General features: G+C 40.5%; 1 protein-coding gene across 2 annotated transcripts; it reads left to right on the top strand.

Moving 5' to 3' along the window:
* Nucleotides 1-31,540: 31,540 nt before the first annotated feature.
* Nucleotides 31,541-71,027, top strand: LOC121190434 (disks large homolog 4). 2 transcript variants are annotated; one of them, XM_041051156.1, is made up of 20 exons: nucleotides 31,541-31,642; nucleotides 42,740-42,898; nucleotides 57,972-58,025; nucleotides 59,015-59,065; nucleotides 59,278-59,402; nucleotides 60,946-61,115; nucleotides 61,281-61,417; nucleotides 62,407-62,551; nucleotides 62,974-63,109; nucleotides 63,291-63,447; nucleotides 63,560-63,662; nucleotides 64,146-64,260; nucleotides 67,366-67,542; nucleotides 67,842-67,871; nucleotides 68,633-68,688; nucleotides 68,801-68,902; nucleotides 69,097-69,269; nucleotides 69,644-69,753; nucleotides 69,872-69,963; nucleotides 70,921-71,027. In XM_041051156.1, exons 1-20 carry the CDS (start codon nucleotides 31,541-31,543, stop codon nucleotides 71,025-71,027), a joined length of 2,301 nt encoding a protein of 766 aa, XP_040907090.1. The 2 variants fall into 2 exon arrangements, with proteins under 2 accessions (XP_040907090.1, XP_040907091.1); XM_041051157.1 differs by lacking the exons at nucleotides 31,541-31,642; nucleotides 42,740-42,898; nucleotides 57,972-58,025 and adding an exon at nucleotides 53,470-53,559.
* Nucleotides 71,028-72,089: the final 1,062 nt, after the last annotated feature.

The raw sequence follows: 72,089 nt of genomic DNA, 5'->3' as shown, positions 1-72,089 counted from the left end.
CTTGTAAATGCATTTATCTGTGGTTAAACTAAATGAATTGCAGTGACATGTTAAGACTGAGCCCCCAAATAAAAAAAAAAATGATGACGACAGTTCAACCGAAAACACCGCCTTGCACTTGTGCCTTTTAGAAAGACTGTGGAGGAACCATAAATGCGTTATCACAGTGCTGTCTTTTCGGGAACTCGGTCCAAGTGGTATAAATGATTAATAGGCTTTTTCACTTGTCTTTCAGCTCACAAGGGCCCCTGTCTATGTCAGCCTCGTAGCTGAGACAAAAAAAATAAAACGTGCCACCGGTCTCCACAGATTCCTCCTCAACTCTCTGCCGTGTGATTCATCTCACTTCTGGCTTCCACAAGCACCAAAACGCTGCATTAGAACAGTGATTAGATGGTGATGGCTTTAAACCTTCATTCATATGGAAAATTATTTCTCTCTCCTGATTCTGATTATTTTTAAATAACATTTACAAAATTAGTAACTTTTATCTAGGCCTATGTGAAATACATTTGTTGTTACACTGTCTTAAATTGCCTAGAGGCAGAGCACATTGCTAAAAAAGAGGCTCATTGTGCTTAATTTGTATTCATTCATAGTTGTAAATGATATGTTATGTCAATATTGATTATTTTATATTAACCAGTTGCTCCTATGAGAGTGTAAATACAAAGCTGCATGAAGAGCGTGTGCAGAGGATTTTCCACAGGAGACACCATTTGAGTCCTCGTATTCTGCCTTCCTATCAATATGTAAATCATGTCAGTAAGTGGAACGCCATAAGCTCCTCTGACCATGCCTGTCTTTCAACAGCTCTCTTAGAGCTTTCATGGATGACCTGATGATGACAAGTGCCCCTGGTGCAGGGCTGCAGTTGGTTCATCCGAAGGCCTTGGGAAGCCTCATCAGCTCAACATGGCTGTTCTTCAAAAGAGCAAATTCCAGGTGTTGGCGGGAAAAAAAGTGTCTGAGCAATTTTGCCTCTCCCTGGGAGGCACAGACATCCATCCTTCAATAACTGCTCCGTCAGAAGCTTGGCCAAGACCTTGAATGACCATACAGGTGACTGGCTGGCAGTCAAAGCCGTGGCAGGTGGCAACGGGGCACGAGAAGGAATGTCAGAGCAATTCAAAGCTTGGACTGTGACATGCTCCCATTTGTCCTGCTGTTAACTGCTGGGGGCCGTGAGAGGAAGACTGTTTTCTATTTCTGCATATATTCCTACCACGAAACCTGACCACAATTGTTTTATACGGAAATAAAAGTAGAAAAGCAGAAATAAAAGTCTGAATCCCCCTATTTGAGTCTTGAAATTATTCATCATTGAGTACAATGGTGACGCCTCCTGAATGATGGATACACAAGTTAGGAGCACAAACCTAAGCAGTGCTAGAGTTTACAACATACGTGCACATCTTTCACCAGTGTTGTTTTTAACTTGATATCCATATATTAACCAGCCTCTGAGTCAGTAGTGCTCTGAACCTGAAGATATAATAGGATTTTTTTCCCCTTCAAGGCAGAAAGTGTATTATTAGACTCGCCCTCCTCCCCCTCAACTGTGATAGTTCAAGCCCTAATCCCTGTCAGTCATTTTAAGAGTTGAATATCTTAAAGTGGCACCTATAGCCTGCGGCTGAGTTACAGTGGCACGTGTGACACAGCAGCAGGTGGTGGGCAAGCAAAGAGACGCGATATGATGACTGTTTTTCAACAGGTCTTCTCTGCAGTAAAAGTCTAGTTTCACTTTCTTTCTTTCTTTCTTTTTTTAAACTGATTTTCTTTCAGTTGTTTTCAGTTTGTTATGAGATCCAGGCACCGTAGCTACAAGCTTTACTTTAATAAACAAAACCCTGTTCACTGCTGGCAGCACCCATCTGTCATACATCAGCAGGAAATGGTGTGCACTCCACCCAAAAAACATCCCAAACGTCACTGAAAAGACAACTCCAAGTAAAGCGAGTTCATTTACTTAGGGCTTTACGCACAAGGTCACAGAATGACACAGTATGGTGCAAGCAGGGTGTTCTCACAGAAGACATTTTGACTTGTCATCGTAGGGAAAGCACAGGTGTTGCTATTAATTACAATTCAAGTTTCCCAGTAAGTTATGACAGTGTGACAGAGAGCAGCACGCACAACACCAGGACTGAAACTGAAGCAGCTGAATTCAGTCATCATTCGGTTTATTATTGAAACTTGTGGTTTGTGCTTTTCCTCCTGTGACATGTCGACATATCTTCTGTGGGGACTTTCCCTCTTTTATATTCAAATGTACTGTAATATAACATCACAATCACATCACACTCTCGGTAATGTTTGTCCATACATGTTGCGTTGTCTGGCAACGCGAGTAAATATGAAAGTTAAAAGTAAATTTGGAACATGTAAAATTCAGGCCAATTTCTTGTAGTACAGAATTTCACCAGGAGATGGCGTTCAACTCCGTGTAATAAGAATCAGATTTCCTTTTTTTTAAAAAAATCAACCACAGCTCAATGTTAGGCAACATTTTAGAGAGCTTTACTTTGAGGAAAATTTTTAACAATGAATAATATGTTTAATAATTTCAAAATTCATATTATTTCTATTCTTTAGTGGAGAATTACTTGAATGAACAAAAAATAGTTCGGATAAATGATCTAAACACTATTGCGTTTCATTCCATCCAGCACTGTAAGACAGAGAAGTGTATATAAATCAAAAAGACTTTAAAGCTGTTTGTGGGCACTAAATTCTGTTCTATTCATGGTCATACTAAGCTTTGATGAAACATTTTTTTAAAAAAGAAACTGAAAAGGAAATGTTTGACACATGACCACAATGTAGTGAAATAATGCGATTATTGTTCATTTTTACAGTTGAGCACTTTCTTTGTATATTCAGTCCATACTAACCTCAAACAAATGTTAAGATGTGCACCTCTTGAACCAACTGGGGAGAGTGAGATTTCATCCTTGGCTGGGAAGATGAGCAAGGCACATGAGGTCAAGGGGACATGTGGTTGGCCAGGTGAACATGAACCCACTGCTGGAGAGGGCAGCTGCCCTCCAGTAAGCACTCAGGGGGATAAAGGCCACTGTATATGGTGTGTATCCTCAGGATGCTTAATCCAAGTGATAAACATTTAATAGTAATAATGCAATTTCTGTCTATCTGAAAAAATGTCAAATCATAAATTCTAAGTGCATTTTAACACTCAGATTTGTCCCACCTTTCTGAGTATGATTAATGCTTTCCAGCTGCCCACACCAATTTAAACGCATACATCAAAGTTATATAATCCCAGCCAGATTTCTATTGCCAAACGTAGTGTATTTTTCCAAATAACATGCAAAGGTTTAAGGCTTTAGAATTGGACGAACATCTCAACTCCTACCACCGGCTGTGGATTTACCAGGAGGATGAAAGTGAGCTATATCATTACATGCTGCAGTGGACAAGTGAATGCATAAGCAGCCTAGGAATTCCCTTGCTGCTTATTAATTAGCAAGCTGTGGGTTGGTGGGAATAATCAGCAAGGAAAGGTTACTGCAAGCTAGCGAGCTAGGCTAGTGTTAGTCAGGGAAGTACCTCATTCACAGTGTGTCTGGTTTTGCTTTATCAGTGTGCCAACTGCCATCTCACCCGGCTGTCAGCTAAGCAGGCAGCACGTACTGACAACTGGAAGTGAGCTGGCTAATTATACAGTAGGGCAGTAGTGCGGTAGTTAAAATGAGCTGTCTGTTTACTGAGCTGTCGATCTGGCTGCAAATTGTGATTAAATGTACAATTGTTTTGTCTGCTTTCTGTTTGTATTCAATGTGTTTAGATGTAATCAGCGAAGAACTTGAAACTTAAATGATCCTTTCAGCGATTTTCAGCCTTGTTTTCATGTATTAGTCATGCTGCTGGCATGTGTATAACGCCCACAACACTTTGCCTGTGTTCTGGGTAAGCAGCCTGGTTTACTTCCACCATCCGCTCATGTACCAAGGACTACAGGGAGGGTTTAAGTTTCATTTTCTCTCTGCCTGGTGGTATCACAGCACAGTCTGACTTCAGAACAGCATTTTGGACGGTCAGACAACTTCTCAGTTTGTCTGCGCAAGAGATCATTATGGAATATGTTCCTCTGTATAATATGTTGCCTGAATCAAAGCAGCGGATCCACAGCTGAGGATATGCAGCAAAGACAAGATAAGGAGCAGGCTGCCACTCATCCCCACCTAGCAGAAGAAGCAGTGCTAGCCATGATGATGAAGACTTATTCTTCTGAATGACTTAGTCAGAGTCAAACCATATCGAAAAGATGACGATGAAGAGGCTTTTCATGAACCCAGCTCAAAGACAGGATAATTGGGAGCACACACACGTCAGCACCACTTTGTGAGAAGCATACATGCCATGTATGAAGATGTTAAGCGGTGTTAACAGCTCTCTTTTTCTTTTATTAGTACCAAAAAGCCAATTCAAAAGAATTGGATTATTCACAACTGACTCATCACTAATGGGCAAGGCATGCTGGGACGTGTAGGCAGTGTGAGCTGAAGAACAATCGTTCATCTGTCATCATGAATGGCAAAAAGACAGTTATACTGTACTCTTAATAGACTACACAGACTGCTGGCACACTCAGCACGATATCAACATAATTAGCAGCAACATTTTCCTTTAATCGTCATCGTAAAAAGCCCTGAAAACTCAGTTAGCTTCTGACTGTCAGCAATGGGGACGCAACACTTTCTGCCAAAGTTATGACAGTTTTTCACTTAAGACATTAATTTATTGGAGTTTTTGTCTGTGCTCTTTTTTATACAGTCAGTGTTTCTCACCAGTTTGAAGGGGGCGGGGATCAGTTGGAAAATGGTGATGTCACGCATCTTTGTGTACCAATCATGATTCAGTAATATTTGAATCAAAATTAGATTACAGTTGTTCCGGTGTTTGCAGATGTTGCCAGTCAAATCTGATCACCATCACGCCTAACACAGTCCCGATGAATAAATTAGTTTTTGAGTTAAACTCTTAATAAAAACAATCCTTTCCCCCCAAAACTTGAACTTAACCTTACAGCACTTCAGTAATGAATGAATGAATTTGTTACATGTCAACGAGAAATACTCAGGTAAACACTCAACCTCAAATTTATCTTTGACAGTTTTCGAAATATCAAAAACAGCAGACAAAGAAATGAAGATACATTATTTTTTGAAAGAATAAAGAGTATATACATATAATCTACATTTTTCTAGTAAAAGTGAATAGAAATGCACAAATACATGGTTGCTGTGAGTAGCTGATTGTGCATTTAGGCTCCCATTCTCACCTCCATGTTGAAGCTTTGCAGGTGTACAGCTCCACTGCTGTAAGCATCTAACAACTGCCAAAGCCTGCTTCCACACATGTACACAGACCATGCAAAAGCAATCTGGAGAGATGTTTTCCCACACATCCTTTAGAAAACAAATGTTACACACATAAGCCAAATCAGTGAACATCTGCCTTGGGACACACAAAAATCCCAGAAACCAAACTGCAGCCTGTTTCCTGAGGAGCTCACACATGGTACATCGCACTCATCACCTGCACTAAGGATAGTTTACTTCAGGGAACCTGCAGTGACATCCATGCAGCAAAACTGAGAGCAGGCAGGCCCAGCTAGCAGCCGCCAAAAATCCTCTTCACAATGATGCTCCTAAACAAAAAAAAAAAAAAAAAAAAAAAAAAGGTGACACTTCCTCGAGCGAGAGTGCAGACACCTGTGGGCATCTCTTGTCCTTGACAACTCAGAAATGGTCTCTCGGGGTTTTATGCTAGCTGAATATTTTTGGACCAAGGAGAGGAAGTTTCTGCTAGACAGAAGCCAACAAGACCAGTAATACTTTTAATATTTATACTGAAATGTAACACTGAAAAACACAGTATGAGGCCTGCATTCCCTCACTGAAAATAACATGCTGTAGAGAATATGTTCAGGTATTCTTAACTAAAATGTTTGTGCTATTTTGAATTAAAAGCAGTACTTCTTTCAGTATATATCAGTGAAAAGGTTATCACAGCAGTTACATAAATAATACATGGTAATTTGAATTTGGCATCTCTAATGAGAATTGTGCCATTAGCTCCTGCTAAAGATAAATCTGGCCACTTTTCAGTCAGCAGCCCCATGATCTGGATGTTCTGCCTGGGTTTAGCCTGTTTAGATGACCAGCTCTTGTCCTTGGCCTACTTTTTGGTCAGAGGCATACCATAGAGCCTAAAGACTATAGTCTTTAAGCAAAGCGGCACAGGAGGATGGAGACAACATATTTATGGGTGAGTGCTTTTCAAGACTTTGACAGGATTATTATAATGGAGGTTTGTGAATGTACATCAATGGAAATGCTCTCAGTATTCAGGCTTGTCCACAGGGAAAGGGTTTTTCTCTTTGCTACTTCTAGCATGATGTATTTTTAACAGCATGTGCATGTGTATGTGTGCGCCTGTGTGCATGTGTGGGTGTTGTAGGGGCGATGAAAGGTTTTTGTGCTTAAGATGTACACTTTCTCCTCATTTCTATAATTATCATCAATCTCTTGCTGTTTTCCTGTAGCTAATTGTTGTGGAAATTAAAGCTCACACTGTTCATTTTGTGCAACACAGGAATCATAACTTTGAGAATGTGAGAATACCGAAGTTTTGGCAAAGGAAATGTGAGCGCAGAGCTGCTTGCTCACTTGAGAGCAGAATTATATAATCTTGTATACAGGTCAGCCATATTAGGATAATCTTCTGAGAGAAAATGTGTGCGTATAACATGTATATGGCCCATAAATCAAACACATGCGTAAAAATGCTCATATTTACCACTTACACTCTAAAATGTACATAAACAACTGTCACAGTCGTTAGATTACCTCATACACATACTGGCACATTAATTACTAATGCGTTCCCATAAACATGATTTGTTCCCAGTTTCCCACTGAAATATTTACACAGACATAAAATGAGCTTGAATATATTTCTGAAATCCACAGAAAATGTTTTCACCTTCATCTTTGCCCCAAGATCTTTTACTTATTTATTTATTTTTTACACTTTGCTTTGTTTCTGAATGTGAGAAATGTTACAGTTTATAAGTAATGGAAGAGAAAGCTGCAAAAGCTGTCAAAATAAGTCAGCTGTGAAGGCCGAGGGCACACCAAGTGCTACTGCACAAATGAACAACTGAATGAAAAACAGAAACCTCATATCATCACAGATGTGATAGGTGCATTTACTTAATTATAATTATTTTTAAATGACCTCAAAGCTAGTTTGACATTTGTACTGCCATTTCTTGTTACTTGTCAGTCATCATACACCAACACTGATATATCTGTAATAAAATATATATCGGCCTGACCGATTTAGCTGGTCTGGCACTATTCATAATGGGCAATTGTCCTTATTGGAATGAAAATTATCATGAATGAAGACCTACAATTTTTTTGTTTTCCAAACAAATATTTATACAAAAACACACTCAAAAAGACACAATTAGTTCCCTTTGAGTGGCACAGTGGCAACACCACCACTTGAAGGAACATTGAACTACTGCTTCAGGGCTGTAATAAAATTCATTACAATCGACACTGCAAAAAAAAAAAAAAAAAATCATTAATTTACAAAGTAAATGTAAAAAGTAATGACAATTAAATCTTATTTTATCGTTTTAAAAATATGTCTTATAAAATATGTGCCGTTTCTATAGTTAGTTTAGTTTGGTTTTTCATGCACGACTTGCTTCTTAAATGTTGTCTGTGAAGTTTAGCTTACGTTGCACTACTACTGAATATTATATGTCAGTAGAGAAAATGTGGCAAATATTTAACATGACTTGTAATTGCTTATTATACTGTTTATATGTTGGAAAGTACAGAACACTCCCCTTCTAAACTCCAACTTCCTGAGAGATAAATATCATCTGGTCCTGTTAATGGATTCCCTGCTATCACATTATTTTCTCCCTCTATTCATAATTGAAAACAGACAAAAGTAATGCCTCAAAAGATCAATCTTCTCAGAAAAAAAAACCTTGGTTGCAGTCCTTTAGTCTTTAAATGCATAATAAATAGAGTTGTCGGAAGGCATCAAAGGCTAGTGGGAGTTATTAAATGTTATATGATGACAGTGAAATATTGCTTTAACTACCTCTGCACGATTCTCTGCTGGATATCTCATTAAACTACTGTCACATTAAGCTGCTGTGTAGGGTCTAACAAGTTTGTAGTTAAACAGTTCAGTATGAAGTCAAAAGATGACAATCAGATGCCAGAAAAATAGAAGAACTAGAAACCTAACAGGTATGGAAAAGAGTAGAAGTGGAGTATTTCAAGTAGCTCATCCTTGCCTTTAATTACAGAGCCTGACATTTACGAAAGCATGACTGCGAGTACAACAGTGGCCATCTGTAGGATGTGGCCATCTGTGGATTGCCTGTGTCTGTTGTAATGCACTTTACAGTTTGATCAAAGCCCCTACTCCTCACCCCGGGCAATAAATGTGTGTTCATCATTTAGAATTGCTTTATTGCTGCACCATTGCTCCGGCATTGTGGGGAACCAGAAAGTGGGGATGAGGTGGGGTGAGGGGTGGATTTGTACAATTATAGAACTGATGATGCAAAGACACTGAAGCACACTTTCCCCCTTACACAACCCCCGAGTGGTACGGTCCACAGTCTTAAAGGCAGAGCGTACAACTGAGATGAGTGCATACATTTTTACACCATTTTATTAAATCTAGACAAAATAATCAACACAATTATAAAAAGCACTAAAATACGTAATGATATTAAATGTCAATGGTTTTGTGAAGGTTAAAAAAAATCTTGTGGTGAATCATGTGGACGTGAGTTAATATTCAAATAATCCACTAGATAATTTCTGGTGATTACTTATTTAAATCTGACTATCCTTCTTGGCTCTCTGCCCTATATTACTCAATTCAAAATGAATGAACACACACACACGTATGTAATGCAAATGCACACATACATAAACACGACTACACTCAAAAAACTAACGCACGCGCACACTCACACACAGGTTTTGGTGCACAAGTGTGTAAATCCAATGCAGAGTCCCTCACTCAGTCCTCAGCACTACAACGGTGACCATATGACAACAACAAGCCTCCCTATTGCCATGGCAACAACTGCACCATTGCTAAGGCAACAGCTGCAGAGTGCTACAACAAGCAGAAAAACCTTCACGCATTTTCAGTCTCATTACTTCATCCGGTTAATATAAACTCCCGTTCCTTTCTTTCTTCTCTTTCTTTCTTTTTTTTTTGGTCTTCTTTAACTCGCTCTTGCTGTGCTTCATGTTTTCTTTTTCTGTGATGCATATGTAATTCACACTCTCCTCCTCAACACATTTTCTTTCGGTCTAATTCCTTCTGTCTTCACACACACAAACACACACACACACGCATACACACACGCACTCACCCACTCTCCCTCTCCTTTTCTCTCTCCTTCACTGTCCCCTCCCTCAGTTCTTCCTCTCCATCCTCTGCTGTTTTGCCGTCTTATTCTGTTTCTCTTTTTCCCTTTCTTTCCACAGTGTGACCCCCCCTTTTATTTAATCCCCACCACCTCTGTTTTCCATCTCCATCCTCCCCTTCCTCCATCTCTTTTCATATTCACCCCATCATTTCTTGTTCTTTTCCGCTGTTTCACTCTCGCCTCGAAAAACAAAACGGATATACTCTCACCTTCCCTTTTCTCCACTCTTTCTCTCTCTCATACTAAATTCCGAGACCACCCTCTCTCCTCTCCTCTCCTTTCTCTTTTCTTTGCTCACTCTCTCTATTTCCCTGTGGCCCTCCCCCTCCCTTTTCATGTTTCCCCCTCCCTCCATCCTCTCTTTCCCTCGCTGGTTCAGTTAGTCAAAGAAGAGATTCACGGAAGGAGAGAAAAGGGGGGAAAGGCAGGACGAGAGTGAGAGCGCAGGAGTGGGGCAGGCTGGGGAGAGGGGTGTGGGGTCTCAGCCCTCTGTCGTGGGGGGTTGGGGGGGTTGAGATACACCCCAATATTTTGTTCTAAGTACCATGGACTGCCTCTGCATTGTGACTACAAAGGTAAGCCTATCTGTTGTTCATTACTCTGGCTCTGTGTGTGTGTGTGTGAGAAAGAGTGAGCGGTGCCACAACTGTATCTGAACACAGAGTAGATGGGAGCACTCATCTTTCTGTATCTCAATTATAAAAGTATGCCATCTACATGCCGTTTCTTCTTCCATGAGACACAAAAATGTTCTTATCTTTGTGCTCTTTTTGGGATTTGTGTATTTTAGAAAAACCTCAGGGTGAGCTGGGCTACCTGAGTGGTGTATAGACAAGAACACTCTTTGATATCTCCCTCTCTGGATGACCCTCTCTCCCACTCTCTCTGCATCTCCTACTCTGTGTCATGCTTTGTGAGCGTATAAACAGGGGCTGACTGACCTGCGTGGATGTAGTAAAAGCGGGAGAGAACCGGTGCTTCGGTTGCCTGTGTGGGGCTTTGTGTCATGCTGGAGCTGCAGAATATGTCAGGGAGAGACCATGGGAGGGCACTCTGCATGCTAATCTCCCCATATTTTCAGCTGCCGTATCTTAACCTCGACCGTAGGCACACGTTAGAGCTACCCGCTGTGCGTCTGCACACATCTGCCTCTCACACACAGGGTATGAACGATGTGTTATATCATACACATGTGCTCGGCGTCAGCGCGCAGCCCGCCGCTCCAGGGAGGCAGACCTAGACGTGAAATGGGCTAATAAAACGAAAAATGATGTACCCTGACTCCAGACACACTCTGGGGGCTCAGACCCTGTTTGTTCAGACGGCTACAATCTGTTCTAGACCTTCAAACATCCTGGTGGATTCAAAAACAGGTGAACAATATACTGTAGCAGCTGCACCTGAATGCAGTTTCTGGCAGGAAGTGATGACAAAAGTGGGAAACAGAACATACACACACACACACACACACACACACACACACAGCAACTCTTACAGCTGTACGAGGGTGATGATCATTTGAAAATTTTACTTGGACTCGTGTGTGTGTGTGTGGACTCAGAGAAGAAGTGAGTGCAGCTGGCCCTTTCAAACGCATTACATAAATTTGTGCTTAACTGTGGCACATTACATTCATTTGCTTATCAACCTCTCAGTTTCCTTGGCAACAGAGATTATTGGTCATTTAAACACAGATAAGTAGGTGCAGTCAGATGAGCCGGGAGAACGCATTTCACAATGTGGAGGTTTACATTGAATACATTTTTGTTTATGTGACATGGATGGAAATAAAAGCAGGCACTGGATTTCACATCTTCCTCTAATGAGGTAACTTTCAGGCTGATAACTGCATGTTGGTTCTACAAGCCTGTTTTTGTTACCTAACACGATGCAGTGTGACAAATTCTCTGTGGGAAAAGACAAAACAAAAATGAAAATGTCAAGGTATCTCTCTGTGAGCGTGGAACATCAGTCCCTTATGCATCCTATTTGCCTTTAGTGTGACTCACTGAGTTAGCATTTGAAATAAATAAATAAAAAGCCCAGTGTAAGTGAAAGACCACAGTTGGTAACAGTGGATATTTCACCAAACTTGTTCCAGAATCTTGCATCGCTATCAAAGTGAGAAAAGACTTAGTGTAAAGCTGGCAAAGAAAACCTCAGTATTGCCAAGAGATGGTGAGACAGATGGTCAGTTTATAACAGGGAAAGTTAGTGCACAGAAGTGTGTAAAGGAATGCACTGACTGAGTGGCAAAGCAGGTGTCTGATCAACCAATGAGATGATTCTTTAAATAGCTACCAGGACTACTTCACCAAATGATCATCAACCTCCTTTCAACCTCTTTGGTATCAAACATAGTGAAGTAAATAAAAATTGGATAGAAACAAGAAATTCACATAAGAGGTAGGGATTCACCTGTTATCCCACTATGCAAATTTACCTGGATGAGAGGGTCGGGGGATTTGTCAAAAAAACAAACTTGGTGTATTCCTTTAAATGTGAGTTATTAAACTTTAATGGGGGATGGCTGCATTGCAGGTGAGGAGTGTGGCTTGCCGTCATGTAGCAGATGATGGGTGAGCAGCTCCCTGGGTGAGCTGTTCCCTGACACCCACATACTGTAGAACAGGTTATGTAAACAACGTTGCTTCCCCGTGCAGGTCTGTGCACAAAGTTTTGCTGTGTGGGTGAAGCCACAGCGAGCCGGTCAGTGACAAATATCTGGTAACACCGGGTACAGCACGCAACGTTGAGCTGAAGCGACACAGTTCTCAGAGCTGCTTTTAGTTTGAAGAATAGCAGCCCCAGGAATACAATACAATACAGTACAGTAAAGTACAATACGAGCTTCTCCCAGCCATCTTTAAGACTTAAATGGCTTCCCCAGTGAGCCACTGTACTGAGTATTTTGATGGGAAACTAACCTAAACCCTGAATTTCAAGTGAAATGTAATAAATGGACCTTGTTTGAATGCAACGGAAGCAGAATTAGTGAAATTCTGTGGAGGAAAAGAAAGGGCACTTGAAGAAAGCTCCTTTATACTAAAGAGAAGCTAATAATATTTGAATAAGAGTTCAATCCTGGAGGCAGTTATGGTTAAAATTAGACAACTAGTGTTTCTGTTTCTTTTATAATGCTACTATTATTTTTACACATCTCTACACACCCGACAAGTCTGAACCTTTGGCTTGGAGAAATGAGTGAGATTGCCTTATTGCCTTACTGTTCCCCACAGCCTCCAAAATGCCTCGGAGACATGTCAAGTGAGACATAGCGTCTTGTCTGTATGTTGTAATGACACCAGTCCTTTTCAAAATCAGCTCATGAGGAGGAACTAACTCCAGCAAATGCAGATCAGGTCATGTTAGGTCCTCGTCGCTGGCGTAGAGTTGAACCGGCTCTGAAGCCACATTGAACAGCTTGTAATTTCATCTAATTTAGAAAACAGATGACCCAGGAACACTCAGAGTTTCACTTCCTACCAAGTAATGGACTCTTTTTGTTTTTTAGGTTTTTTTTTGTCCTGGACATTTTAATAGCTTATGTAATTTCTTTCTCCTTCCTACACTGAAATGTCAGTAAAATAAAATAAATAAATAAATAAAATGCAACATATGATGGCAATGCATCATACAGATGTGTCATTACATAACACTTGGAACTGGAATATTAGGGCATATCAGCTCCAGGAGACGTCACAAGATTTATATTTGGTTGTGAGCCTGACAATACCTTTGACTCTCCCTCCCTGTATGGCACTGAGTCAGAGAAGGATGGTTTGATGTTTAAGAGGCGAGAACAAACGACAGTGTTCACGGCAAAAAAAAAAAAAAAAAAAAGGAATTCGAGCTCTTAAAGCAACTTATATTAATGCCATCATGATGTCTGATAGAAAACGGCTGCAATTAGGAATCAAGTATGTATCTCTTGTATATATTTCTGGGAACTCTCACTGCCTTCCTCCTGCTTTGCTTGTCTTACACTCCTTTGATGATCACTCCTCTCCCTGTTGTCAGCCTCGTTCCACTTCTCCGCTCTCACATTTCCAATTCCTCAATTTTTTTTGTCCTCTCTGCCTCCTTCACCTCTGTAATCCCTCGCTCAGTCCTCTCCTTCCAGCCCTCTCCTTCCTTTATCTCATTTTACCCCCCCCCCCCCCCCCCCACTCTCCTCTTTCCTGCTCTCTGCTCTCTAGCTTACCTTCTGCCCTACTCTTCAGCACTTTTGAGCCTTCCCTAGTTAAAGCTTCTTCAAATAAATTATACATTTGACAAGATGTAGTCAAAGTCAGCAGCTCCATGTGCACAGTATTGGCTTCATGTATGGCTTCGTGCCCCAACATGAACATCCTCTTCCCTGGAATGGGTTTTCGCACTCACATCTGTAATTATTTTGCGCTGCCAGCTGTTCTTATGGTTCAATATATATGAATATTTATATCTCGTGAGTGCATGTGTATGTGTGCACACAAGGACGAGAAGCTTATGGCTGCTGCCTCTTGCTCGAGTCCTAAGAGCCTCCAAAATGGAGTTGAGCTAAACCCTCTGCTCTCAAATCAAGCTCCTCCTCCTCCTCGTCCTCAGCATTCATTCAGCTCATCACACCTAAACAAGTGTCCATTCACCATACAGAGTGATGTGTGTCTGTCTGAGCGTGTGACATACAGTATACTGTGCTGTGGGTTAGGATTAGTGATCCAGCGGAGAGCTCATATGATCTCCGCTCAAGGGCACGAGCGTCCATGAGGCCTTTGTATGCAGCCACAGAGACACTGATCCTGCCAAGTTGCTCCCAGGGCACAGTGAGCGAAGCAGGGCTTGCCCCGGCGCAAGTCTAATGCCATGACTGCACAACGTTTAGCTTCTCTATTGTCCCATAAATAAATAAATAATGCATCAGAATCAAAGGGATAACAGAGACATAATTATATACAGATGTTTTCTTCTCCATCGTCCTTTTTCTGCTCAGATGACAGCAACTGCTTTTGAGCCCATGAAGAAATAGTGCTAAATTCTGTGGTCAGCCACAGTATTATTTCATCTTTAAGCACATATTGCACCAGTCACCCACACATTCGACTGCTTTCCCGAAAGAAAGGCGCACACCTACATGATCAGACAGAGCTCACACAAACTGCAGAGCACCCTGCTCCAGTGCAAGTGGCTTCTGCACTGAGAATTGGTCCAGTTAAGAAATTGGTGAAAGTTCAAGTCTCAGAAAACTTGTCAGATTTAATTAAACTGGAGGCTTAGTAGAGGCTTGCTGTATGGTGCTATTTGTTTTATTTTATTTTTCTTTTTTACTGTGGTTGCTAAATTCAAGCAGCTGTAATTGTTGTGAATGGTGTAGGTGAATAGATCTTTTTCTTTTTCACCTTGTTTCAGGTCCTAGAGCTTGCAGAGTTGACTTTGGCGATGGTTTATTTTATATTTGAATTCATCCAAGCTCAGCAGCCCCTCTCTACGTTAATATATGACCAATGCAATCCTAACCTCTAGTCTCTCAACTATTTCATAATGCCTATGCCCCCCACCCCCCAGGAGGCTTAGCTGGCAAGGAGGCTGTTAAGAGCTTCTCTTTGTTAAATGTACACAACACAATCTGTGCTCCACTCTATAGTCGCTGTCTTTTGCTTCGCTCTGCTCTACAGTCTCATCTAAATAGAGTATGAGCAGCACCTTATCATTTCTTTTGAGTCTTACCTCAAATGTTCTGATTTTATTTCCGATATTTCAATATACCACAAGGTGAAGAGGCCACTGGCTCACTCAGTTTCTTTATTGCTTTTCAGTGTTTTGATGTATCTTTCTATTTATGAAATGAAAAGGCTGTCCCTTTTGGACAAGGAAGCTTTCATTGCAATCATTATCTTTGGTGTGAATGATAGATCACCATTTTGTTGATTTAACATGATGCGAATGTAATTACGTACATTGTAAACGCCAAGGAGACTATAGCCTCGTTGGTAAAAACCGACATAAAAAGAACCTCAAATCTTTCATATTGGTCTTTATTCTATTAACAAAAAAGGCAACCCACTTGGTGTCCACCAGAAGACCCTGCTTAAAGGCTCTGCCGCTTAATTTCAGTGTTTTGGCTGTCAGCATCGCTGTCTGTCCTGAAATTGTCCATATGACAGGTGACAGATTAGATCCATCATGGGTTGTTTGGGCTGGAGACTTTGTCGTCTCACATTGAGTGAGAAGGCTAACCAGGAGGAGGACTGTGGCTGACAGCTGTGCTATTCTGCTCACTGACACTGTAGCATGCACCGACAAGAAACACAACAAATTGGTGTAGTAATTCTGTAAATGAGACTATGGGAAATAGCTAAATCAATACAGATGATAATGTATATTTAAAGACGAGGGTAGATTCACTGGAGGAGGTCCTGTGGGCCACATTAGGTAGAGAGCTAAGGTCAAGATGGGTCAACTTCTCACCAGGGCCTCCTGTAATAAATTTATATGACCACACTATAGGCATTTTAGTTAAAGGAGTCAACAAACTAGCATGTGTTGTGTAATTAGGGTGTATTTGTAAATGTATGTGTGCTTGCGTATGTGTGGGGTGGGATGTGGACATGCAGAAAGGGGTGAGGGGAAGGTAGGAGAAAAATGATAGAAACAAGAATGACGTGGATGGTAGTGCTGATATCATTGATATGAATAGCACTTGCATTAGCCTTGCAAATGGGATCAGATTTTCTTACAAAGCTGTGATCATATTTTTCAATACAGCACACAATGACACCTTGTGGCATATTATTAAACTACAGCAGAGGAGTCCATGACAATCTGGCTCAGGGATGTTGTCAAATTTCAGCCGCTGGTGTTGTCCACGCAATGAGCTGGATGTTCAGATGCTACATTATGCTGCACTGGCTTTAGAGTATCAACGTGGTCTACTTTCACTAAGGTCGAGGCCTTGTGTTTTTCCTTATGATTAATAGGAAATTGCTGGACCCTGTATCAGCTATTTATGAGCAGTCCCTTGTCACAGACCCTTGTAATGTTCTCATCTGAAATTCAGGTCACAGATTCAGAGATTTTCAACCTGCTGTTTGGCACAAGAGCAAAAGACTGGCCAGAGTAAAAAGACATATTTGAATTATATGCTTTCTGACTCTAATGATACACCTTGCTGCCTGCATGCCTAAAAAAAAAAAAAAACCCCAAAAAAACATTTGAATGAAAAACGCAACATGAGCTAATGACACCGTGCAAGCTCGAGCACGCACGCGCTCACGCTCAACACGGCAATGTGCAAGCGCACATATTTTGTGTGATTTGTTTGTCTCTGGCTTTGTATCTTCATGCTCCTCTTATAGGTGATGTCAGTTGCCTAGCAACCAAGCAATCAGGGCCCGATTGTTGCCATGACAACATGGCAGGGGTATCATCATGGAGAGAATAGAGATGAAAGGAGGAACGGAGGGAGAGAGGAGAGGAAAAGAGAGATAGGGAGAGAGAGAGAGAGAGAGAGAGAGAGAGAGAGAGAGAGAGAGCCCTGCCATTGAGGGGAGTTGATAATGTGAAGCCCACAGTATGCAGGTAGGAGGATGACCTCTGTGTAGGCGGCAGCAGAGAATGCTCATGAATGCAGAGAATAGAAAATTAATGTTTGGTCTTATGCGGCTGGATCTGCGGGTTACGCAGCATTTGACACTGTTCTAACAGTACAGGCTTCATTCCAGATGGAAATGTCATGATGTGCTCCAGTTGTCTTTAGTCACAGACAGTGAAGCTGATGCAGAAGCCACTGCTCAGTGTGTCGCTGAGGTCCAGAGGGTTTCGGGCCTAACCTCTGCAGGTGTCATAACCCATCCATCACCCGACAGCAGTCCACTGTAAAGCAGTCCAATAGGGTCATGGTGCATTTACTCTGTTTATTCCCTCGCTCATGTCTGCCCTTAATACAGCGTTGTAGCCGAAAGAGACGTGGCCAGAGAGGGAAAGAGCAGGAACGACACACAAATACGCCGATTATGATGCCAATTAAGCTGCTGTATGGACCAGAGTAGAGACGGAATTATATTTAGCATCAAAACACTGACGACATTGACTGAATTAGTGGTGCGACCAAATGACATGTTATCATTGTAAAGACTGGTCCACTGTGTCTAAGCTAAAAAGACTGTTCAGCACGGCTTTGAAAATGGACTAGAGTGTACTTTACAAGAAGATTTCTGCACCATTAAAGAATACTTATCACAATTCAGCCCAGTAGTTGCACAGAACAGTTACAATTGTGTTGCCTATCAGCTACTACCACTGATCTCATCATTATATTATATTCAGTAAAACATCATATTCTGTGCTGGTGTATTTTCTGATGTATTTATCCCAAAAGTCCCTATTTGTAGATTTTCATTAAACACTTGACTATCATAGTCTCTACCATCATATTCTTTTGATAACTTTAATGCTTGGTGTTGGTTTTTGACACTTGGCATCAAAATTTCATGGGCAAATTGACTTTCACAGTCCAGTCAGGAACTATTTTGTTACGCTGCAGGAGCACACACCACAGAGGAGTGAGTCAACTCAACTCCTTTGGCCAAACGTTACCATAAAACATGTAATAACTGCCTAGTCTCAAATCATTGTTCTAACTGTGGATGTGACTTGTGATCAAGATAGAGAAATTCAGTTTGTTACTATGATTTATAAGTATCTGAATCAAAAAGAAAAAAAAAACCTGAATGATATCAGTTGTTTGGAGTAAAAAATCAGGACACATGCTTTCAAATGTGCTTTCTAGGCTTTTTATGATGATATTTAGCCTTTGATGTGAAATCATTGATAGGTTAATATCAAATATGAAATTACATGACTAGTTCAATAGTATGTATATCTTGACACAGTCAGTAGACAACACAGGAGAAGGCATATCCCTAAATAGTATCATGATGTATATGATGTACACTGATATTCCAACATCTGAATAACCATCATAACACCTGTGGTTTTACTCTTCTCATTTACCAGTTATCACTGCTGTGTTAGGCTGATGTGAAACTGGAAAGGTGAGAAAGTACAGTAGGCGATGTTTTGTGAGCCAAAGGCTGTCTAAGAGGTCTGTTTTTGAAAAGTGTAACAGAAAAAAGATCCTTTAGAACAGAAATAGATCTGAGTATCCAGCCAATGACGCCGGCAACTCTCGGTCACATATTAAAAAGGTGTATTATACGTGTAAAAGCACAGTGACATCAAATGAACGTGTCGAGCCTCTGGCCGAGCCTTTTATGAGGCAAAAAATATACTCATCCATTTAGGGATATTAGGACATAAATTAACTTTCATGTTACAGTTAAAAATATGTTGCCACATGAAGAGGACTGGGTATGATTAATTTATGATCACCTTCAGAGAAAACAAGAGCGAATAACAATCACCCAAGTGAATGCTTGATCAATAAATAGAGGTGGCATACTGCCCCAATTTATGACTGCTAAGATTAGTTTACGGGTCACGAACAGTGTTAGAGGGTGATGTAAAGGCAAAATCACCTTTTCTCAAAATTAAGAAATATAATGAAATTAAACAAACATCCAGCAGTGTTTTATAGAAAGGTATCAACTCTCTGCTAAAACCACTGGAATAAATACTTCAAATTTTGACAGATAGCAATGATTCACAGTGTCCAATTTCTCTTTGAATACTATATGTTTATTGTAAAGGGTATTTTTTTTCTGTTTTGGTTTTTGTTTGTTTGTTGAGTCTCGGTTCTGAAAAATGCTACAACTGCTCAAATACTTCTGTACCAGCACAGTTTTGCAAGACCAGAAAAATTACTAGATCAAATGACCATTTCCATTGTTATGTTATTTAAAGAAACTCGCTTCCTCTTTCCCAGTGGGCTGCATCTTTGCACATTCTGTACAACACATTTTATTTTATTTTATTATTAAAATAATAAAATATTAAGTTAAACTGCTGGGGCCTTTTTAATTAACAAACACTGAATGCTTTCATGAACATGAAAAGTGTTGATGTTTCAAGTTACTGTCAAGTTACTTTCTCCTTTTTCTAGATTTCAACATTTTTCTGAGAATCACCGTTCCTATCTATCTGCAGCACAGATTTACACAGAATTTAAGGAAAGGTTAAAATCATCACCATGGCTGCAACAAATAACTATGATTTCATTAGAACATTTTTTTAAATGATCTATTAAACTTTTAACCAATACAATATCACAAAATAGCAAAAGAAAAAAATCCCTCCAACAGTTTCAAGAGCCCATAACACTGTCAAATTCAATTCAGAGTATGAAACAGAGAGCAGAAGCAAAAACTCACATTTGCGGGGCTGGAACTGGCAATAAGGTTAACTGATTATGAAACTTGTTGTCAATTGATTTTCTGACCAATTTCAATACAAACATAATGGCAGTGAAGTGAATACGCACCTCAGAAATTAGCATATCGGCTACAGTTAAAAAAAAAAAAAAAGATGCACAGAGTTAGATATGTAATTATACAATGGTTGCATAACAGAGGTGTCTGTGTTAAAAGTTTCCTTATTTTAAATCATCAGCATCATATTTAGCTTTCACTTGTTTCATAAGGTAGCCTGTGCGTGTGTGTGTGTGTGTGTCATGTCAAAGAGGGAGAAGGTGCAAAAAAAACAGTATGGATGGCAACATGCTGTGGTGTTTATTTCATAAAAAGAGATGAAAAATAAAATAATATAGAAGGTTTACTCTCTGTCGCTACGTCTCCTTCTATCCCCTCCCTCACTCACCGGCAGTGACAAACATATTTTATGAGTCACGGCTGGAGCAGGCTGCCAGTCCTCTCTGTTCAGACCCTTTTCCTTTAGCATCAAGATACATCCAACACCAACAACTCTGGCTTCCAGGAAAACTCTCTCTCCTCGTCTGCCACGACAACCCCCCCCCCCTTCCCCTTCCCTCTCTCCCCCTCCCTCTTTTTTATTTCCCCTTACCCTTCCCCAGCCTCCCATCTCTCTCTCTCTCTCTCTCCCCATCCCTCTCCTCCTCTACTGCGGGTGTCTGGGAGGCTGTTTTTCCTCTGTCTCTCGCTCATGAAGGGCCGCACTAAGCTCCCTTCTCTCTGCCCGTGTGTGGTAGGTAAATTCACCTCTCTGTTTGTGTCGTTCTTCTCCTTCTCCATCTCTCTGTTGCTGCCTCTGTTTTGCATGTTAGCTTGAAGTCTGCTAGTCGTTCTGGCAGGCTTGGGGGAGGTCTCTATCTACATTTGTGCATATTACATCGAACATGCTTGCAGTTTCCTCCACTCTGATAGATTAATAAGACATACAGTATCTGTATATGAGGAATGGTTTTTTTTGTTATCCTTCTGGGTCTGCTCTGGGTAGGTTTAATCAGGCATTTTGAGTATTACGTATGAACGTGGCCTGGCACATGTGGGTGTGTATGTGCCCGTGAGCATGTTTAGACATGCAGAGGGAGTAAAACTCTAGCAGACTTGTTGAATGAAGCATTACAGAATCATGTACGCTGTGGTTTTACTGTGCGTTTGGATAGATGTTGTCTGTATGCATTTAAATGTAAATCATATTTTTGTGCACCTGTCTCCTTGTGAGGACACTAGGACACTAGCCCAGTGTCCCCTCCTAAGATTAGGAAAATCCTCCAACTGCCAAAAAAAAAAAAAAAAAAAAAAAATTCGACCGTCGTCACTTTGAAAGAGGTCATGTCCGTTTCAGGGTTAAAGGCTTAGGATCAACATCAGGGTTAGAGGTGAGAGAATGGCTTTTCGTCACACATTCAGGGCATTCAAGTCCCATTATGTTTAATACAGTAAATATGCAGCTGTGTGCGTTTGTGAAAATGAAAAACTGAGCAGGCAAGAGAAGACCAGAGCTCCTCCAGTCTTAATTAGCTGAGTATACATGATGAGGCTGGGTGTGTTTTTATTCTACAGCCAGAAACCACTGTGCTCATGTATGTGTGTGAGTGTGTGTGTGTGTGCATGTGTGTGGACTGCACTGGTTATTATCTGTGTTTGAGTAGTTAATGCAAATATGAACACAAATACAAGATGTCAGTTTCAGCCGGTCAAATTTATCGTCCAAAAGATTTATACAGTAAGCGGCACTGATGAATGAGTATCATTATTTTTTATTGACCTCATTATTGGGATAGATGCAGTGTGGTCAATAAATTTGTAGGACAATGACACATTTTTTTGTTGTTTTTTGTTGTTTTGCCTCAGCACGTTGGATTCTAAAAGTCCAGACTCTGCTATAATTTAAGGGTATTTGCATCCACATCAGATCAAACATGGAACAAACTTTCCCAATTTTAATGAACTAAATGCAAAAAAACTGAGTTTCAGATTAAAAGATTTGGGGTTCTTTTTAGTTATTACAGTTACATTTTGGATCTCTTGTTAACATGAAGACCAAAGAAGCATCAGTGCCAGTAAAGTAGGCCAACATGAGGATGAAAAACTAGAATAAATATGTGTTTGTTAGTTAGTGAGTTCATCAATTGTGAACAACCTGCTAGACCAGAGAAACCCAGTATATAGAAGTGAACGACAGAACAACCGGGAGGTTGAAGAACAGAACTTTACAGATGTGCAAGACGCAAGACTATGCAGCTATCAGAGTTTTCGATCAAAGTGTTACAGACAGATGAAACAAAGATCAACCTTTGACTTTTGTGAGTGATGGAAAGATGAAAGTGTGGAAAAAAACAGAAGCAGATCATAATCCAAGGAACACCTCAGTGAAATACGGTGCAGGTGATTTCATGGCTTGAGTGTGAGTGGCTGCCAGTGGATTCGCTCGTGTTCATTGATAATTTCACTGCTAAACAGGGCTGTAATTCCTACAGGTCATCTGATGTGGTTGTAAACCCCCTGAGAGTTAGTACTTTAACCTCATAGTGATCTCAGATCTAATGTGCTTGAGTATCCTGCGCCCATCATCATCATTAAGGTCTTGATATAAAATCTAAAATCATATTTCAAATTTTAAAAAGGGAAATGTGAAACATGGCAATACCTTTACATCACAATGTCTCTTGCTTTTTACGTGAAAACTGACCCACAGCGGGCCACACAAAGGCAACATGATCCTCCAGTATTCTTGCTACACCATTCATCATCGGAATGAGAGATCTGAGCTTGGTATCATGTTTGGCGAGCTAACATTACCACTTGGCTGCAAACAGTTGCAACAAAATCATTAAACCTTTGTTTTTGCCAGTCATGGTGTCACAACACTGTATTAAAATACATTTAATTTGTGCGGCACACCCCCACCCACTATCTTCTGATGCCATGTGATTGGCTGACTGGTCCATCCTATCACCTATAAGCTAAAATGGATGTTGATGAGGTGGCCAAGTCCAATGTATCAAGTGTATCTCTTACTGCTGTACTTATTTTCATATAGAGGTATTTTCCTCATTCAAATCCATTCCTGGGATCTCAGCAGCTGATCAACTAATAGGTTAGATTGTCTGTATTATCATGAGTCATGCCTCTGCAGAGGTAACTTCACACATTTGCAGAGAGATTGAAAATAGGAGTCAAAGCTTTGACATAGCACATCATTCTTCAGATGATGGAGTTTTCTTGTAATGGCTCTTAATTTAATGTAATTAGTGGTGTGTTTCCTGGATGAGCACAAATTCCAAAAAGGCAGATAATCCCAGTTGGTTACCATTTTAAAAAGAAGCAGTTCACTTTGTGTGCTTTTCGTCCTCTTTTCTGCATCTGTGACAACTGTAACACCATATATTCAACTAAACATTGCTTACTAGTTAGCACACTGGGTAATTATGGTAAGCTGCAAATTACTATGTGATCTTAAAGGACCAGTGTGTATGATTTAGTGACATCTAGTGGTGAGATTGCAGATTGCAACTAAATGAATAGCCCTCCCCTCACACCTCCCTTTCCAAGCGTGTAGGGGAACCTATGGTGACCTTCAGGTAATATAATAATTTGAAAAGCCCTCTCTAGACCAGTGTTTGGTTTGTCCATTCCAGGCAACTGTAGAAATGTGGGGGTGCCACATGGCACGCTCCATGGAGGAGGACTTGCTCCTTATGTAGATGTGAGGGGCTCACTGTAAGCTAACGAAAACACAACGATTTTTAGTTGCAGGTGATTGCACACTAATGATTAATGATGAATATAATTATGAAAATTATATTGCATTTCTGCCACTAGATCCACATAAATCCTGCACACTGATCCTTTAATTCACCACCAAGCATGCAGACTAGTACTAAAGTAAAATTTCAGTGCAAACATAATGGTCCAAGCTGTCCATCAAAACTGTACCATGGTGCCATTTATATTACCAGAGATGTTGTTTTTCTGCCCACAGAACTCTCATTTACCAGTGAGCATGTGAAGATTTCAAAGTCAACAAACTCTACAATGAATGGCCCCATGTTATTGGACAGCCTTGCTAGCCATGTTCAGCAGTCATAACAGTAGAAGGTATATAATACTATATTTTTGGCCAGATAAAAACAGTGTGGCATTACACAGACATTTACTCAGTTGAAGCGACTACTCTATTGGTCCTTTTCTCACTAGTGATTCTTCCAGTTTCAAAACCCCCAAAGTTACACACTCTGGAATTCAATTTGATGAAAAAAATCCATGTGCAAGACATGACTCACTTTCAGATGGCTGTGGTGGGCAACTGGGCATAAATACTGCCAGTCAGCTCTACCTGTTGGCACCCAGTGGCTCTGTTTTTATCATCTTGGCTAGAAGCGGTGCCATGGCTGACCAGACTGGTACCCTGCTGTGCTCGCTACATGCTGAGCCAAAGCTATCAGCGGTAGCCTGAGCCTCTTTGTCGCATTTCATCAGAGGTAACTCCAAAAAAATATACTTTTGCAGTGTTAAAAGTGTGCAGCAATTTCTAACTTTAAGAATACACACACACATAGAGAGGTGCAGGTCAGTATGAGCTTTAGTGCGAGTTGACCATAATTAAAACATGTCAGTGCACAGTGCTTTATTTAGCATTAACAATGTTTTTGGCTACATGCCTTCACCCAAGAAGAAATCTATAATGACAACTGCTTCTTTATACTCTAAAGTTGTATAACAACAACACAGGTGCAGACAAGTTCAATGCTATATCACCAGAGGGAAACAACATGTCAGATTGATTTATAGTGTTGTAAATGTGTAGCACCTCTGTGACCAGGCCAAGAACTGGGACTTCAAGTGACCATATTCATAAATACTGCCCTGATGGAAGAAGCATCATGGTTGTATATTAAAGCCTAAACATGGGAGACTAGCACTCATCGTCAAATCTCATGTAATGAATTGCAATGTACTGCCCATTAAGTGAACCTTTGTCGGTGTCCTGGTCGTGGTTATGCCAGAAGACTTATACAATCCCTGAATGCAAATTTCATGTGTAATTATAGAGCTGTAGTGACACCCCCAGGGCAAAGAAAATGAAACTTATCTCAGCCAAACTGCAGTCTGACCACCATCATCAGTATATTTCAAGGGATGGTAGAAGCAGATTAGGTTGCTACAGCTGCTAAAGAAAACACAGCAAGGCCTGAAAACACAACATGGAAACATGTTCCTTTAAAAGTCATTTGGATTGTGTTTGCTTGTTAGTGCATCAAAAGGCATCTGTATTGTGCTGTCTGGGAAAGTGAAGTGGCACATGGTGTCCCACAATCAGACATGACACATCAGCCAGCGTCGTCTTTACAAAGGAGCACCACGGTTAAACTGTTTAAATGTAAATTAAAGGACTAAAAGTGAAAAAATACTTTTTAGCATTTCAAATTGCCCTATGTATCAAAAATCTGAATCCTAATTGTATGTAAATCTGTTCCCACTGTCCCCACCTCTGTTTATAATGCTCTATTTAGCATTTTGTTTTTCATTAGTGAAGAAAGAAGTGTATTTAGCAGCAGTTTGTTATATTGTAACATAGCTGTGTTGAGTGGTAATGATGGTATTGAAAGCTCTGTATTTTTTGTTTATTCTATTGTAGGTGCTGTTCATTACAGTTACTTTGACTTGGTGAAGAGCTAAAAAGATGTGAAATAAGCCAAACACCACTCAAATGAAAAAGGACTTACAGAAAATTGAAGTCTGGAGTTATACAGTGAATATACAGTATATTATGGTGTATACAGCAGAGACAGCCATTGCATTAGCATGTTCATAAGGTTAGAAATGATGGTGAGATGCATGGTGACAGCTCTAAAGTGTAGTGTGGTGGTCCCAAGTCATCTTTCATCCACATTTTTTCAAGTCACACGTCAAGTCTCAGATGGAGGACAGCTGGTAGAGGACAGTCTCAGTACTGTGGACAGCACACTGCTGTAGTCCTTGGTGTGGGAGGAGACACAGCAGAGCCAGACTGTGATAGAGGAAGTGAGGTGACGGCTGTGTAGAATGAGACCAGTAGTTTCTGTGTGACATTCTTCGCTTGTCGCAGGAAGAAGATCATCTGTTAGGCTTTCATAATTACGGTGTAGATGTTCTCATCCCATTTGAGGGTGGTGCAGATAATTATCCCCCAAAGAGCTCAATTTAACCATTTAATAACTGTCTCAATGCATGTCTGCAAATACAAGAAGAAGAAAACAAGTGAATTTCTGTTTTGTTTTTTTTTCTTCTTTTTGGCTTTTGAGATGTGTTGAAGGTGTGACATGCTGTGACATGTACACCATACTTCATGCATAACGCATTGCTCCAAGTCATCACTGTTCATCACCAGGGATATCATAGGTGAAACATTACAGTTTGGCTGTAGAGCAACCTCTGAGCTCTGCCACTGCACCTGGAGTTGATCTGAGGGAAGGCTCCACCATAGGATCGAAGGTGGCCAGGTTTTAATGCCTGTGGGGAGCTTATTGGGAATGAGGGGGGCTTTAAGAGTGACCAGTCCAACTGGTCCATGTCCAACTTATCTTTCCATGACATTTTTAAAAGTGTATTTGTTGGGCTATGTTTTAGCTAAATGACTGTCACCTCTATTTTAATTCTTATAAAAAATTTTTTTTAGCCAACCAGGTCTTATTTGACATGATGCTATTTTGTAGTAAGAACAGGTGAAATCAGATATTCCAGCAGACAGAAATCAGATAAAGCAGGTTCTGTGTAGGTGTGAATACTATAATTCTAACCTTGGGTGTTTTCCTAGTCAGTAGAGCTGAGGCAGTCTCACAGCCTCAGGAGATTCCCAGTTGTGTTTGCACTTTAGACTATTTCAGTGTCAAAGCTGCTGAGTGCTGGGGGTTATAGAAGGCTGGAGACTGGAGGCTTGTTTCGATCCACATTTTTTTCCCCCTCCAAATTTAGAAGATAACCCACTGTTAAGATTAATTTAGTTACTCTGCTTTCTTTATGTGACAGTAGTTATGAATGCCAGTGAATGCAATTACTTAAAACTTGTATTGTGGGCTTATATGAATCTAACCAAATGACACACAAACTAGAAATGAGGGAGACTGTTTCGAGGGAGGCTTAAGTGTGCTGCACTCAAAACAGATTCTAGGATGGAAACGTCATTTTTACATCACAGCCATATTTGTACATCAGTTGTTTAGAGAAAAAGCCCAGTCAGAGCAAACAAATATCATCATACTGTGACGCAGACCAAAACTATCCTGCTTGTTTCTTTAATATCACAGAATCGAAATGAATCTCTAGTTCATTCTTAAGAGACACTGAAGGATATGTACAAGTTATCATTTAAGTAATAACTAAATTTATGTTTGTGTTTTGATGAGATACTTGTTACAAGACTATCCCCACTGGTGATTCATTAATCTTGATCCTTAAAGGCATGATGTGATTTGGGACTAATGTTATTCTCAGTCCTATTTAAGCATTGTAGACAATTCCCCAAATAAGGATTGGACTATGTTGTAATTCATTTATTTATAAAGAATACACAGATTCCTGTCTGGGCTTAATCTAGAATAAACATGAATGTGCGTATTTTAAAAAAGGAGTTCCAATTTCATAGTTATTGCTAAGATTGTCATGCTAAATAACAAACCATCAGTGTAACCAATAAATAAATTAAATACTATTAAATCCACAATGTTAGATAAAAGTCTGGATCCAGACTTTCTAGTGCAGCAGCAGCTTTTGTAGTCTAAAATAAATGAACTGAGCTAATCTAGAACATTCAAACTGCATGCAGAGACATTAACAAAAAAAAGGGATTCAAGAATTCCTCTAAATCTGGATCAAATACCTCAGTATGCATGCAGTCGAGTGGACATTCTTCAGCGTCGGGCTTTTGATCAGGCTTTGATTTCTTTCTCTCTCATTTCCATAAAGGTAGACCATTAATAATGTCTTTTTGTCAAACACCGATGATGATAACGACATTCAAAAATAACTTCTAAGGCCGTGACTAACGAGCAGAAAAGACGAGAAAACGTTAAGTGTGACACATCTGGCTCTACCTACAGTGTAGTAGGCTTAGCACAATTTCTGGCACTCGCAGGCTCGGTAAGCTGCTGTAACAGCCAGTGGTGAATAATGCCAGCAACCCCAGCAACCTACTCTTATAACAAACAGTGCTTCTTTATATTCTCTGTGTATCTGGGAAAAAAAAAAGAAAAACACACTGGCATGTGTCTCATTGGTGTCGCATGTAGTAGTAGCATGAGGCACCTGCTTTTCTGTACACAATCGCCTGTGATAACAGCAGCCATGTTATAGATACGGTGACCAAAATGCTGCTGGCAAGTGGACTGTTTGTTAGGGATCTGCCACCCCCTGCAGATGTTGTCATGGAAACACTCGATCTCTTTTGGGGCTCTCTCTCTCTCTCTCTCTCTCTCTCTCTCTCTCTCTCTCTCTCTCTCTCTCGCTCTCTTTCACACAATGCAGCATTAGGGTGTTAATGCTATACTCGACACTGGAACACCACAGTTAAGGTTTCCATGTGACTCCCACGCTTACATAATTCTGTAGTGGAAGAGGGAAGCCACTTACAGTATATGAACACCACAGAAGACCATAATCTTTAATGATTATAGATTGTAGTGGTCATATCCATCTTCATGTATTATCTCTATATGAGCCTGAGTCCGAAAATGTTGCTTGAATCAAAAGAAATCTACTTAAATCTATTAAAAGGTGTAGGTTTTAAATCTAGAGGAATATATCTTGTATAAGATCGAATGGCTTGATTATACGAAACGGCCTTTACATGACCGTGGAAAGTGAGGGGCATCCCAGGCATGTACTGTATAAACGTGCTAACGTGACTTCCCTCCTGCTGTCCTTACACATGTCAAAGCTTGGTGGAGTGAGAAATGAAAAGGTATTCACTTTTAACAGTTATTTTAGGTCAAAGCAGAACCATGGCTAAGAAATTCCTTCCGCTGGCTACAGATGATAAATTCGACTACTTTTTATCCAATTGCAATATGGCAGATCGCTGACCAGATGATTACATATCTGTTTCATTTTCCAAGTGTCGTTCGAACACTTACGAAACTTGTCTCAAGAGCTCGGTCGCTTACTTTCAGATCGGAGTTTGATGTAAGGGGAAGACAGACAATCTCTGTGGTTGAACTTTAAAGAGGACTAGAAATGTGTGGAACCACCTTTATGTGGTTTTGAAGAGGTGGCCTATTGCAAGTCTGTTACTCATCACTGCAACCCTGTTCAGTCAATGCCAGAGCCCCCATATTAAAATCCATTCAGTGCTGCAATCAAGGACAGACTTTTCTTTTTTAGAAAGCAATATCCATGGAAACTAATGTGGGTTTGAAAAGTCTTCTCGGTGTTATGTGATCAGAGTCAAAGTATAAAGTTAGATCTACAGTGAGGAAAAACGTCACACATCTAGAGTACTAAGAAAACAATGTGAAGATGGCTATGCCCACACACTGAAATACACACACATACACACACACACTCTCAGTAGCTGAACTCATATTACTGTTCCAGAAAGCACATTACTGTACAAAGTGCTCTTTTAAACATTTTTGTATTGATTGTATTGATCTACTGATTTATAGACTTCCTAGGAGAGTTAACTGTAAAGAATATTTTTCCAAAGAAACTGACACTAGTCTAATTCACACTGTGCTGAAATTCATGTCTTCCTTCTGTAGGCCACTGATAAACCTGCTGATGTGTCTTTAGCACACTGCAGATTTCCCAGGATATCCCCAACTCTCTGAGAGGGTGATAAGGTTTAAAAAAAAAAAAAAAAGAAAAAGAAAATCAGCTGCACACTGGTGTGTGTTTGGAACGGTCTCTGTGTTCGATTTAACGCTGACGTCACCCGGGAGCGTTGAGCCCTGCGCCGCAGTCGGTCCTGAGATGAATGCACAATATTTAAATCTAGCCTACCTGGTTCTCTCACTCCACCCTGTGGGCTCACCATGTCAGCACAATCACACACAAGAGTGGAGAGGAACAAAACACCAATGAAAACTCAACGAGATATTCAGCTTGTGAAAGACGCAATAATTTATGGAACAAAAGATATTGCAGGTTATCTTTACTTAAATAATACCACTGTTTTATAACTCTTTTGGATATCGGATAATATAATACAGGATGAGGTTTTATATTAACTGCACTAGTGTTACTAATTCTATCACTATTTTCAGCTATTAGTTGTTGTTTGTTTTACAGAGATTACTAAGACCGAGTATATGAAAATCATTATAATATAATTTTAAGTTAAGTTTCATAAAGTCACACTCATCAGCTATTTAACACTTTTAACAGTTTTGACCAGCCACCTAAAAATACAATTTCCACTGAATACTTGTCTGTTACAAATAATTGTTGTCACTGCTTAAATCAATTTGACTGATTAAAAAAAACTTGACACCTTGTTTTAATTTAAGCTCTTTGACCAGCTCCTGTATGATAAGTGGTCACGCATTTACCTGAGTTGCCTGTATAAAACTGTCAGGGACAAACACAATCTGTGCAGGGTGACATGGGGAGGTTAGCATCTATTAAAGAATACTGATATATTTTGCTGCGACAACAGCATAATCCATACTTTTTAGTGTAATGTTATTCACTTTATTGTTTGTGAGCACGTTTGTCTCACATGTAGATAGCACATCAGCACCCCTATTTGAATGAATTTCATGAGAAATGAGGGCAAAGGTCCACTTGTGGTATGTGTTTTTTTTTTTTTTTTTTTTTTTTTTTTTTTTAAATAATGCAAGTTAACAAACACTGGCAATGACCGTGTGCGGTGGTGTCGATAAATGACCCTCGGTTTTGGCTCTATCAGCAAAGCAGATGCATGAGAACATTTTGAACCCTCCAAGTGCTGTGCGCTGATTTGAGACGTTTCAGGACCTTGGACAGCTCCTGTAGCAATTTCCTAATGATCCTGCAAGGGGGCGCAGTAATCACACTGTAACATGTGGTGGTAAGCCAGGCTGTTTGATGTGGGGCATCACAAATATTTCCCAGCAGCTTCCACTGTTTTTTTCTTTTTCCTTTTTTTGAATACTTTAATACTACTACTAATATATATTTTTTTTTACGCAGGCACAGCCTCGGGTCTCTCTCTTCCGTCTCCTGCTTCATCTTATGATTCCAGCTGCGCATTGAGTACAGACGTTACGGTCAATCAGTGAGAGAGAGAGAGAGAGAGAGAGAGAGAGAGAGAGAGAGAGAGAGAGAGAGAGAGAGAGAGAGACTAGTAGCAAATCATGAATGATGCTGTCAGTGTTAAACCTTTCTGGGCAACATGGCAACGTATAGAGACAGAGCGAGGCTTTAAAACGTGACAAACATGCATGATCGGAAGTTGCAGGAAAACACATCTACTGGACCCCAGTACCGCTACCACGGTCACATTTCAACCGGGCAGCACGTCTATTAACCGGCAGCACCCGCCCCCCCCAACCTACTCCCCTTCCCACCTAACCCTGCCCCCCATCCTCATCCTCCCACCCCCCTCGCTTCAAGCTTCCGCGGATCTCGTCTCACCGTGGCTCGCAGTGAGTGGCGGCGGACCGACGAGTTCTGGTCTGTGCTGTCTGTCTTGGTGTGAGGCTTTGGACTGATGTCTCTGCCTGTCAGGAATTTAAAGTGTCTCTCGCCGGTCATGTGCCAGTGTAAGGTCATCTGCAGCAACCGGACCCTCTCTCTCATGTTCGGGTGCAAGGTAAGCCTTGGGGGGTGCAAGCGGCCGCCGATGGCTGCAGCAGCGGCTGTTCTCTAAATGCACAATGTGGACATGTTAGTTTGAACACATATGTAAGCAAAAAGAAAAGAAATAGAGGGCTCTGTGACAAAACGCGCGTTTTATGTTTGTGCCAGTTGTGATCGCGTTGGCTTCATCTGGTCTTCTGTATCTCATTTTGAACCGCGCTTTTCCCATTGCACAGCCACTATAGTAATTAGCACAGTGATCACACTCACCTACGGCTTCCTCTCTTGTCCATATGCTTTCAGGTACCAGCTTATTCACAGCATATTACCTTTACATCACCGTGCGGTCGTTTGTGCGTGTGTGTTTTTTTTTAAATGCTTATAGACGGCCGATTTCCATTAACACTGAACAGGCGACAGCATCCTTGGCAGGCATGGTTGTGTTTGGTGATATCCATCCTCTACCATAAATGTTTACTGATATTTAGTGAATGAAACATCAGTCACTGTTAGATGCCCGCACCTCATCTGTGGGGCAGGCCACGGTAGGGCTAACCATAAGGTTCAACATGCTGATTGGTTCACATTTTGGTTGTTTCATCCCAGCAATGCAATCCGGCCTGGCATGCTTTTTGACCTTGGGAAATGCACTTTATTGCTCAGGGCCACTTAAATATCATTCATCATCAGAGAAACACTACACTGCCAGGGAGGCTTAATCCCAGCTTGAAATCAGGTAACAGGCACAGTGTCCCTGCTGCTTTCTATAGCCCACTGATGAATCAGAACCAGGCAGTTGTGCACTCGTGCTTATTATCAGAGGGAAAGAAAAAAAAAAACAGGCTATTGTGTTTAGCTGTGTGTTTGCAGTATGGATTGGTCTTTCTCTGTCCCATTCATTCAGTGATTGTCCATCACAATCCTTCCTTCCTTCAGGTGTTTCTAGCATGGCAGCCAGCTCAGAGTTCCCCTCCACATGGCACTATAGTCTGTTACCTTTACCAAGCCAAATCTGACTACGCTGGTCCGCTCAAGCCAGGAATTGTCCCCCACACTTGCCAAAAACGATGTGTACATGTGTGCGGAGCTGCAGATAATTTGTTTGTTGATTCGATTTCGACATTTTGGTTTGTGCCTCTGTCTTGTTGAATCTGTTCCACTTCGTGCATTTGATTAGTTACATATCATTAAATATGAAATAGGTGGATATTCTTGTTCTGTTTCATTAATCGTGATTATTTTTACATTTTGCCTGCTATACATAAAAAAAAAAAGAAGAAAAAAACAATTTCTATATTTGAAAGATACCGCTGGTAAAATTAATGTGGATGTTTGCTTTTTGGGTTTCTGAAAGGGTGGTCCTGCTGTGCTCAATGTTGAGTATTACTAGCACAGAGAATCCCATGTGTCCCCCTCGCCACACTCCCTCCTGGCTCATATCTTCCTCCATATCGCCATCTGAGACACCACGCCTTCCTTGTGGAAAAGATATTAAAATTCTCCTCCCACAGACTCAAGTTGCCTCTACAATCATCATGACCAACCAGTGAAATGTAACTCCACAACAAATATTTATTCTGTAATAAGAGCAGATTTCAAAATGGGATTAACGGCTCAATTAAAATGAATTGTGCTTGCTTTGCAGCATGTACTGCTGGTTAGAACAGATCTGGCTTACATTAACGGCGTTCAGCTCATCTCAAGCACATTTTAAAAGCAGATGCTTTGTTCTTGAGCCTGTGAGAGTCAACTGTTGCCTAATTTGCACCCTCGGCCCTGCTACAGTTAATTCGCTCCAGGATGTCCCGTCCTTCTAAACAAGCTGATCATCCCTCAAGATTCAAGATCTGCATTTTTCTTTAATGCCCAAATACCTTCTCTGTTCACATATGTCCTGCAGGTTGAGTTGCTCATAAACAGCTTGTGTTCAGTCTGTTGCAGTCTCATGGCGAGTTGTTATCAGTGGTATTTTTTTTTTTTTTTTTTGCCAGATCTTTGGGGGAGGCACAGTACATTGCAGCAATATGTTTTTACTGTTCCTCTATATCCTGTCCCTCCCCCCTTCCCTATATATTTCTAGCTTTTGCTCTTGGTTTTATCCCCTGCATTCTCCAGGACTGCCATATGTTTGCCAAACACCTCTGTTATAATAGCTACCACATGATTGGTCATTTCCAAGGTTATGTGTTTGCATAACCTTTGTTCTCAAGCAAAGTCCAGCACAGAGCTCAGTCATCTTAAATTCAGGATCTTAATTAAAAGACTCTTTATGTGGTAGGAGGCCTTCAGCAGTGCTTTAGTGTGCTCTTTTATGCTTAATGCTCATTAATGGCCTCACAAAATTTAATCAAGAGAGACCGCCTCACTGAAGTTTTACATTTCAGTGTGGCGCTTAAGTGGAAGGCCATGCAATGTAAACTAGCCAAAGGATTGAGTTTAAATGGAAAATGAGTATTAATGTAATGAATGATTTACGACTCAGGGATCAGTGCGCCTTCATCTCGATATCAAGATCGATGATCACCTCACCCTCAGAATCGATTCCCAGACGTCTTTACTGGAAAATGGACAGGAAAACGACCTGCTGTCACTCATTACCAGCCAACCAATCAAATGACCAAGAGTAATGATTTAGAAAATACCAGAAGGTGATGTCAAAGGTGGTTTGTTTTGCTACACTGCAATGCACTGGTTTACAGTTCACATCCTTACTGTAACTTTTTTTTATAGCTTTGCAAACACACATTCCTTCCTATGGATTTGACCTATTTTATCCTGCTGTTTATGTCATCTTCCTTTATAAAGTGCGGTGAGCTTCAGCTGTGACGGTAAGCTCGGAGAAATGCAGCAGCAACAACAGCAACAATGTGCAGCAGCAGATATTTACTAATGCTCTGTTCGGGTCTGAGATTGAACCATTCAGCGTCGCCTCTACCTTGCTAACTTGCTCTTCCAGGCTTATCTGTTATCAAATACTGCAGCTGGTGTTGTGTGAGCAGTGAATGTGTAGGCTGCAGGAGTAAGTGGCACACTCACGGTGTAAAAACTACCACTCTACAGAAATGGTCCTCATCCATCTATAAAAGCCGTGCAACAAAACAGGAATACCAGCAACCTGACAAGATGTTGTTTATGTAAGTAAACAGTGTCTCGATGGGATGACAGTGCAGAATAAATGGGTTTTCTCCGAGAGACTCAATGGCTTATTGGAAAGAACTCAAACGTTCCAACTTGCCAACATGATACTTTACAAACGTCAGAGCCACCAGAATTAAATCTGCATATTATTGCAAGACAGGTTGCCTAGTTACATGGTATTGCCACTGAAAACCTGGAGGTGAGCATATCAAAGCTGCAGAGACGGTGGTGGACCTCTTAAATAACCAACTGTCCATGAATGTCATAGATGCTTTTAATTTATCTTGATTGTCAGACACTGCCCAGACAAGAACAGAATATATAAAAAAAAAAAACCCCACCTCACTAAGCATCTGGCAGAGATATGCATCATCGACCTTTAAAATTAAATTCCGTCTCAGTGTAGAGCACGGACAGAATCAAAGTAACTTGCCCTTCAGGTCATGATCATTCATAGAAAGCAAATAAGCTCTAATACAGCATATCTCTCCAAAAACCTAGAAGAACCAGTATCAGTCATGGAAATGTGTATTTTCCATTTTTAAAACTAGCCCTGAAATGAGCCACTTATGTTTATGAATCATGGGTGTCCTGTTCTGTTGAATTTTGATGTATTATCTGTGTTCAGACAAATTTCTCACTAATGCTTGAGATAATCTTCTGATTCCTCTCTTCCGCTGCTGCTATTATTGCTTGTGTTTGTTTCTGGTGAAATCATTAACCAGTGTTACGGCGATGTGTGTTAAAATGGCCTCCACTCACATGTTTGTGGACAAAACAAAGGGCTGGGGGAGGGTTAACACTACGATCCCTCGCTACAAGTGCTACATACATAAAAATGTATGTACTCAGCATAAAAATGGTGTGTGCATGCAGAGGGGGAGGGGAAGAAACAACCAAGACTACTGAGCAGTGTGTGAGAGAACTGAGGGATATATGTTGCACCTGACCTGTAAACTGCAAAATAATATAGCTTTGAATTTATTTAGATTTTTTTCCTGCTATGTTTTGGGTCAGTACATTATTTTGCATGGTGTTATGTCATGGTTTTCATCCCGTTTAACGTAAAAACTGAGACTGAAATCCACATGGTCTTCAGATTCCCTCACACACCAGATAAATATCTTCCTGTTCTTGTCTTACAAATAAGCATTAAGTTCCTGTGAAAACAAGCTCCAGACAGACAAGATGGAAACCACCCCCACTCCACACAACCCTCACCAGAAGGACTAAAGCCAAGCATCCACTATGGTACAATTTACTGTCTCCATGACTCTAATCTGATTATTAAATCTGAGGATGATGCATTTGTGTGGGTCTTATCAATGATGATTCACCCCACAGAAATGATATTCAGAATCTTATTAATTTGTGTTAGATCAACATAAATTAACAAGCAAATATATCAGGCATAAATGTAAGGGAGACCACATGTTAAGTTTCTAAAACAGAGTTGAGCATATATCCAGGGAGTAACTGGAAAAAAATGTTTTCTTTATTCATTTTTTATTACTTTTCCTGTTTCACTGTGATAGCATTTGCCTTCCGGTGGTAAAGAAAGCCCAATAGCACTTTAGGGACTTTATTTTTATTTTTAGAGAATGTCTTTAAGTTGGTTTGGACAGTAATGAGCCTCAAAACATGCACCACATGAAGCATTTTTACATGTTTGATCAAAGTTTTAGTCGAATATTCTAAATAATGCTGCTTGACTGCGTACCTAGATTGTTTCCCAGTGGGCCAATGTACTGAAGCAGTCGAGGTGCTGCTCAATATGAAACAAAAATGCTCTGCAGCCCACCAGCACAAAGCTACTGTATCCCTTTTTAACACAAACGTAGTCTTGTGCTGCAGTACCTGAAGCTCATGTTCTGATAATAAATTAATAAATATAATAAATACCATAGATGATAAATAAGTAAATGCATTTCCAGGTAGAAGCTTTGTATTTGACTGTTAATTTTCAGCATTAAAAAAGAGATTAGACACTACACACAACAGCACACTTAAATTTGGGCAAAGAGGGTGAATCTAGAGCGTCTCCATGGGGGAATAAGAAGCTTTTCTTTGTTGCAGCCCCACTTTTTGATTTAGGCTGGATGGATTCTTACATTAAAATCCTGCCTGGTGCAGCTTTAAGCATTCTGCCCCATGGTAAATGTAAAGTCTGCTGTCGCTGTTGTTGTTGTTGCTGCAGGATACATAGCTACAGGATACTAACACTTGTCAACGTGTTGTGCTGAAACACCTTGGAGAATAGTCCGAAGTTAGCACTGGCATAAGATGAGTGAATTTCCTGTCTGCTGAGGCTTAGATATACGTTAAAAAAAAAAAGAAAAGAAAAGAAAAAAGAAAGAAAAACGGTTATACTGGTAGGTGTTTGCTGGCAACAGCAATAGTGATAATGCAAATGGGATGAAAGCTGTGTTTGGGGTTTGGCACTTGAGAAGGCACTTGTGAGTGAAAATCAACTGAGAAGCCAACAATGACTGGATTTTGATGGATTGTAGAGAAGAGAAAGTAAAGATGACCATCAGAGACAAATACGATTCTCTCGTAAAGCTCAGTCGAAGTGACGATGAACGATGATGCTGTGCAACAGATGCATTCTTTTTCTTACATGTGGCCATGTCTGAATTTAAAGATAATAAAACTATTCAGCATGAGAGTGGTTGGTTAGTTCTAGTGGGTGGGTTTGAAGGTTTGCTCCATTAACAGCATCCAGCAGGTGCCAGAGCACCTGCTGGATGTTAGATACCATACGGTACGTGTAGGGAGGTTCATTAATTTCTATAGCTTTAATGATACATGAGCTAATGCTAAAGCCTGGGTCACAATTAAAAACAAGAGAATAGAGGAGATATACTCCACAGTGACTGCATGGTTGTAGAGAGATAAAATACTAGAGCTGTTACACAGGTCAGCCAATGTGTTAATAAAGTGTAGTTATAAAGTGAAAGAGCTGGATACAGTTGTTGTGAAAAAGTGCATTTATGTAATTTTTTTGACAATTAATTGTTGCCAGTGTATTCTGGATGACTATTCAAATAAGCTGTTTGGTTTCTGACAATGAATCATTATCAGTTGCCCGAAAAGGAGAAATGTGCCCAGTCTCTGGCTCCGTGTCAAATTTAAACGCATAATTTCGCATAAAACATCTCTTTATGAGACTGTTTCAAGTTTGGTTTAATTCAAGCACATATACCTGTCCAGATTTATGTCATCGAGACGTACTGTGCTGCATTCAACTAAATTCCAGCGTGCGGTTTCATTCTTACAGCGCTGCGAAGCATCACACAGACTTAGCACCCAGCATAAAATCCCTCTGAGTTCATCTGAGCAGGAAACGTTAAAATTAATCCAAATATAGGGAAAAAAAAGGATTCATTAATGCAAATAGATGAATGTGCAAAAGCTTAAATTCTGTGAAGATGCAGTGGGGATTTGCCACCTTTAATTTACACCTGAAGAGCTTCCCATGGTTCATGTAACACCTTGCACGTCAAGAGCATTTGCAGTCTGAGTATCTCTGAAATTATATGCCTGAGAGGTGAGGTTAGCTTTCATTCCATTACCTAATGCAGAGTAATTTAAAAGCTCAAGCTTGGTCCTTGAATTACAAAACTGAGATGATGGTAGATAGCATTTGACATTTGCTCTACATTAAGTTAACTCATTTAACCATTAAAGGAACAGCTTATTCAGCCACACAACGTGTAGCTCTCACTGCAGTACAGTACAGACGGGCCAACAAATACAACTGCAAACTCTCCTTTTATTGACCTTTACAACAGAGTAATTCCTTAAAGATGTACTGGTTGCCTTCGATGATGATACACTGAACAATAAAGGCTGGGAAACCCAAAGGTATTTTCTTTTTTTTTTCTTTTTGCAGAGGTAATTTATTGGGCAATTTAGTTTGTACGGTTATAAGCAGATTTTAATTGTTCTCGGCTGTTATAAGCCCCAACTGCTTGTGAGAAAAGAACCCCAGGAAGACAAATTTCACTGACATGATGTCCAATTATGTTTATTAAAACAGATGATATCATATTATATTAGTTTTGCATGTATTAATCCAACCCTATGTTAATGTAATCGTGGACCTGGGAGTGCACACAAAGTATTACAGCGTAAGAGAAGAAATTTCTTTCTTTTTTTTCCCCTTTCTGTTCAAAAATGGTCCCAAGTTACACAGGCTGTACTAAAAAAAGTAATTCATATATATAATATAATTTCTCATTGCACTGTAAAGGAAATAATCTTTTAGTTTGAGGTTTTAAGGCCTTTAAATACAGTAATGTAAAACTTCTGGTCTCTAAATGATATGGATTAAAGTAAATAAGAATAGTTAAGATGCTTATTTGTACAGTTTAAAATCATAATAAAGGTAAATGAGAGTACTTGTCAGGTAGAGAGGTAAAACCACTGTCTCTAACTAAACAACATAAAACAATATTTACGATTGTCTAAATGGAGCATGCAACATGCAATAGTTCAGGCAGAAGTGTGGTAACTAGATGACATAATATCACCAAAATCAAGTGCATAGCTCTAACAACAAAGTGTAAACGAGGGACTGTGTTTACAGGTCATGTTATCAACTTTGTGCCTTTGTCACTAGATTTACCAGCTTTTTGAAAAAAGCACATAGCAACAAATCCAGTGACTTTTTGGAGAAACCTTTGCTACTTTCCGTAGAAGAGAGTCACGCTATTGTTCTGCATGTGCAAGATCGGGCTTTCCCTCCACAGGCACACCTCCCCCTCTGGTCTCATTCAACTGACCACACGGCAGCTGACATAGACATGAACGAGCCTCTAACTTTCTCTGTGTGTGTGATCATTTTACAAGTAAACAGCCCAAATCAAAGCACTGCCGTTGTCTTATATGTGGTTATACAATCAGGATTTTAGCAGTGAAGAGCAGCAGCTTGAAAATGGCTTGGAAAAGACTGGTTGGTTAATATGTTGTCTTAATGGGCCACGTTTTAATCACCATTTCATTCTTGTCCCGCTGAACAGAGACAGAAAAACATGTAAATGAGAACAGCTTTACTGGGAATTCAGCTGTATTAAATCACTGTGTATGTGAACACAGAGAGTAGGAGAGAAGCAAACAGATAAAGGGCTGAAACCGGCTGACGCTAGGAAGGATGCAAATACGACTTGATGACAACATGAATACACTAATTCGTCTGTTAGTTTGGCCTTCTCCGTACACTGGTGCTGATGTTAACATGCATACTAGCTTTAAATGTGGGTTTCTCAAATTGACTAAATGCTGCGCTTTCAGAGGCCTTTAATTATAACAATCACGCAGCATTTCATGATGAGTGAATTAGTGTGAAATTGTGCAGGGTATGTGAAATGTTGCAGGTATGAACCTGTGTAAAAATTCAGTGACAGGGAAAAATATAACTGCTGTTGTACTTGTCATCAGGAAGGTAACTGTTAAGGGCAGGTTTATGCTCAAACATAACTAGTTTGTATGACCTGTCATCCCACCAGGTCGGAAATCAAAAGCGTTTATAGTTGCTCCAAATGGCCACACTCAGGGGTGGAGTGAAAAGCCAGCCATCACAGAGAGCGAGGAGGCATTTAAATATGGGAATAACGGTGCAGATTTATGGGCAGTCTCTTCAAAAGAAACAGAAACAGTGGTGCAAAGAATCAATGTGAATGTCCGCTAGTCGGTTTTGGAAAGTTACAGAAATAGCTGGATGCAGTGGATGGTTGGAGAGCTTCAGAAACCTCATCTCTTTAAACATTTCCAACGTCAGATTAGGGGAGCCCGTTATCCATATATTTAAACAATATCACATTTCCACGTCTCTATCATGGATAGATTTTCACGTCACCTTTGAGTGTGGCTTTTTGGAACAACTATAAACACTTCTGATTTACAATGTGACCAAACTAGTTCTCAATAGTGTATAACTCGGACCAAAGACTCCCCTTAGTCGCCATTGGCGTTCACAGACATTCACTGTTTTGATTTTCACAACTCAGAGCTGCCTGTTCTCATTGTAACATCTAATCAGGGACTGACTGATCTCCGAAACACCAGGTAAACACAATGATGAGTAATTAACTAGCAGAGAAATTGTAATGAACTGTGATAACACCAAGGCGTTAAGTGTCCCTTTATTGGCTGACCAGAATTCGACTCCAGGTGGGAAATCTATTCTAACTTCACATTAATCCACGGTATTTGCATTTGTCATAATTCAGCTCCTCATATCAAACTGTGTTCCAAAAGCAGCTTTGTAGTCAAGACAGAATGTAACAGACAGTATTCACTCACTTCCAAATAAATGAATCTTGGACTCTAAAAAGCTGTCGGTATCTTTGAACGTTTCGGTTTTGCTTACTGAGTTACACTGGGCAACAATCCTACAGTGTGCTGGTCAGAAGAAATGTACCTAAAGCCTTCTCCAAAAGGACACATATCTTAAGCTCTGACTGTCACATCCCCCACCAGTGGGACAGAAGGCATCACGGCAGCATGGATGTTGGTCATGCAGGAAAGGGGGAGGCAGTAGAGACCAAAGAGCTCAGGCTACTCTGAGAGTCAATTCATGTTATTTACTAATCTTTACGTTTTAGGTAAATGCCTTCTGTTATTTAATAAAAGTCTTGCTTTGGGTGTTTAATGAGTAATAATTTTGAGAATAGTAATTAACCAGCAGATTTTCAGTCCTGTATTATTCTGTATATAGGCAGTTGGTGGTATACAGTTAGATAATATGTAATCTGTGTTTACATTAATGCAGCAGTGCTTAATAAAGAAAAATCAATTGTTTCCTGCTTGTCAACCTGTAATTATGGAACTGTGCTCTCAACAACTATTCATTCTCTCTCTGGTCCACCCCCATGCTGCTGTTCTCCGCTCCCCTTTATTGACGGTTTCACTTTTTTTTTTTCATTTTTACCCATCCCCCTCACTTTCTCCTCTATCTTCATCTCTATTTCACTCCTTCTCTTTCTTGCTGTCTCAGTGTAATGCGATCCAGGACTGATGCTGGCAGCCCCAACTGTGGCACTGCAATCTCTGCTCTGCTCCGGTTGCTAGGCAGCCTGTCTGAGACGGGGCTCGGCGATGCACCTCCCTCTCCGTCTGCCTCCGAAAGGCAAAAAGAGAGAGGCAAGAGTGGCAGGGCTGGCCATCCGGCCATCAGCCAAAATTCAGATGATCCCTCCGAATTTCTCAGTTTTCAGAATGGACTGCTTCACATCTGCAGTGCAGCAAGGCATATTGTGAGCCTGAAGGGGGGAAGGGGGGCTTTAAGGGAGTGCACATTTGTGGCAAAAACACAAGCACTTACCCACAGGACAGTGTGGCAGATATCCACTGTGATGCTGCCCACCTTCTGATGTGTTTGTGATGGAAAATGCTGTGTGCAGATTTTGTGTCATCACGCCTAGAATGAAACCTACCATGTGTGGCTGACACAGTGGGCTGCTGGCAGGCTGCCCAGGTGTGGGATATCGGTAGGGGAGTAAGGTTACTAGGAAGAAGCTGCATGATCTGCTGCTGTAGAGCCGCTATGAGTCATGGCTCTAGTTGTTCCATGTGGCTGTGGAGGACGATCACTTTGCTCAGCGCACAATGGCAACATTTACGAGGCTTTGTTTCGATCATGCCGTCACTTTGCATATGTAGGCGTCACACATGGTATGTGATATACAAGACATGCATATAGATTGTCCACATTTGGCTTGAGGACTCATCTGTGATGGAGATACTGCTCGATGCGCCTGGTGAATTTGTCATTTTTGTCATTATGTTTGAAGGAGATGAGACATCAATGAGAAGAGGCTGACAGCGGATTCTGTCCGTGATCTAAACATGATCAACCTCTGATGCAATGATTATTCTTTGTTTTTAATAATATAATTACATCCGCTCCTTTTACATGAGACCTTTTAGGACTAATAGCCTTGTCTGTATCTGTGTGTGTTTGTAGAAGTACAGGTACCAGGATGAGGAGACGCCCCCCTTGGAGCACAGTCCAGCACATCTGGCTCCAGGGAAAAGTGCCGAGATGCTTCATATGAGTGACAAGAACCTTGCTGCCATGGAGGCCATACATGGCTACACACCACACACACATATCTCTCCTGTCAAGGTAGGACACACACACACACATTTCTGTACATTGCTCAATACCTACATACACTACTACAACAGCACATTACACTCAGCAGTCAGCACAGGAATGGGTCATTTTTTACCTCATATTTAAATAAAAAGTGAGATTGGTCATGTGGAGCCAATCAGTAGTGTATATATAGCTACTGTAGAAGTGGGAAATTGTATAGATTATAGGAATCATGGTGATGACTTTCCAAACTAAAGGGAAATAAAATTATAACCCTAATTACTTACAATGCTACTGATAAAAACATTAAGTCTAATTATCCCCAGTTCAATCACAGATTTATAGTCCTGGTGATGTGGAATCTTGATTCAGCTGCATATGCTCTAAGCTCTAAGCTTGTTAAATTAAATTTTCTTTTGACTCAAGGTTCGTTAAAATAATTTGCCTATTGTAACTTTGCACTTAGGATGACGTGTTGTCTCTTTCCTATAATCTTCCTGTAATTCTTCACCATAAATACTTTAATGGGAATATAATATATTTATGAGGAAATCTGGCCCTTGACACCCTTAAGCACCCGATCAACCTTACACCTGCACAGACATGCATATCGGGTAATATGATATTGGAGCTTAACAGCATGAAAATAAAGGCACAAGTGGACACATTATGTTTTCAGGACTGAGTAACCTGATCACCTGAACCATTAAAGGATGTGGTCAGAGATAAGTTTATCCTAACATATGTCAATATGTAACATCAGTAACAATATCAGTTTACACCAATTTCTGAAATAAAATCCCTCGTGATTAGTTTTGTAGAGGAAAATTATAACAACAAATAGCCTGATTGGCACATGTAGTTGCAGGCACAGAAAGACGAACTGACTGATGCATGTAGTATCGCTTTGTTTAGAAAGAACTGGATATGATTCATCTTCATCTCTAAATGAGACTGTTCATTTTCCATTAACTGAAACAAAAAAATGTGACACTCGAAAGGTTCAGTTACATTTTGAAGTGGGAAGAGTAACTCAGAGCTTTTGTGGACACTAATGCTACATACAGCTGTAGCAGCTCCCGGCACCAATAACTTAACTGCTTCTTTACAGTATTTACCTAAGACAAATGTCTTACAAATGCAGAATTTAATCCCTGAGAGCGCTCCATTGGAGAGAAGCAGGCACCGACACAGACAACACACAAGAGCTCCTGGTAACACAATCAAAAGATACAGCTGACATCAGGGGGAACATGAGCGCAGTTACTTTGCCTGGAGTTCAGCAACGATCACATACTGTACCTACAAATGCAAGCAGGTGTAAGCTATAATGCTAGTTTAATAACGATCCATCTCATATGCCCACACATGTTCTTTAACAGCCTCACTGGCTATTAAGACTTAAGAGTTCCTGTATTTATTTGCTTTGAGGGGGAAGCGTTTCTCTATTTCCCACATGGGAGTACGATGAAGTCCCCGGGGAGCAGATATGTCCATTAAAATGCTCTCTTTTAATGAGTAGAGAGGAGAGGCTGAGTTATTGTGCTTTACAGCTGCTATTTAAAACATACAGAGCCTGTTCAGCATGAGCTATGGTGGACATGGAGATTTTTCCTTGCTGGTGCTGAGAGGGTGCCTGGTTTAGGAGCGCTGCCAAATGGGAAAACTTGAGTAGTGGCATTGGAAAGCCAGATCCAATCTTCATATGGGACAATAGAAACAATTCATCGTATGGCACAGTGTGCATTACTAACTCTCGGACTGTTAAACTATCATCAAATCAGATGAAAAAAAAACAGGAAGTGTTCACGGCAACTTGAGAAAAAAACACTTCAGGTAAAGGTTACTCACAGCTTTTTAGGAACATTATTCATATATAATGTATAGTACAGAGCATTAATACAACCAAATACAGCCTTGAGTGATGTGTCATTTAATAGGAAATGAATGTATGCAACAACTCAAGTTACTGAATCTACCTTAAACCATTTTTATATTTCTTTAATCTTGCTTTTATCTCACGTGTTACTCTGAACACCAGCGTGCACATTTGACAACCGAGTGCAGTACAAGGGGAAGGTTCAATGTACAATAAACCAACACAGAGAGAAACAAGCCCCGGCCATGATTCGGTTGTGGTTGTTTTGTCTGTCAACGTCCATATGTCCCTGACTGACTGTTAGCTGCTTTGTCAAGTCAAAGTGTCAATCCAGCAGCTGCTGCAGCTCGAAGAGTGTGACAACTGAAAGGTGGCGCATGTCAGTCTACTGTGGCCTGCTCTAATGTTTGATGCTAATGTTAGGCCAGATTTTGGGGATATTTTAGGGGTGATGTAGTGTAACAGTTGGGGAGATGTACTAAAAATGACATATAAGTGTCTTATACTTTAATGTAAATATGCACGTGGTTTCTTACGTGGACAACATGATAAAATACAGAATAAATAGTGTAAGAACATGAAACTGCGTAGACAATGTGCTGTCCCTTTCTGACCTTTCTTGGTGGTTTGATTAATTCCCTTTGTCCCAGTGGAGTTTGTCATCCAGCACATACCAGGGGATCAGTAATTATTCAGAGTTGATGGGTGCACCATTTATTATGGTGATGGGGAGGGAGACTCTTTTCCCTAAAATCCACCATTATGAGGTAATTTGTCTGTTTAAGAGAAAATTTTAAATATGATGTGTGCCCTTTGGTGTTTCAGATCCATTACTTGACTGATTCAGTCATTTCCCAGAGGCTTGTGGTATCAGAAATTCTGACTAGTTACTCTCCCAGTATATCTTTGAGTCCACATACAGGAGATATAATTTTAAGCCAAATAATAATTACAAGCTATGAGCAAGAAGGTTAGGATCTGTAACAAGTCTCCACATAAGTATGATTAAGAGATAAGCTAGGTGATATTTTATATTTTTCATGTTGGCAAATCCCAGAAAAAGACCAAAAACAATGAGTGTATCATATCCTTCCACCTGTAAATCTGATTTAGCTTATTCCTCAGTGCCACAGACTTTCTTTCTTGTCCAAAAATGATTAAAAACACATTAATTAGCCAAACCATTGCACCAGCTCATATGCCCCTTGATTGTAATAATCATGGACACTGTAGTTTATTTTGAGTCACTGTCAATCCCACATAAACTGTCCTGCTGCCACAAATACTCACTAACACAAGAGAGGGTGTTAATCCACACCTAAAAATAGTCCCCAACAAACGCACTATTTTCTCCTGTTTGAGTAACGTTTGCTAAAAACTACAGTGTCCGGCAGTTTTAGGAACTTACAGAGTCTTTTTTGAAAAATGGAAATGTTTCAAAATATTTGCATCCTCAGTTGGTTAAAAAACTGGGCTTGTGGCTGAGAGGCACAGACAAGAATGGGAATAAATATTGTCAATTTTGGTCTTTTCATGAGATTTGTTGACATATATATGAATATAAAGTGGTGCCTGCCCTATCCTTCAATCACCACAACTGCTACCTTTTGCCAGTTCTTTGTCAAGGTCTATAGTCACATAAACTATAGACTATGTACTTTAATAATGTGTGAAATACCCAAATTGAGCCTATTGTTTGGGTTTTTTCATAGCTGTGAAAATCTCTTAAAATGGCTATTTAATTTAAACAGGATATGATATTCACATCGACCTGCAGTGTTGGTAATAAAAGCGTAGGCAGTCTGCACTTCCACATCAAAATCTCTACCTCTGAGGTAAACACTTCAGTTAAGGACCTTCATTAGGCATCAAAAGTAGAAGATTTGTCAATATGCACAAGATGCAGGTTCTCCCACATGCTGTTAATGTCACGTCTTTGCACTGCCAAATCATTTTACTGGCTGTACAACACGTCTGTCATGTCCTTAAGAGTCTTGATTGTTCATTATGCTGACTCCTGGTGCATTTCATTGAAATCAGTGCACAAAGTACATTTCACTGGGTGACTGCTTTTGCACAAGTGATCTGTGACAAAGGAAGGAGAAGAAACATCACTACAGTTCACTACAAAAGCAACTGCAATTAAACGTATAGCAACAATAAGACTGTTATGAAGAGACCTACACTGCAGCAAAATTCCATCTTGAGGATATTTTTTTTTTCCTATCACATTAAAGAGAGCATGTTGATGTTGTTCACAATGTTTTGGGAACAAGGATTGGCCCTATTTCTATTTCTGGAATACTGCCATTATTTATGAAGTCTTGTGTTTCTCTTCAGGGAGAGCTGAATGCACTATGAAGCATAAAGGTCTGGCCTCACTTAGTTCAAAGTGAATCGTTTGCATCATTTTATGTCAGTGGGCTGCATCTTTGAATCCTTTAAAAGAAAAAAAACACACATATATACATATAAATAAAAGTATCTCAGTCCCAGGCTTGGACGACTGAGGACAAAGACTGTCGGAGCCATTTTGGTTTTTTTTCCTAGTCAGCCTCACGTCAGTGTTCATATTCACACTGTGTTCTGCTGTATTCTGATACGTTATAAGGGACATGCAAGTATTAACATTTTATGCCTGATGAGTTCTGCTTACATAAGTGTGAGAAATTATTAAGTCTGAGATAATGGTCACGATGATAAAGATAAAGATGGCTGTTTTTTGCTCTTTGCTGTTGATGATGACTGTGACAATGAGAGTAAACGATGATGACGATGATGATGATGATGATGGTGGTGGTGATGGTTGGTTTATCTGTACTTAGCGTTACCCCTTGCGCTAGAACTGCTTCCTCACATAGCGATGGTGGTTCAGTTTCGACATTTTGTTTTTGTGACCCTGTTCAGTACTTTGTGACATGGTGAGTAGCTTCAGTGGACACCTTGGCCTGCACCTGTCCCATATTTTCAAATTTAACTTTCACGTCTCTTATTTGTCATATCTTTCTTTTCCCCCTCTTCATTACACAGCCCCCCACCCTCCTGCATCCCTCTCCCTGCTTGTGACCTCAACCTTCCTACTCCCTGCTGGCAGTAGGAAGGTTAAGGAAGTTGACTTGTGAGCCCACTGTTGCCTGCTTGAATCTCTTCACCCGCTAGTGGAGTCCTGTAGGGGGTAGTGAGATAAAATAACTTAGTAATGCTCTACTACTCTGTTATTGTGATAGCCACTGCTGATGTGCCACTGAGCAATGCACTGAAGTCCAAAATGCCTCAGAGGAACTATCAGTAGCCCTGTCTGTATATGGATTGAGAGGTGCACAGATAGTATCTGTAAATATCAGGATCAGCATGAATCTGCCTCCCAGGTAGCCCTACACATGGATCAGCAAATACAGCTGTCTCAACATTCATAGCTGAATGATGTGCAGTGCTGCAATATAAAACTTTTCCAGTGGGAGAAAAAGCATCTCCTGACATGTGGAAAATGCTGCACTGCTGCTGTTTGTAATGGTGGTTGGTGTATTAGTAGCTGTGCGGGGTGGAAATCAGGTTTAACGATCCCACTGTTCTTTACTGCTTAACTGATTCCGAATAAGCTGTTTTTCATTGGTCTATCAATGAGTCAATCAATGACTAGTGAGGGAAAAATAGATAATATCTCAAGCATATTTTATTTTGAGAATTTTCTGTTCTATTATTGGCCATTTTTTTAAATTTTGTGGTTTACTACATAACAGTCAGTGCACAATGTGATTAGTTTTAGATTAGTTTTACAGACAAGTGACTCATTTGTATAACTGTTGTGGAACAGTTGCAGTGTCACTTAATAAATAAAAATCTATAGAGATATAAAAGACTGATACATTTTGTAAACATACAGCTGTGTTTGTGTTTTCCCTTCTCAGAGAGATCTTATACAACTGTCTTATATACTTTCTATATGGTACACTGCTGCTTTCTCATGTTGAATACTTATGGAACATTATGGTATAACTCCATATGGGGTGTTGAACTACCATATGCAGAGCATACAGTATGAGCTTATTATAGATTTCATTAAAAATATACAGAATCAGTACCTATTTTAGACTATCTTGGTGCTTGTATCAGTCCTGGTAAGCTGGTTTTGGTGGACCTCTGCTGTAACCCAGATGTAAATGTGTGTGTGTGTCACAGATGAACTTGTCAGCATCTCCTCTGATGAATTAAAAAAACAAAACAAAAAAAAAACAAAAAAACAAAAACAAAAACTGGAAAAACAAAGCGGCACCCACTGTTCTTCCCCTGTGCCCATCCGCATGACCCGCACAATTACCCTCTCCCTTCTGTTGTTTTGCAGCCTGTGTTGATGTCTACGGGACACACTCCAATGTACACCTCCGCTGTTTCCACACTGGTAAGAGCACAGTGATCCGTGCCGCTCCGTCACCCCGAAAGTTACCAGTATCACCATCAGTCATCAACATCAGTGTGATTTGTATCCTCATTTCTTTGTCTTTGCTGGATTTGGTGTCACTCAACGTTTGTACGACTGCAGAGCGACAGCTGCCCGTTCAACGCCATTTTATCTGTACTGCCAAAGAGTATGAGGTCATCTGTTTCCTGATGATATCAGTGTGTTCATACTCATTCTCATTCAAATCTCCTTTTGTCCATCAGATTTGTTCCGCTTGCACCCAATGAATGAATATTTTTGGGCCTGAAATCACACGACTGCAACTACAAAGTTTTTAAATGTTGTACTTCCATCACACGACAATACTCCTGTGTTCCTGTCATGTTTCTCTTCCTATACTCTAAAGCAAAAAGTGATACTAGTGCATTCCTGCACCTGAGCTCCATGTATTGTGGATCCTGTTTCAGTGGAAAGACGTTTGAGTGCTTTTGCAGGTATATTTCTCCAGAATCAGTTTCTCAGGGCCGGATGTTACACACACAAACAAAAACTTGTGTCTTGAAATATGTAAACCAATAAAAAAAAAAACAGCCACGATGCTGTGAGACACGAATGAAGATGAAACTAACCCTCAGTGATACGTTGGTGTCACGTAGTGTGAGGGCTTGACGGACAGATAGATGTAATCTAAATTTTTGCAGGACAGACTAAAACCTGTAGGTGTCAGTGTTAGACTGTGCAGTGACTTTCATAACCTTGAGAAGATGGCTATGCTGCTTTCTCAATAAAACATTTTTATGATCAGACAGGTTGCATTAGCCTTATGTGCCATGAATTGCTCACATGATTTCGTCTGTCTTACAAGACAAAAAATGCATATAATACCAAAGGAATTCATACTCAAGTACCACAAGTTATTTCACTAAAAGGAAATTTCTAAACATCTGTAAGTAAGAAGTGAAAATCTGAAAGCAAAAGCTTTTTTGAATTGTACTTGAATAGAATAATAATTTTAAAGGGACAATACAGGATCATTGGAGGGAGCAGACTATTAAATCTGGCTTTCAGTCTCTCTGCCTCTGTTGAACAAGTAGTTACTCTTGTAACTATACATCATTTCTTGTCTTTGTCTGCTTGCGCTGACCTTGAACGCACCCCGTCTAATAGTGCCTGCTTATAATTAAACAGTTTAACATATGGGACATTCTGCACTATTCAGCATAAAGTCATCAGAAAGAAGAATGTGTTTGCATACAGTCCCTCACACATATACAGACGTACTTCAGCCTGCATATGCATGCATTCAATTTTCCTCACTGGCTCAGTATGTATGTACTGTCTTGTCTGCAAGATGCATTGCGGGTAACGCGTATGTGTGCGGATGTCTTTGCAGCCGGTGTAGAGCCCGTGTGGTTGTCATTGATGTGTAGGTGGTGTCGTCAGTCTGTCTCTTTATTGCTTTAATGGTGTGGGGTTTGCCAGTACCACTCCGGGCCCCATTGATTTATGGGAAGGATTTTCTCTGGAAGCACTGCAATGGTTTGGCAAAGTGAGAGCAGGTCTTTGGGTTATGTACATGATTTAGCGAAGAGGTGCTTTAGCTTCAAATGACATCTATTTTTTTTTTTTTTTTTTTTTAAACTTAGGGCATAATGTAATTAGAAATCATTTTTTTTCACACTGCACAGAACTTTTGATATTGATCTGTCCTCGTATTAATTAATCTTTCTGCCTCGTTCACTACATGACTCTGTAAGTCCCATGTGCCCAGTGCCATGTCCTCCTCTTATTATAGGGCTATATAAATTGCTGTGACATCATGTGCTGTGCTCTTACTGCTGTGATCAGACTCAGAGTTCAGGCTCTATCTGACACCAAACACGAGATCAAAATAAATGTTTTATATACCAGATTTTTACACAAAGAGGCAAATCCATTGTTTGATCTTTTATCCCAAAATAACAGAGTTAAGAAAAGGGTTGTTAAAAGGGTTGTTTTTAAAAGCAAAGGCTGGGCTAATGAGCAAAAAGTCTTATCCTTTCAGTGGTGCAGAAAAGGTATTTCCCTACTCTTGCAGTGAATCCCACAGGCATCATTACTGGCTGAATTCAGCATTCAAGATACCTTCGAACTGCACATACAGATATAACAGAAGGCATCCCCTCATCCTGTGCAAAAGAAGAAGCAGGAAAAATAATTACCCCTAAACTAATGTGTCTTTAGAATTCAATTTTCTCTCTATGTTTTGTATAAAGTTCACTCACACACTGACGACCCTGAAGGCAGCCCTGTAGCCTCTTATTTTGTAACGTTTTACCTTTGACTTCATTCACTGACAGAGATCTGGGTCAGGGATGTTCTTCGGCAGGCTGTTTTTTTTTTTTTTTTTTTTTTTAAGAATGCATAAAGGTACATTTATCTAGACAGACTGGAGTTCTTGAACTGAAAACATTACACAATATTGCTGTTTATCCTTCACCTGAGGGGCTGGGAGTGAGAAGCAGCAGGCACAAACTGCTTACTGAAGACCCCCACCGCCCAGTTTATGTTACACTCTTATCTCTCCTAATGAAAAACAATACACATCACTTTCTCTCCGCCTTCACCACAGAACCTCTTCTAAGCACAATCCTTTCACACAAATCTCTCTCAGACAAAACAGTTAACCCCTCTAAGATGTGTTTGACACTTGGCATAAGGACAATCGTTTTTAATGTACAGATAGATTCAATTACTGTTTTCTGTAGCGTTTCCCCAAAAGCTCTCCATTATGCCCGCCCCTTTCTGCTCTGCACTCGTCTGGCCGGTATCTGGTTTCTATCTTCATTTTCTCCGTCCTCTTTAGTTTTCTTTAATAAATGTTTAAATATGTCCCCGCAGCTTCGGTGTAATTACTGTGCAGCAGCAGCTCAGGTCCTTTGGGAAGGAGAGGGAAGCAAGGCAGAGAGGAAAAAAAAAAACTATGCATGCAGAAAGAGAAGGAGAGAGCTGTTCGTGCTGAATGGTGGAGTAAGACAGATAGAGAGGGCCTTGCAATTGGACGGGTAAGAAAATTAGATAGGGGGATGGAGGAATTTTATTTAACAAAATAAGAACGTCAGCTGACAGCTTGTCCTTCAGCATGTCCTTACGTAATTCTGTTCAGCGTGCACGCCTTTGTGTGTTGCTGTGCATATATATGACACACCTGTCAATCCATCTGTCTTTCTGAAAGAGAGAGCTGGAGCAGGACGGGCAAAAACCTACGGATTTTTAAGTGAATTCAACTCTTCTTTTTTTTTTTTTTGAAAACAAAAAAATAAAAAATAAACAGGAAAAAAAGTGACAAGTTAAAATGATCTGATGTCAAGCTATATTTTGCCAGTGCTATGTTGAGGTCTCACTATTTTGACTGACTGGCTGTAGAGCTGGGGCTTGCAGGCCTCCAGTCCCCTCTCAGTTTCAAGTGGTCCCTTGGACAAGTCAGGCCAGTTTGAGCTGCTTGTCCTGCTACAATCAGCTGAACTATAATTCCTCCCCCTCTCACATCACCAGCGTCGACATTATACAGAGAGACAGCTAAGTAATTGCCATCAAACTTTCCTGCTCGCTCCCTTTTTTTTCCCTCATCAGCGGGGATGGGAGGGGTACAGTACAGTAGCAGCAGAAAATATGAACTGCATTCTCGCTGAGCACAGACCAGTAGCAGGGAGGCACCGCTATCGCAGTCCACTGCCACAGATGACGAAGAATGAAATGATCTGTAAAGGCTTTTTGGGTTTTTTTTTGTATTCTGGTTGGCTGATTTCTGAAGACAGGACGAGTGTGTCTCAGATAATAATGAGCCTTTTTTGGTGATGAGAAATTTTTCTAACTTGAGCCTCGGTTTGGAGGATGATATCGGGCTTCTTCAAATGAAGTCTCCAGCATCTACTCAGCAAAAGGAAGAAGCTAATTGGCCTGTGCCTTTTCTGCACTTCTGGATTTAAAAATGTATAAAGGTGTATCCTGCGTCTAAAGCATGCTATCTTTAGTATTATGTTTTATTTAGCTTGAGTGGAAAGCAAAGCTCAAAGGGCATGTGTTAAGTTAAAACAGATATCTTTTAATTTAGGCAATCTGGATGCTCCGTGGTCTCTGACCGACTGTTATGGCAGGGCCTAGATCTAATGTCTTGCTTTGCAATAATTCTTTTGTGGTATTTCTGAAAAGAGGCACTTCCAGAGCTCACTCTAACGCTTGCAGCCACGTTCTCGGTGGATGCGCGTGTCATTTCGGGAGGTGAGCAGGTTTTGCTCCCCAGCATCAACAACAATTTCAATTTTTGGCACTCGAAGCAGAATGTTCATGTCTGTGTGGTACGCCAAAAAGATGGGCAGTCGGTTCCTCAACAATGTGCGGAAAGCCAAGAAACATCGACATCATAAGATGGTAGGCATGTTTTAAACATGTTAACTCTTTTTTTTTTTTTTTTTTTTTAACTATGACTGGACCTCAATATATCAGAGAAATACTTGTGGTGCTTGTGGATTATTTGTGATGATATTATTGCTAATTTCTTTATTGTAAAGCACATTGAGCTGCATTTCATGAATGAAAGGTGCTATACAATTAAAATTCCATCTAATTATGATTATTATTATTGTTGCTATGGTACCAAGGCTTCGTTTTGTAGTACCTGTACAGACACAGAGTTCAGATCAAGGCTGTGGTTGCACTTATGTTTGTGAGTCTTGCTCTGATGTTTTGTTTTCATTTACTATTCAAACACAAAACTGTATGTAACCACCAATTCCATACCCCTACAACACACACACAGATGCATGCTACCACCTTTTCCCGCACTCCACACGTTCGTGGGACTTAGTAAGGAGCGAATAAGTGAGCAATGTTTATGATGTGACATCTAAATTAACCTCCATCACATCCTGCACTAAAAGCCCAAACACAAGCACAGAGGTAGCAAAATCACCAGCCATCCAACCTGCCACACAAACAGCTACAGCTACACATTACGAAACACTTCACAGAAGTCTTGCCTTCGCATTTCCATTTCATTAACTGCCCTGCACAGCCCTAAGGTAAGGGTCAGTCTGGTGTTGTTATCCGTGTGTGCCTCTCTCTCTCTTACACAGAAGAGCAGCGGTTTACATGCAGACTAAAACTCTGCAATACCCATAATGCTTGCCAACTTAATTGCTGCTGTCAAAGAAAACCCTTTTATTTATTTATTTATTTTTTAAACTCAAACACATACCAATTTATAGTTTGACATTGCGCATTTCAGCAGAGGTCACTGTCTTCCTTATTGACTGGATGGCTTTTACCTGTTAGAGGCTCTCCAGCCGCTGCAAGGTGTGCAGGACATGCAGCATTAAACCCTCTCTAATGCAGCCTTTGGTTTGCGTCCAGAGCCCGCTCGCATGTGACAGCATCCCCTCTGACAGTACTGAAGTATTCTTTGTACACTTACTCTCAACAGGAAAGGCAAAGACAGGAAGTGGTGCTTTAAATATCCCCAGGCTTAGCTAAACAGGTGACTGTCATTATTATTGGCGTTATTTTACCTCCTTTGACTAAAAATATCCACCAGCCTGAAAGCGCCTTGTGATGTGAGCGTGCACAGAAGGGGACAGTCAGACGTGCGTGTTTGCAGGTGCACGTGAGCAGAGCGGCAGACAGAGATTGATCAGAATATCTGAATGCCTTGTGAGTCACATAGCAGGAGGACTGTACTGTATGCAGCTACAGACTTAGCATACCCTGAAGCTTATGGTTCCCACTGCTTAACAGCCAATACTACATCTATTTATTCAATTCTTAACAAAGAAAAGACGCTGATTTAAAGACACAGTTTAGCTCTTTTACTGTGCTGTTTCTTGCCTCAGCCCAGCATGTGCTCAAATACTGATATTCTTTTATTGAGGACATGATCAGGTACATCATCACAGCATTGCATAAAACACAGCAAAATCTGAGAAACAGCTAACTAGAAACATCTAAATAAACCTGTTTTATTTGTCTTTTAATGCGTATATTCTGGCAGTTAGCTTGATGCATATAAATTCATCAAGAGGTAAAGGCCTGGGTGTGCACGGGTGTTGCCTGCTGCCTTTAGAGACGTGGCAGAGGACAGGTTAGTTGAATAGGTAGTGCTAAAATATAGGTGGGCAAGAGCAGCCAAACACTGTAAATCCTAACAACCCTGATGTCGAAAGACTTGACAGAGCAAAGAGAGGGAGTGAGGGCTCTGTCAAAATCCCTGCAGGGGAACTGCCTGCACTGAGCTTAGATTTCTGCTGGCTATACTCATTATTTCTGTCTCTAGATAAGGATGAATTTGACGTAATGTTCAGCAGCACGGCCCGTTGGACACAGCTACGCGGTGAAGCTCTGCACAGGCAACTGTTATAATCGACCAGTGTGCAGTTCAAGCCGAACTCTGGCATTTTGTGCAGGGGCTTGGGGAGAGTTTTATGTCTTTACCTTGTGTGGATGAGTATATTCTCTTTATAATGGGAGATATAATTAGTATCGTTCAACGATGATGATTTCTAATGAGAAAAGGGGCTTGGAGCATAGGATGGTGGTGGTGTGCAAAGACCAGGCTTTTTTTTTTTCATAGTGCTTTTTGGCCGCATTACAGCAGCAAAATCGCAGGTGTAATTAATAAGCTTAATTACAACATTCAGCTGTGCTGGGTCATTGTTATTGTGCATGTAGGCTCACTGGGACACTGATTGAAACAGAGCCATTGTTAATGTCATTAATTACACTTGTGCCTTTCCTGCAGTGACATGCCTGAATGAAAAAGGCCTATAGGCCTTGCTTAGACACTGGATCTGAAAATCAGATAATGAAGAACTGTTTTCCAAAAACAGTAAAAAAAAAAAAAAAAAAGGCCTCATTGGGTTAAACAGCCATACCGGCAATTAATTTACAATGATCTAATCTCAGATTTTAGGATATGAGAAGCTGTAATTAACAAAAGTTTGATGTTTTTATTGGCAAACTACTTAAAACAAACGATTACTGCCAAAATTGCCATTGATTTCTTATCTGTCAACTGATTAAGCGACTAATAATATTGTCACTTCACTGTGTCTTTAACAGAACATAATAGGACTCGCAAGACAACTCAAACCGGATTTCAGTGTTTGATATAGCAGCCATTTCCTTAAGTACACCAGTTTTTTTTTTTTAATTCAATACAGTTCTGTAACAAATTCCGCTTTTGAAGTTTCAATTTTCCATTTTTGCTGTCAGTGTCAACAAAATGTGGCAACTTAATTACATGTTTAAAACTGTTTCTATTATTTCTATTATTATATCCTCCTTATTTACAGCTTATTCAGGAGGTGAAGAGTATCAAAAACACCACAACGATGACCTCAGTGCTAAAACATATAATTGAGTTAACACCCATATGGCAGAAATTTTAAAACAAAAGAACATTACAGGCAACAGGGTGTAGAGAATCTAGTTGTGGAGTTTAAAGAAAATACAAATCCCTGTAATAATATATATATATATAAATACAATGAGCATTTCTTTGAGTTCCCATGATGACTTACTCTCTCTTAGAGAGAGAGAGAAACAGACTAAGTGAAAAAATAACTTCTCTTTGCATCACAGAAAGATCACTGGATAAGAACATGAAAAACGTTTTTCTTAAAAGCAGAGAAACTGCGTTGAGTTGGGGTCGTGTGGTTGTTTGTGTGTGTCAGAGCTGTCAGGTCTGTGAAGGTCAGCAGGCTGATTTTATGCTGCTGTTTGCTGTTCTGTAAGCACTTTAGATGCACAGCGTCCTCCCCATGCTAATCAGCATGGTACAGAATGACAACAGATATAAATACAGACGCTCAGAGAGGGAGTCAGACTGTGTTCTGTACATAACTGTGCATCTACATCATCCAACATAAGATATTTTGATGATGAGGGTAAACCCTGTAAAGAAGCCCAAAGAAAGAATGAAAGAAGGGAGATTAAAAGGAGAAGAATAAGGATAGCATGTAGAGGTTAATTGTCAAACTTCAGATGAGCTGTCACAGAAATGTACCGGCAGGTAAATCCAAACCACATTGATGCCAAAAATCCTGTTCGCTCATTGACTTGCTGTCTTTTCTCATCTCTTCCTGCATCACTTTGTTCCTGATGAGTAACATGCTGAAATGCTGAGAGAGAGACGCAGTCTGGCTTTACACAGCAATGGATGCAATTTTGTTCTAGACAGAAAAAAAAAAAAAAAAAACTTTGATAAGAATAACTGACCATCAAGTCAAGCGACATTATGCTCAATGAGGATAATCGGACGAACTGCGCTGCCTGACACTGAATTGTTACCAAGTTACTGTTTCTTCATCGTCCTCAGAGTGTGCTGGGAGATTGCCACCGTGTGCTGCCAGTGCGGCTGCACATGAATCACTGAGAGGTTTGTTTTGAAAGGACTGGTGGGCGGGAGGCGGATGTCCATGTCCACAGTGTTCACTAGATGACCATTTACAGCATCAGTAATACAAGCCATACTGTAATTCAACCAGCAGCTAAGACAAACCAAAGGCCTGGGAGAAAAAAAAAAACACGAGGGCTGGCATTAATTATTTCTGCGTCCATCATGGGTGGATAATAACAAATGGCTCTTGAGTGGTGCTCTCTATCCTTTAAAAGAGAGACAGCCACGACAGAGTGAGAATAGTGTTATCGCGGCTAAGAGCTAAAATGGCCATCAGTCTTGGCTGTGACTGTAAGTTTCAGGGATATAGTGAGAGCTCATCCAGGAGCTGCGTCATCTTTAAATTTCTGCCATTATTTCTTAATAATGTTTCTTCTTTCTCTCCCTCCAGGGAAATACTCCTCCAGTGGTGGTGAACACTGACACGCTCGATGGCTCCCCATATGTAAGGATTATGTTTAATCTTCCCTTTATTGTATTATTACATTAGGCTCAAACACATGACTAACTTAACTGCCTTCATATTCAGTCTGTATTGTCAGTCACTCCATTCCTTCCCCAGCATCCAGGTAGGTCTGTGCTCATTGTTTTAATCTTTGTGATAACAGTAATTAATTTTACTCCTTTTTAATTGAGGAATAAAAAAAAAGAGTTTCTCTGTTTGATACACATTTGACAGAACAGAAACATCACTTCATTTGATTTCAAGTTCTTCAATGAAGCCATTTCCAAAAATGAAAGCAGTGAACATATTATCACGAATTGTGAGGGATTGGAGAGCGAGGCTTCTCAGAGAAAAGCCTGCCATCGCAGACCAGTCTTTCTGCACCACCACAGCACTAAGAAAAGTTGTTTTCTAGGTCAGACACCAAAACAGCGAAGTCTAAATTCACTCTTCCTCAGGGACTTCCTTAATTGCGGTGGTAAAGCTGATGTGTAGCTAAGTTGTTCAGCCAGAAGGCGATTTAGACTGAAGGAACAGTGCTGCTATTGTCTACCAGGTACCACACTAGTCCACACATAGAGCACGTCGACGAGCGACAAAATGCATTTGGACAGAACATCTGGTCAAGGGATGATATAATTATTTCTGGTGGAGATGATGCTGTGTTCAGGAGCTGATGGGAAAATCCCCCCTCCAGGACTTCTGAGTCAGTTAATGAATAGCAAAACAAATGAAGCCCAGAGGGTAACTGCTGAACCAACATAAGCTGAGGATTTAGACTCTTATTTTGGGTTATACTTCCTTTGTACAACAGTTCAACTTGTATAATAGTATAATTAATTGTAAAAAAAAATCCTTAAAATCTAATTTTCTGTGCTTGACATTATAAAGACTTAGACTTAGACAGACTTTATTGTCATTCAGGTATACAATGTATACAGAACGAAATTTCGTTGCATTTTACATTTATAAACATTTGTTTCTGACAGGTGAATGGGACAGAAGGGGAAATCGAGTACGAGGAGATCACACTGGAGAGAGTGAGTCTGAGAAAATGATCTTTTAAACTTCTAGACACATTTACAGTAAATGTATAAGACATCTGCAGAGCTACCATATTGATTATTAATAGCTTTAGTCTTGATCGAGTCAAGAAAGCATGATAGATCCGACTATGCGTAATCGTTCCCATTAAATGCCCCTGGTGTGATTAATGATCACCATGTATGTGTGTTTGTATTTGCTCCTGCAGGGGAACTCAGGCCTGGGCTTCAGCATTGCAGGGGGAACGGACAACCCCCACGTGGGCGACGACCCCAGCATCTTCATCACCAAAATCATACCTGGAGGAGCCGCGGCTCAGGATGGACGGCTGAGGTAAAACCGCACACTCTAATGTTACAGTAAACACAAAGCCATTCATCTTCCCACAGCCAGGAAACAGGAAATCCAGCATTCAGTAGACCAGGCTAGGCTAACTTTTCTACCAGCAAACACACTTAGGGAGGAGAAACAGCCTAAACAGAAGCTCACCTCTTCCTTCTGAGTCCAAAGTTTTGTACCACACATTGACTGTATAACCCGCTCAACACCAAAGTTACATGAGAGAGGACATGCTTCTTTAATTCAAGATCTCAATGCCTCGACCAAACTACTACTACTTTTATTTGTCGTTCAACATCATCAATGTGTAGAAACTGCAGAAACAGCAGCAGCAGCATCAGATTTTAGATGAAAATACTGTGTTCACACCAAATAAACTGCGGCAAATGATACATTCAAGAGGAGCCATTTACAAGAATATGTGGTAATATCAGATTTGTTTTCCCACTTGTTTTCCCGATTAAACTGCAATAAACAAGACATGTACGGAGGCATCTTCCTCATCCTCCTCTTTACAGTTGACCTATAAACGTCCATCTGGAATGACTTCAGAGTATAAATCAGGCCTGGAGAAAATGCTTTTATTTGCCTGAATGCAGATTGTTGTTGTTTTTTTTTTTTTCCTTGACCGTTACTGTCTGCTTCGAGCTACATATCTCACATATCTTGAGGAAAATACTATGAGCTTCATGTTGTTTTCAGAGTGTCTATTTGATGGTGCAAACATTCACTTTCATTCAGGGTAATTCTTCCACATCAAGTGACCCAGTAGCCCCTGTGATTTATTTGAAGAATTCTTGAAAATCAGAATAAAAGAACTCTGTGAGGTTTATGAGAGCATAGTTAAATAGTGCTGATCATTTTGTAATGCATGCACATAAAACTGGCCTTTAAAGCTTAATAATAAAAAAAAACATAATACTGCTTCTAATATTGACTTTGTCAGTGTAAAATCTTTTGGATGAAGATGTCAGCAGTGAGGAGTTGGCTTCAGTGATGTATCTTAGTGGTTAAACCTCTTGCAGCCCTCAAGAATTATTTCGGTCTCAGAAAATTTTACACACTGTAATTTTCATGGCCGTAAAATCAATTTTAAACACATGAATGGAGTAGCGATAAGTTGAGTTTTAGGCCCTTGGAGGAAGAATGTGTACTTCTGAAAATAGCTATTTCATCAAAATCTTGCCTGAAAATCAGCTTCTCCCCTGCACACACTGTCACTTACACTTCACATCTCAACTCCTCATGATTTTCAAGAACAGTTAACACACAGAGAGCTATACTGCAGCTAACCCTTGCCCTAGATCAACAGCACAAGGGTTTCTGCTCTCTTTAATACTGAATACCGAGAGCTGGGGGGAGGAAAGGCCAGATGTCTTAGGAGAAACTGGATCTTCAACACAGCTATAGTTGGAGATTGACTGCTCCTGACCTTGTCTGGTGAAGGATTGCGACCGTTTTCTTCACCAAAACAAAAACTCTGTAGCTGTATTTTCACTCTCCCTCCCACCGTCTCTCTGCTCTCTCCGTTTCTTAGTGTGAACGACTGCATCCTATTTGTGAATGATGTTGACGTGAGGGAGGTGACACACAGCCAAGCTGTGGAGGCCCTTAAGGAGGCAGGTGCTATCGTCCGCCTCTACGTTCTCCGCAGAAAACCAGCAGCAGAGAAAGTCACTGAAATCAAACTCATCAAAGGGCCTAAAGGTATTGGAAAGTGTGGCCTGGTGTATTGCATCAACACTTTTGTGTGGGCTTAAGGATGCTTTATACCCGGCTAAACTGTGCCCACTGGATTTAGTAAATCTGCTCTGTGTTAACCCATACCTTCTTTGCTCACTCTCTGCCTCTCTCGCCGCTTCCTTTTCTCAGGACTGGGCTTCAGCATTGCTGGAGGGGTGGGAAACCAGCACATACCGGGAGATAACAGTATCTATGTCACCAAGATCATCGAAGGCGGGGCGGCTCATAAAGATGGCCGTCTGCAGATCGGGGACAAGATCTTAGCGGTTGGTCACTCATCTGTACTAACTAGCAGCATGCAGAGATGTGCGCCCACACACATACACGTCAGTGACAGCCTCAGACTCTCGGCTTTTAAGCACACAGACACATATTCACACACATGCACACTCACGCAACTGTGTGTATTTAGCAGCACTGAAATATCAAGAGCGAAGATAAATTACAGCTGTAATTTTCATGGCCTGAATTTACTTTCATTAATATGTGAACAGATGTGTAGGATGGAATAAATGTTTAACTGTAGTATGGCCACTGTGAGACACAAGCAGCATTGCTGCCATCTGCTGGAGGACAGGCAGACTGCAACTCAGCAGCTGATGTGAAGCTCCACACCAGCAGCTTCAAAATGGTGCTTGGTTTTTGCTAAATGGTGTCTGAGCCAGTGTTTTATCCCTAAATGGCATATGGCAACATGTTGCAGCTCATTATGAATCTCTTCAGGAATAAAATTACAATCAATTACTTTATTAATTTATAAAAAAAAATAATGTTCTTAGCTTTATTTTCAGCTTGGCTTATCTTTACAGGAAACCACAAGCCCTGTATTTAAAGCAGATGTAATAGATAGTAATAAATAGTGTTGGCTGATGATTTGGACTGTGATACTGTAGTTTGGGTCTGTGTCTAATCTATTTAATGGTTTGCAATTTATTTTGTAATTTCTAAAGAAAGCAGTTGTAATACATTTAACGGTTCATTTTATACTATACCATATTGTGTAGTACTTAAACTGAGGTCTACACTGACAAATTACTTGAAGCTTATTGGGTCTAGCATAAAAAAATTACATTTTATTGTGCCTCTAGACAGCTCATCACTGGGATGATGTGATCCCAGTGACAAGAGCGACTGTCATAAGCTACCACAAGTCCTCGCAGCTCCCCTTCACACACACAGAGCTTTGTACAGCTGCAGTTAGTGTGCAGCTGTTGATCCTGATTGCTTTTCTCCTGTACTTGTCCTGAATGAACAGGTGAACAACGTGTGTCTGGAGGACGTGATGCATGAGGATGCGGTGGGGGCTCTGAAGAACACAGCCGAGGTGGTGTACCTCAGGGTGGCCAAGCCCAACAACCTGTTCCTGACCAACTCCTACAACCCTCCGGACCTCACCAGCAGTAAGCCCCTCTCCTGGCACACTGGGTTCCACAGCTAGCAAATATCTGACCAGAAAACTCCGTCATCAAATGTCCCGCCTTTGAATAAATGTATTTCCAAGAATGTACACCCACAAAGAAATTTGAGATTTTGACCAGTAGTCAAAAATAGAGGTAGAGGGTTTCTTTTTCCCTTCTCAAAAACAGAACATCTCTCTTGACCTGAATCAGCCCTTGTAACAAAAGAAAACTGCAACAGGCTTTCATAAGATGATAACCAAAAATTGTTCATACTACACATAACGAAAATATCACATTACAAAACTGCATTTAGTCGACGGAAAAGCCAACAGTCAGAAGTCTGAGCTGCTGTTTCAGCTGATACTGCATATCTGTGTACAGTACCCACCTGGTTTATTATACCTCTTTTTGTATTTCTCCAGCATATTCCCATATGGATACTGAACTCAGCCACCCCAACTATCTAGGGTCAGATTACCCACAGGCCCTCACTCCCACCTCGCCTAGTCGGTTTTCTCCTGTTCTGCATGGCATGATGGGAGATGATGACGTCCCAAGGTGAGCAGTGATCCTTACATTTCTCACATATATTGATTTATCATGAGTAGTATTAGCATTAGTGGTGGTAGGATTAGCAGTACTAGTGTTGGTATTACTGTTTCTGCTTGAGTTTGGATTGCATAAAGTATCATTGATAGCATGACTGTCTACTTTCCTCTCTCCGTCATCTCTTTTTCAGGGAGCCTCGCAGAGTTTTGATCCACCGAGGCTCCACCGGTCTGGGATTCAACATTGTTGGAGGAGAGGATGGAGAAGGAATCTTTATCTCCTTCATCCTGGCAGGAGGGCCAGCTGACCTCAGCGGAGAGCTGCACAAGGGCGATCAGATCCTCAGTGTAAAGACACTTATCTTCATAAAGTTGTAACACGCACATTTCATGCATCCCACAGTGGAACTGAATGATTTTTGAGTTGTAGCCATTGACAGTCGTACTGTGTGTGCATCAGGTGAACGGCGTGGACCTGCGTATGGCCACACACGAACAGGCAGCTGCAGCACTGAAGAACGCCGGCCAGACGGTGACCATCATCGCTCAGTACCGGCCTGATGGTACAGCCACAGCTGCCATAGATAACAACACACCTTCAGATTTTTTCATGCATACAGATTTTTATATTATTTAGCCTAGTAACAAGTCTTACAATTTTCACTTCAAATTAGTGACAAAATAATGTCAAATCAGCTGCCAAATCTACGTGTTAAAATGAGGTTTCATCAGAAGAGTCATCCAGTGGAGTGATGCACCTGGTTTTTCTTTATTAACTCTGGCAGAGAGTGTTTGTGTGCTTGTTTGTTTGTTTGTTAGCAGAATATCTCAAAAACAGATTACAAATAAAAGAAGGTGGAAATGCAGGCAATGGCCAAAGAAAGAAGTACTTAGAGTTAGAATTTTAAATTCTGCTAGAAACATTTAGTTCTCTGCAGAGACACATACAGATTTTAAATGTGACATAGTTGCATTGATGCAACTTTGTCAGCTATGAAGCAAACTTCTCATGTGAAGCCAAGTGTGTTTGTATTTCTCTGTTGCAGAGTACAGCCGTTTTGAGGCTAAGATCCATGACTTGAGGGAACAGCTGATGAACAGCAGTATGGGCTCTGGGACCACGACGCTAAGGAGCAACCCAAAGAGAGGCTTCTACATCAGGTCTCATACTTAAAGTAGAAACTGTCTCTTCACTACAATGTGACACAGTGGCTACAAGACAAGCCTTTTGGGTTAATGCACCCTTTTACTTCCTTACAGCAGAGGCCCATAGCTGTTGGGGAACACATAATTGTGATAACATTTCTACCTTTACAGTAGATTGTGATTCAAAGAATTTAAAATATTTAGGGTTCGTTTAATTTAAAGCAGTTTAATGAAAAAATCTAGTCGCAAACGCATTAGCTAACTAGCAATCAATGCATCAGGTTTATGACCAGAGGACTTCTCTTTTGTAGAGTTGCTGTCATATGTTTAGTCATAATCTGAGTAAAATCCATCCACTAAAGTGCTGTTACGCTTCAAGCTGTTGTTTTTAAATTTATGAACCAAATGCAAAGCCTTTCTAAGGCTGAAATATTGAGTTCTGAAAGTGAGAATATGATTCATAGTCTCCTCCAGAGGGAATTTAATTATTAAGGAAATGTATTAACTATATAACCCTGCACTGCCAGATTGTTAAAGAAATGGTATATGTTCCAGTGACAAGCTGGTTTCAACTTTTGTTTTTAAGAAATTGTGCTTTCTTGCACTGCAGACAATGTTAAGATGCCAGAACAGAGAGAAGGAATGACAAATACGTGGCACTATATGAACAAGAAATCACAAAACATTACACTAGATACAGGAAAGAGGACAACATACTATATAATGTGATTTTAAATAATGGCTGAGCTGTAGCCCGCTGTGTGAGGATAATGGGGGTCCAATACATTCAAAATGTTTTATGAGCTGAGCAGTTCATTCCCTCATTAAGTACAGTTTTAGAAATTCTGCCTTTTTTTTAATCAAATTAATTTTTAAATAAAGGTCAAGACTCATGTCTTATGCTTATGCTGGTTTGAGTCATGGCTTCACAATTTTAATATAGGGATTTTTAAAAAATATCCACAGAGAAAATTAATGGAACACTGATTCATGAATCACTTTCTTTACAAACTCAAGGTAGGGTAAGCGCTGCTCAAATCCCAAGACAGGACTGGATTAGACTACATCAAATGTGCACATTAAATGTTACAAACTGTAAAGGAACAGATGCCATAAATTTACACACTGCAGGAAACTACTATCTTACACAGTCCAACAAAGACTTCAAGACAGCATGTACCACAGTCACTTCACTGTGGCTTTACATGTGTGTAGCAGATTCAAGACATTTAACGACATACAAGATTTAGTGTAAACACTAATAAAACTGTGTCATTACTGTGTTCAATGTGAAATATACTGTAGATTTTAATAATCACTGTACTGCACCACCTTACAGAAAACCCCTTTAAATTATAGAAAAACACAAAACAGGCCAAAAATGCTATAGCTCACCACTTCACACCATAGACCTGTTGTTAGTACGAACTCCTGTACATACAAACATAAGGCATCACTGTGTGCAAAAATTATAGTTACATCACAAGCCAGTTTTTACCAAAATACTGCAAAGAAAGCTGCTGAGATCATTCCATGGTTATCTAACTTGTGCAGTTGTGTACATGCAAGTGAGATAAACTTTTCGAGTGCTGCAGCTCTCCACTGTTTTCAGCCCCCTGAACATCATCACTCCACTCATAGCATCTGCTGTCAAAGAATGCTCACGTCAAACCAACCAGCCAGAGTCAGAATACAAGATGATGGGACGGCAGTGAGTGAAGTCTATGAAATGAGTGCTATAGAAAGAGTCATGCACAACAGCAGTTATGTTCATAATAACCCACAGAGTCTGTGCAATCAGCTGAAACAGAAAACCCCTGCCACAATGAGCAAACATTCAGTCATAAAACCACATGACTTCTTTTCCTCTTTCTTTTTATCTGGTGAAAGCTTCGGGCCCAATACTGGGTCCTCGGACCAAGGCTGGCCCATATACTTCCACATCTGGGCTGATTCCAGCCGTTATCTTCCAGTATGACTGACAGCCAGTGAGATTTCCTGTGTGCGCGGCAGAATTGGTCCAGATGTGGAAGTATTAATGACATGTCTCTGCTATACTGCATGTGGGGCTGACTTGGGCCGAGGAAAGAGGAATATACCGAGCCAGAACAAACACAACTATGGGGCCCAAGTCGACGCCAGAATAATTCTAGTATCTTGCTTACCTATAGATGAACTTCATACTTGATGTCCAGCGTAAACGGGTGATCCAGTCCTCGCAAGGTCCAAGTGTGACTCAACAGCCAGCAGTAACAGGACAATTAAAATAGATCTGCTCTGGGTCATGATATCCGTCCTGGATGTGTCAGGTCTCATAATACAGTTCTTTTTTTTTCCTCCAAAAGTCCTCCACCATGTCCACTGATCTGCAGCCATGTTCGCCCCGCTTCATCTGCGTCCGTCTCATTTCAGCGTCGCCGAGAAAACATCGTCTTCTTCGTTTATGACTATTTCTTTTGTTTGCGGTTGAAATAATATAACACGTCTGCCCTCACATCAACGTTACTCTTTACCTTCGCCTTTGTCTGTGCTCAGTTTCCTCAAACAGGTGAACCCTAAGTTACCTCAAGCTTTGTGTTAAATACGGAAGCCCCTGAAATACAAACAACCGAAGGGCAGGTGAACTTTACGGCAACATTTAAGCAGGATGTGTCAAGTAACAAAAGCACAACTTTAGTTAATGAAAAGGAGGAGAAATTAAACTTAATCTAACTGTAAACACTGTAGGAGAATATTTCTTTAATATTTAAAAAATAAAATAAAATAAACAAACAAAAAAAAAAAAAAAAACTTAAAGGTGTTCCTGTCAGATAAATTGTTATGCAGGGAACTTTACTGTTTAGCAAAATTGCACTCCATGCAAGGTTACAGCCAGAATCTCTCACTTGGTGCAGCTTTAATAAAATTACATCCTGGAGTTGGATATTTCCTAGAGAACCATCACAGTTTAAACAGTGTGTGATGTTTTCAGACTGTGGTAAAATGCTATTATGAAGTGGCTCAAACAAAATGGAAGAAGACTGTTCATTATATTGGTGTACAAGAGGTTAAATAGACTTTAAAAGAGTTTTTTTTTTTTTTTTTAATCAAGTGACTGATTCAGTTTCGTTCATCACTCAGGGCTCTTTTTGACTATGACAAAACTGCGGACTGTGGCTTCCTCAGTCAAGCACTGGGCTTCAAGTTTGGGGATGTGCTGCACGTGTTGGACTGCGGAGATGAGGAGTGGTGGCAGGCCCGTAGAGTCAGCCCCCAAAATGAGGCTGAAGAGGTCGGCTTCATCCCCAGCAAGCACAGGTCAGACACACTTTTCCCTGTGAATCACTAAACACCATAATCAAAACTCAGTGTGTGACTACAGCTACTAATTTCTGAGTTTTTAGTTTAGACAGCAAACTACCTGGGATGTATCTAAAAGCTTAATAATTGTTTAACTATTTTTTAACTTGATTGTTCATATTTGAACATTTGTGTGTAAAAGCCATTTGAGCCATCAAGACTTATGTGGTGTTAATCACACAACCACTTTCACCTTTTTCTTTTTCTCCCCTCCCAAATTTTAATGTTTGAAATTTTTTTTGTCCTCATCTCTACAGGGTGGAAAGAAAAGAGTGGTCTCGTGTTAACACCAAAGAGAGGGTAAGTTAATCCACCAGAGCTGTTTGAAAGAGGCTGGTTTTCTCTCAAACTGTCTCCCCCTGTGTGTAAATCTCTGCTCTCGTTTCTTCTGCAGGACCACGGTCGAGACACCCTGAGCACTCAAGGTGATGATTATGAAGCATAACTGTTTACATGTTTTTTTTTAATACTGATTTTTAGCAGATTACATTTACAACTATTGAAATTGGCAGGGTGCAGCAAAACAAGTGCAGGATTTGCTGACACAAGCAGAGATTTTACTATTTTATTTACATACACTTAATGCACATGTTCACTTCTGTAGGATACTGTTTTGTGTATCCATTAGAAGATTAGCACCTCTGTTGAAGGGGCAAGTTGCAGAGCCTAATGCAAATGTGTTAACTGTCAATAACTGCACAATAGGAGCAGTCCTTTCCTTACCTTTACCCTATTCTCTTAGTATCACTGTCATTTAAACCTCACCACCAATTTGTAGATTTGTGGACATCACACAGACTGCCAGATATAAACACAAGCAGTCCTCATTCATATTTTCCTCCAGACTCTGGTCCAAAGTACACTTCACCTCCAACTTAGTCATGTCTTTGCTGTTCTTGTCAATAAAGACATCTGACGTATTAGCTCCGGCATTTGAAAATACATCACGTTCATTACACACACACACACACACACACACACAGAACCATAAACCTAGATGTCATTCTGTAATGGTAAAAAGAAATTTGGCTGAATGCTTCTGTGTTCTGTCTCCAGGGAGAGATAAAACATCTCACAGTTATGAGACAGTCACCCAAGTGGAAGGTAAGGTCAATAAGAAGAAGACGTCCATTATTTAAACCCTTTATTTAAAGTTGGATTTTTGATTTAAGTTCCCTTTTCTGAATGCTCCTACTCTCTTTCTCCTCATGCTAAGTTCATTACGCGAGGCCCATCATCATTCTGGGTCCTGTGAAGGACAGGATAAATGATGACCTGTTGTCTGAGTTCCCTGATAAGTTTGGATCTTGTGTCCCTCGTAAGTAATTATGCTGTCAGTCACAGAGACTCTCTGGTTATTATTTGATGTCAGTGCTGCCACCTGCAGCCATTTTACGGTGATGTCTGCGTAATTCATCCCATCTCAGAGAAGTAATTGCTTTAATTGTGAGATTCTAATACTCTGGTACGAGTGTATACTCGGCTTTTATCGTTTTGTTTATTGCCTGATAGACACCACGCGGCCCAAGAGGGAATATGAGGTGGATGGACGGGACTACCACTTTGTGTCGTCACGGGAACAGATGGAGAAGGACATCCAGAGCCATCGGTTCATCGAGGCGGGCCAGTACAACAGTCACCTGTATGGCACCAGTGTCCAGAGTGTCCGCGAGGTGGCTGAGCAGGTGTGCAGCTAACACCTTGCACCAGGAAATAAAATTTAACAAAAATAATGAGATTGAATGTTTTTCCAATCCTTTGTTGCAGCTGGTTTAATTACTTCCACTAATTGCTAAATAATAACTGGTACAATAATTATAAGATCAGGCACAGGAGAGTTCTTTTTAAATATCATAAATTTATTGGTGATCAAAAATAACTTGCTCCATTAAAGAAATGTCTGAGTTATAAGCTGCAAACCTCTCGTGGCTTGTTGCCTGATTAAATAGCAATTTTGAAGTCATAACTAAATTAACAGTGTGTACTCATCAGTCCTCATCATTTCTTCTTTTCTTTCATGTCTTTTCATTGCTTTTCATTTCTTGTGCACGAGCAGCAGGGGAAACACTGCATCCTGGATGTATCGGCCAACGCTGTGCGCAGACTACAAGCAGCTCAGCTTCATCCCATCGCCATCTTTGTCCGGCCCAAGTCTCTGGAGAATGTCCTGTATGTACCGCAAAAGTTCTTGACGCATTTTGAAATGTCTGGTTAATGGAAATTGAATATGCTGTGCATTGTGAAACATATGTGTTATAGTAGATTATTTTGTATGTGATTTAAACAGAGAGATCAACACTCGCCTGACAGAGGAGCAGGCTAGGAAAGGAATGGACCGAGCCCTCAAACTAGAGCAAGACTTCTTAGAGTGTTTCTCAGGTAAGCGTGCACAGAAATGACGTGTACACAAGGTAACAACACAGAAGCTGGGATTTCAAAGTAGTAAACGTGTATCTTGCCTTGTCTACACACCCTGCATACTTACCAGCAACAGATGGTAAACATGAGCTGATACACCTGCGTTTGTACTCCACTGTATGCTTACTCATAATCCACTGGATGTGAAGTGGTGATCAGAAAAATCCTTCATTTCATGATGAACAAGACTTGAAAAAACAACAGGTTGTCCATATTTTCACTTCATTGTTGGTGCTCCTGTGCACACTTTACAGGGTTAAAAAAATATGTTTCACTTCATGTGTTTTTTTTTTCTACTGTTTAATGCCAGCAAATGCCAATGACAAAACATGCCCCTCCGACAAAGATGAACTTCACATTTACATATTCCTGGTATTGCAGAATGAATTAAATGGGGAAATGAATGCGTTCTGGGAGGACTCCGAGCTTTTTAACATTTAAGAGACACATTTAGGGCAAATCACAGCAGTTGACAGAATATGAATGTTAGATTTCCTGACAAATCCACGGCTATCTGCGATTTATAGCAAATCATGAACAGCTGTCATATGTGACATTTTACCAACCACTGAAGGAATATGTGTGAGAATGAATAAACGTGAGAGACTTTGTAGACACAGACACCAAATGGATACGTGCCTTTTGTTTAACCTTGTGATTTCACATGATAAAGCTGTACATAGATTATCAAACTGTGTTTATGATGTATTTTGATGGATTATTCCTCACACTGTCTCGCAAAAACACATCTGATAAATGTCCATCTTTTTCTCTCTTTTCCTTCCCCTTCCTAATGTTTCCATTATTCCTGCTTCCTGCTGTCTGTCTCTTCTCTTTTGTTTTGCCTCTGCCTGTGCCATTTTTTTCCCCTCCATTCCCTCATTGTTTTCTCTCCTTCCCTCGCACATCCCGCTGCAGCTGTCGTGGAAGGGGACAGCTTTGAAGAGGTCTATCACAAAGTAAAGACAGTGATCGAGGAGCAATCAGGGCCTTACATCTGGATCCCCACTCGGGAGAGGCTGTGATGCTGCACCCGCCCCGACCACCCCTCCCTCGCCACCACCACCACCACAAAACAACACCACCCTTCACCCTCACAGCCAAGCCAGCCTCGCCTGCCTGTCTGTCCTCCAGCAAAGTCAGTGCTTAGGCAATCACTGAGAATGACACAGAGAGACAAATGCATACTAAGACAAACACAGAAACAGAGACAAACACAGGAAGTGACACAGCGAGGCAAAGATTGATACCAAAAAAGAGACTCTGAGACAGATGTGAACACAGTGATGTGTAATTAGTCTGAAAGAGACTGAGAGAAAAGACTTAATCAGTATTCCACTTTAATGAGGCAGGACTGAGTATCAAAGCCCTGTTCACACTTAGCATTAAAATGCATCTTGTGGATACAGTTGATTTAGCAATGTCAAACAACTTAATGTGTGTGGGGGTTTTTTCTGTTTAGATACAGTTGCAGATCAAATTAAATGTGAAGCGAAATCCAATCATAAGTGATTACTGATGCATTTTGACGCCAGGTGTGAACTACAGTCCATGTCATCTGGATCTAGACAGTCTGGATTTTACCTGGACACATAAGACATTAGATTTGAGCTGGGCTTGAAAGAGAGGATAGAGGGTGACCCAGCAGGGACGGACCCCGAGGTAGTATTAAGACCACCTCACCCTCCCCATCCCTCGGAAATCTCAAGCCCCCACTGAACACCTCCACACGCCTATGTCTGAGATGGAAGTGCCCAAAAGGACACTGGCCCCTCTTTTTATATCACCTCCTGGCTTTCCTCTCCTCCTCCTCCTGTCAGCTCTGCCTTGTTTCAGGACAGGAAAGGGGGAAGACTGAGAACAGGGGGCCCAGATCCTGCTGAGTTCCTCTTGACCAGGAGTCCTTTCTTGGCAAGGAGTCCCTTTTTTTGTGAATCTCTTCTTGGTTCTGGGTGTGAACTCAGAGTTACACGCCAGTGACCAAGACTGACATTTGCTCAATCACCCATGTTGAATATTGCGAGTCATTATTTAAAGGCAGTTCAAATAATTATAATGATAAAAACTCATTATGCTGAATTTGTGCA

The sequence above is a fragment of the Toxotes jaculatrix genome, chromosome 12 (genome assembly GCF_017976425.1).
Source record: "Toxotes jaculatrix isolate fToxJac2 chromosome 12, fToxJac2.pri, whole genome shotgun sequence".
NCBI lineage: Eukaryota > Metazoa > Chordata > Actinopteri > Toxotidae > Toxotes > Toxotes jaculatrix.
The sequence above is the reverse complement of the archived record's forward strand: the minus strand, read 5'-3'. Positions and strand labels throughout refer to the sequence as shown.

What these genes read in the sequence shown, in the direction of transcription:
- LOC121190434 (XM_041051156.1), top strand. Translation starts at nt 31,541, where the DNA reads ATGTCTCTGCCTGTCAGGAATTTAAAGTGTCTCTCGCCGGTCATGTGC. An exon ending in CGCTCGATGGCTCCCCATAT is followed by an intron (nt 58,026 to 59,014) that starts GTAAGGATTATG and finishes TGTTTCTGACAG; the next exon opens with GTGAATGGGACAGAAGGGGA. An exon ending in CTTCTTAGAGTGTTTCTCAG is followed by an intron (nt 69,964 to 70,920) that starts GTAAGCGTGCAC and finishes ATCCCGCTGCAG; the next exon opens with CTGTCGTGGAAGGGGACAGC.